The 71,403-nt window shown below is 31.5% G+C and overlaps 6 protein-coding genes and 2 pseudogenes across 9 annotated transcripts; 6 read left to right on the forward strand and 2 right to left on the reverse strand.

Moving 5' to 3' along the window:
• Positions 1 to 246: 246 nt before the first annotated feature.
• LOC110648782 (pleiotropic drug resistance protein 2) lies at positions 247 to 8,191 on the forward strand. The gene is made up of 20 exons (XM_021803130.2): positions 247 to 916; positions 1,401 to 1,521; positions 1,740 to 1,828; positions 1,923 to 2,007; positions 2,102 to 2,392; positions 2,473 to 2,563; positions 2,670 to 3,570; positions 3,704 to 3,864; positions 4,034 to 4,137; positions 4,305 to 4,464; positions 4,575 to 4,655; positions 4,990 to 5,135; positions 5,244 to 5,576; positions 5,791 to 6,081; positions 6,196 to 6,279; positions 6,370 to 6,503; positions 6,605 to 6,832; positions 6,935 to 7,106; positions 7,215 to 7,469; positions 7,681 to 8,191. Exons 1-20 carry the CDS (start codon positions 552 to 554, stop codon positions 7,948 to 7,950), a joined length of 4,362 nt encoding a protein of 1,453 aa, XP_021658822.2. The 5' UTR covers positions 247 to 551; the 3' UTR covers positions 7,951 to 8,191.
• A 319-nt stretch (positions 8,192 to 8,510) lies between these two features.
• Positions 8,511 to 19,247, reverse strand: LOC110648784 (uncharacterized). Of its 3 annotated transcripts, XR_009149347.1 has the most exons (4): positions 17,271 to 19,247; positions 10,249 to 10,556; positions 9,287 to 9,366; positions 9,039 to 9,179 (listed from the first exon to the last, which is right to left on the reverse strand). XR_009149347.1 is itself a non-coding variant. In XM_021803132.2 (3 exons), exons 1-3 carry the CDS (start codon positions 18,959 to 18,961, stop codon positions 8,824 to 8,826), a joined length of 2,355 nt encoding a protein of 784 aa, XP_021658824.2. In that variant the 5' UTR covers positions 18,962 to 19,245; the 3' UTR covers positions 8,511 to 8,823. The 3 variants fall into 3 exon arrangements, 2 of the variants coding, with proteins under 2 accessions (XP_021658824.2, XP_058004126.1); XM_021803132.2 differs by lacking the exon at positions 9,287 to 9,366 and having other exon boundaries at positions 8,511 to 9,179; positions 17,271 to 19,245; XM_058148143.1 differs by lacking the exon at positions 9,287 to 9,366 and having other exon boundaries at positions 8,511 to 9,179; positions 10,249 to 10,553; positions 17,271 to 19,244.
• A 4,708-nt stretch (positions 19,248 to 23,955) lies between these two features.
• LOC110648780 (uncharacterized) lies at positions 23,956 to 25,500 on the forward strand. 2 transcript variants are annotated; one of them, XR_009149348.1, is made up of 4 exons: positions 23,956 to 24,420; positions 24,644 to 24,754; positions 24,915 to 25,035; positions 25,151 to 25,176. XR_009149348.1 is itself a non-coding variant. In XM_021803124.2 (4 exons), exons 1-4 carry the CDS (start codon positions 24,169 to 24,171, stop codon positions 25,223 to 25,225), a joined length of 519 nt encoding a protein of 172 aa, XP_021658816.2. In that variant the 5' UTR covers positions 23,957 to 24,168; the 3' UTR covers positions 25,226 to 25,500. The 2 variants fall into 2 exon arrangements, 1 of the variants encoding a protein (XP_021658816.2); XM_021803124.2 differs by having other exon boundaries at positions 23,957 to 24,420; positions 24,955 to 25,035; positions 25,151 to 25,500.
• A 3,753-nt stretch (positions 25,501 to 29,253) lies between these two features.
• LOC110648793 (tRNA dimethylallyltransferase 2) lies at positions 29,254 to 33,502 on the forward strand. The gene is made up of 10 exons (XM_058148145.1): positions 29,254 to 29,563; positions 29,645 to 29,724; positions 29,972 to 30,040; positions 30,446 to 30,518; positions 30,592 to 30,710; positions 31,552 to 31,626; positions 32,045 to 32,464; positions 32,604 to 32,679; positions 32,787 to 32,950; positions 33,070 to 33,502. Exons 1-10 carry the CDS (start codon positions 29,311 to 29,313, stop codon positions 33,268 to 33,270), a joined length of 1,530 nt encoding a protein of 509 aa, XP_058004128.1. The 5' UTR covers positions 29,254 to 29,310; the 3' UTR covers positions 33,271 to 33,502.
• A 1,283-nt stretch (positions 33,503 to 34,785) lies between these two features.
• LOC110648785 (dehydration-responsive element-binding protein 1F-like) lies at positions 34,786 to 35,750 on the forward strand. Its single transcript, XM_021803134.2, has one exon. It carries the CDS (start codon positions 34,975 to 34,977, stop codon positions 35,668 to 35,670), a length of 696 nt encoding a protein of 231 aa, XP_021658826.2. The 5' UTR covers positions 34,786 to 34,974; the 3' UTR covers positions 35,671 to 35,750.
• A 13,447-nt stretch (positions 35,751 to 49,197) lies between these two features.
• LOC110641116 (UPF0481 protein At3g47200-like) lies at positions 49,198 to 50,651 on the reverse strand (annotated as a pseudogene).
• A 10,670-nt stretch (positions 50,652 to 61,321) lies between these two features.
• Positions 61,322 to 62,763, forward strand: LOC131180927 (UPF0481 protein At3g47200-like; annotated as a pseudogene).
• Positions 62,764 to 66,553: 3,790 nt separating this feature from the next.
• Positions 66,554 to 69,608, forward strand: LOC110642048 (UPF0481 protein At3g47200-like). The gene is made up of 3 exons (XM_058148146.1): positions 66,554 to 66,811; positions 67,000 to 68,122; positions 68,244 to 69,608. The coding sequence occupies exons 2-3, from the start codon at positions 68,019 to 68,021 to the stop codon at positions 69,484 to 69,486; spliced, it is 1,347 nt and encodes a 448-aa protein (XP_058004129.1). The 5' UTR covers positions 66,554 to 66,811; positions 67,000 to 68,018; the 3' UTR covers positions 69,487 to 69,608.
• The last annotated feature ends 1,795 nt before the right edge of the window (positions 69,609 to 71,403 follow it).

Here is a 71,403-nt window from a genome sequence, read left to right on the forward strand (position 1 = left end):
TGTGTTTTGAGTTCAGGATAAATTAGGTAAAATTTTTTATTAAATTTAGTTAAATTAAAAAAAATTAGTAAAAAAAAGAAAAGGAGAAATAACGTTTACTTTTAATTTTTAGTTACTTTTTGTAAGGGAAAAAAAAAAAGCAAGAGGAAGGTTGGTAGTTGTGAATTGTGAAGTCTTTGGTCTCTTTATCAAAGTCTATATAAGTCTCTTCAAAATTGCTAACAAAAACTGCATTTTCTTCCTCTCTCTTGTTAGTCTCTTTCTAAAACAAAGGCAGCAAGAAGAGGCTTATTTTCAACTTGTGCATACTCAATTCATATTCTTTCTACATGCACTGTTCAAATTATTATTCATTCTTTCATTTCTTGACGACACTTTATTCAAAATCTGTGAATCGTGAAGGTGAAAGCATTCTGAAGGATTGCTTGCTGTCCAGAGACTTCAAGTACTAGAGCTGCAAGCTTTCTGTATACAGGAAAACTTCTTATCTGAATCTTGATACTATATATTGGTAACAAGAGAGGGTTTTTTTTTCTCTAAGGGACTGAAAGATGGCAGCTGCCTTTGCCGGAGATGACTTGGCAAGGCAAATGAGTAGTAGGAGCTGGAGGCGGTCCACAAGCATAAGGGAAATGTGGAATGAGCCGGATGTGTTCCAGAGAAGTTCAAGGCGGTCACTAGTGATGGATGACGAGGAGGAGTTGCGGTGGGCAGCCATAGAGAGGCTGCCAACTTATGATAGGATGAGGAAAGGGGTTCTTACCCAGGTTATGAGCAATGGCAGGATGGTGCATAATGAGGTTGACATGACGAGGCTTGGAACTCAAGACAAGAAGAAATTGATGGATAGTATACTTAAAGTTGTTGAGGAAGATAATGAGAAGTTCCTCAGGAGGCTTAGGGACAGAACTGACAGGTAAATTGTTTCTCCTTTGAATTAGTCTGCTTGGTGTATGACAAAATAAATGAAAGAAAGTTTAATTCTCAAATCTTATGGCTCTTTGTTCTTCTGGGGTGTGAGAGTTTTCAAACATAACATCCCAAAGAAATATGTGATCAAGTAGTTCGGCTTTGTTTCTCACTTTGACGTTCTTCGATTTACAACACATCATGTTCATTCTCAAGATTTTATTTTAGATACTGCTGAGAAAATTTGGGAGTGTAACAAAATTAACATCTAGACGTTAGATGGTTGCTTTCATTTGAAGTTCAAGCAGACACAAATTTTCTCCCTGATACAACTGTTGGGTAAAGTGTCTTTAAAGTATTCTATTGTTGGAAATCTCAAGAATATAAAACATTAAATTTTACAGTATAATCTTGTGCCTTTTTTGGTGAACAAACAGGGTTTAGGATTTAGACATGACAAGGGTGTTGACAATTGAGTTTTATTGAAACAGGGTAGGAATTGAGACTCCAAAAATTGAAGTCAGAATTCAGAATTTTTCTGTTGAGGGAGGTGCGTATGTTGGGACCAGAGCACTTCCAACTTTGCTTAATTCCACCTTGAATGCAATTGAGGTATGGTTTTCTGTTTCTTTTTCATATATATATATATATATATATATATATATATATATATTTGTCGTTTCAAAATATAAGAAATTGATATGAACTTCACGAGGCAAAATAGCAAGTGGTAAGAAACATAATTTCAAAAATATGATTTGTTAATATCCATAGTAAGTTCATTTTCTTATTAATGAGCACCATGTGCAATGCACTTTGAATGTGAATAGGGAGCTCTTGGAATGGTTGGGCTTTCTCCATCAAAGAAAAGGATAATCAAGATACTCCAAGATGTTAATGGAATAGTAAGACCATCAAGGTAGCCTTAAGAATAGCAGATGAAAACTCTTAACACAAGTATGTGTTTTCTTATGGCTTCCCTCACATGTTACATTCATTGTCATCACTTTCAGGATGACACTACTTCTCGGGCCCCCTGGCTCTGGAAAAACAACACTGCTAAAAGCCCTTGCTGGAAAGCTTGATGATGATCTTAAGGTTTGTTATTTCTCTCCGCTCTTCCTTCTATGTATTTCTATGATTTCAGCAAAAAGGCTTTTATTAGCCACTTTAACAATTGGTTAATCAACAGGTAACAGGGAAAGTCACCTACTGTGGTCATGAGCTTTGGGAATTTGTACCTCAAAGAACCTGTGCTTATATTGGCCAGCATGAGCTTCACTATGGTGAAATGACTGTTCGTGAGACACTTGATTTCTCAGGGCGTTGCTTGGGAGTGGGAACCAGGTATGAAATGCTGTCAGAGCTATCAAGACGGGAGAGAGAAGCAGGTATCAAACCAGATCCTGAGATTGATGCATTCATGAAAAACACTTCTATGGCAGGCCAAGAAACCAATCTGATTACAGACTATGTTCTAAAGGTTTGTTTCTTTTATTTTGCTTAAGTTTGTATATTTATCCCTTTGGTTATCAAGCTTAATGTCTTTTTTTCTCCAAATAGATACTTGGATTGGACATTTGTGCTGATATCATGGTGGGAGATGACATGAGAAGGGGTATCTCTGGTGGACAAAAGAAGCGTGTAACTACGGGTATGTGTTAATATAACTGGTAGTAGTGGCATCAATTATGGATTGATAGTCACCATTCAACATTGTTCTCCTATATTCTGATAGCAGCATCTTGTAATGAATGCAGGAGAAATGTTGGTAGGACCAGCAAAAGCATTTTTTATGGATGAAATATCCACAGGGTTGGATAGTTCCACGACTTTCCAAATTGTCAAGTTCATGAGGCAGATGGTTCACATAATGGATGTTACTATGGTCATCTCTCTCTTGCAGCCTGCACCTGAGACATTTGATCTCTTTGATGATGTTATCCTACTTTCAGAAGGCCAGATTGTCTACCAAGGTCCACGTGATAACATTCTTGATTTCTTTGAATACGTGGGTTTCAAATGTCCTGAAAGGAAGGGTATTGCTGACTTCCTGCAAGAAGTAACTTCCAAGAAGGACCAACAACAGTATTGGTTCAGAAAAAATCAACCTTACAGATACATATCAGTACCGGAGTTTGTAAGAGCCTTCAATGTCTTTCATGTTGGTCAACAGCTTTCGGCAGATCTTAGAGTTCCCTTTGATAAATCCAGAACCCATCCTGCTGCTTTGGTGAAAGAAAAGTATGGCATCTCCAATTGGGAACTGTTCAAGGCTGGCTTTGCAAGAGAATGGCTTCTGATGAAGCGCAACTCTTTTGTTTACATATTTAAAACCACCCAGATAACAATCATGGCAACAATTGCATTGACTGTGTTCTTAAGAACACAGATGAAATATGGTCAAATTAATGATGGAATGAAGTTTTTTGGAGCACTGTTTTTTAGTCTTATTAATGTCATGTTTAATGGGATGGCAGAGCTTGCAATGACTGTTTTCAGACTTCCTGTGTTCTACAAACAGAGAGATTTCTTATTCTATCCAGCATGGGCTTTTGGCTTGCCAATTTGGCTCCTCAGAATTCCCATCTCGCTGTTGGAATCTGGGATTTGGATCATCCTTACATATTACACCATTGGCTTTGCCCCTGCTGTCAGTAGGTAAGTGGTAATTAATTGTATGTGGCACTTTTTGGTTTGATAAGGTGCTTAATACTTTGTGATCATTGAAGTTTGATAATTTGAAAAGTTTAATGCATTCTATTGACGTATCGGATGTCTTAAACATCTCCAGGTTCTTCAAACAGTTGTTGGCTTTTGTTGGCATACATCAAACAGCTCTCTCTCTTTTCCGTATGATAGCAGCTCTTGGAAGAAATGAAGTAGTTGCAAATACACTTGGTTCCTTTACCTTGCTGTTGGTTTTTGTTCTTGGAGGCTACATTGTTTCAAAAAGTAGTAAATCTTTCTTTTCTTCACTTCAATGAGTTTTCTTGTGGTTCATAACAACCTGATAACTGAAATAATTTAGTATCTCAATTAAAAAACTTCCAGATTCTTTCTTGTGTACCGCTTTTGTTCTTGGCAAGACTCCTGAATATAATTTGTTTCTTTTTGGTTGCAGATGATATATCATCATGGATGATATGGGGTTACTATATTTCTCCTATGATGTATGGGCAAAATGCCATTGCAATCAATGAGTTTCTTGACAAAAGATGGAGTACAGTAAGTTCAACGCATTGAAAAATCCCTCTTCATATGCATTGAAATCTTATCATTTCATTCAAATTCTGAATATGAAAGAAAACATATATTTGAATGAATATGCGTATTTCAAATTCTGATCTACAGTCATTTGTATAAGACTTGTAACACGATTCTTTCTGGCACAGCCAACTGGCAACCCTAATGAACCCACAATTGGAATTGCCCTTCTTAAGGAGAGAGGCCTGTTCACAACTGAAAAGGCATTTTGGATTTGTGTTGGAGCACTTTTTGCATTTTCTCTTCTTTTCAATGTTCTCTTCATTGTGGCGTTGACATATTTAAGTCGTAAGTTGATACTCTCATTTGATTACTTTGTTGATGTAATGGCAATGAAATCTGTGTTCTGATGACTCTTTTCATTTTCGTTTGTTCTTTCTTGTGTACCCAAATATCAGCTTTTGGTGATAATAAGGCTGTAATTGTGGATGATGACTCTGACAAAAATGCTAGGCGGCAATTGGCATCCAATCAGGAAGGTTAGCATTGTTACATTTTCGCTTCTTGAGATGTCACCTTGGTTGTATGCTGACTTGCACTAATGTGACAAGTTTCTTAATTTATCATTGATTAATAAATAATGGATCAAATTTTTAAAGAAATGAAACAAGTGAGTCATGGAGAGAGATCTAAGCTAAGAGAAATGAAGCAAGAACCTTTTCTTTTGGCATTTTTTATACTGTGTTAAGAATATCCATGCTTCAAACTTCTGATATTTTCAGCCCATTGAAAAAGAAAATTTAATTCATTGCTTTATTCTTTAAATGCAACAGTTTTCATTTGTTCAGCTAATGTTAACTCCTCAAATTATAGGAATTGACATGGCAGTGAGAAATGCTCAAGGGAGTAGTAGCTTAAATGTCAGTATCACAAATCAATCTAGAAAGGGAATGGTTTTGCCTTTCCAACCCCTTGCAGTTGCTTTCAACCATGTGAATTATTATGTGGATATGCCTGCGGTGGGTCATTTTCCCCAAGACTTTGCATTTCATTTTCAAATAACCATATGATTACATTTCTATCTTGGCATGTCAATGTTCTCAGTGTTAATCATTTGGATTTATCAGGAAATGAAGAGTCAAGGTGTTGAAGAGAGCAGATTGCAACTTCTGCAAGATGTTAGTGGTGCTTTTAGGCCTGGTATTCTAACAGCATTGGTAGGTGTGAGTGGTGCTGGAAAGACCACCCTAATGGATGTCTTAGCAGGAAGGAAGACTGGTGGACATATTGAAGGAAGCATAAGCATTTCTGGTTATCCAAAGAACCAAAAAACATTTGCAAGGGTCAGCGGTTATTGTGAACAGAGCGACATTCATTCACCATATGTAACAGTTTATGAATCTCTCTTATATTCTGCCTGGCTTCGACTTTCTGCGGACGTAAATAAAGCAACGCGAAAGGCATGTTACTTCATACCAGATAGCTTCTATGATGCAACTAAAAAAATTTTATGAGATGACAAGCATATGTTTTTCTATAACTTAATTCTTCAACATAAATTTGTTATTAACCTTCCTTATAATCATATAACTTCATATTTATTTTTGTTAAGTGTTGAATACAAGAATGGGCAACGTGAATAATGTAGTTTACTGAAAATCTCCTTTCATGCAGATGTTTGTTGAGGAAGTAATGGGGTTGGTTGAACTTAACCCCTTAAGGAATGCTCTAGTTGGTCTTCCGGGAGTTGATGGTCTTTCAACTGAGCAGAGGAAGAGACTGACTATAGCCGTAGAGTTGGTAGCTAATCCATCAATTATCTTTATGGATGAGCCCACATCAGGCCTTGATGCTAGAGCTGCAGCAATCGTTATGCGTACAGTAAGGAATACAGTGGATACAGGACGAACTGTTGTTTGCACAATTCACCAACCGAGCATTGATATCTTTGAAGCTTTTGATGAGGTCTGTTTCAATTGCAAATATGTGAATTTGTAATAATATCAATCTATTGCTGCTTATTATTTCATATGCTATATTTAAATTCTAATGTGATATTATTGTTGTTATTTATTGCAGCTCTTATTGATGAAAAGAGGAGGACAAGTGATATATGCTGGACCTCTTGGTCGACATTCTCACAAGCTTGTGGAATACTTTGAGGTTAGTCTTTGCTTATATTTTTGTGCATTCTTTTCTTATACTGAAGCGTTTCATAAATATGAACTTACTAACATCTACCTTGGCTTGTAGGCTGTTCCGGGGGTTTCCAAGATCAAAGAGGGTTATAATCCTGCTACCTGGATGTTAGAGGTGAGCTCTACTGCAGTAGAGGCTCAACTTGATGTTGATTTTGCGGAAATTTATGCCAACTCTGATCTTTATAGGTAACTATTATGCAAAAATATAACCACTCTGTAACTTCCAAGCTACCATTTTGTATTTATGGATAATGATCTTTCTCCTCATCTTGTTTGCCCTTTTTCAGGAGAAATCAGGAACTCATCAAAGAACTTGGCACTCCACAACCAGGTTCCCGGGATCTTTACTTCCCCACTCAATATTCCCAGAGCTTTATAACTCAATGCAAAGCTTGTTTCTGGAAACAACACTGGTCATACTGGAGGAACTCTCGATACAATGCCATCCGGTTCTTTATGACAACTATGATTGGAGCAATGTTTGGTGTTATCTTCTGGAATAAAGGAGGCCAGATGTAAGACGGCAACTTTTAGTTTTCTGGCACTTCCCAATTATGCTTTCACTAATTTGTATGGTCTAATTACATGAATTCTGTTTCCATCTTTCCTGTTAACAGAGAAACACGACAAGAACTGACCAATCTGCTTGGAGCTACCTATGCTGCTATTCTTTTCCTTGGAGGTAGCAATGCTTCTGCTGTGCAATCTGTTGTGGCAGTAGAGAGAACAGTTTTCTATCGTGAAAGAGCTGCAGGGATGTATTCAGAGTTGCCTTATGCATTTGCTCATGTAAGAAATTGAAATCAATATTTGTACTCATGTGTGTCTACCCCATTTTAGGATAACATATTTTACACATTTGGTGTGTTCTGAAATATCTATACTCTTGTGCCGCAGGTGGCTGTAGAGACCATTTATGTTGCAATCCAAACCTTTATTTATACTCTCCTTTTGTACTCAATGATCGGGTATGAGTGGGAGGTGGACAAATTCTTCTATTTCTACTACTTCATCTTCATGTGCTTTACCTACTTTTCAATGTACGGAATGATGGTTGTTGCCCTGACTCCTGGCCATCAAATTGCTGCAATTGTTATGTCCTTCTTCCTGAGCTTCTGGAACTTGTTCTCTGGTTTCCTCATTCCCAGGCCGGTATGTAACTTGAAACTCAGTTTGAAAGTCACTTATAATTCTTTAGAATCATCTGAAAAACTGCAATTTTTAGGCTTGAAGCTAGAAATAATGGAAGAATTATTTATGAATATTGTCATTCAGTTGCTTGGTACATATGATTCTGAATTTTCTCATGACTCTTTAGTCTTTATTAGTTTACCTTACAACCTTTCTTCATCAATTATTGCAGCTTATCCCTGTATGGTGGAGATGGTATTACTGGGGTTCTCCAGTTGCTTGGACAATTTATGGCATTTTTGCATCTCAATTTGCAGACAAGAAAACCATTCTTCATGTTCCTGATGCAGCATCAACGACTGTGGATGTATTCCTCAAGAAGGGTTTCGGTTATGATCATGACTTCCTTATTCCTGTAGTGCTTGCCCATGTTGGTTGGGTCCTCCTTTTCTTCTTTGTCTTTGCCTATGGCATCAAGTTCCTTAACTTCCAAAGGCGATGAGAACACCTTTTAGAATGTGAAAATTTATAGAAAGCTCAGTAGAGTGCTTAAATATCATATATCAGAGAGGAAAGGACAAATGTCACCTCTCTCTCTCTTTTGCTTTTCTCTTCTTTTGAGAAAATCTGTGTATAGTTTTTTTTTTTCATAGTTTAATTTTATTTTTGCATACAAATGAATTGTTGTACTTTTGAATGATGTAACATAACATATATTTTATACAATGATTATTGTTGTTGCACTTGCAGTAATGAATATTGACAAATATTTTAGAATGGTGAGGCCTTGCTCTCTTTCCTCTGTTATTTTCTAAAATCTCTCTAAGCTTCATTTTCAGCATTACACCAGCAGAATTTCCTTCTAAAGGCTCATTTCCCCTATATTGTTTTAAATTTAAAATGGAATTGTCAAAAACTTATTGATATGGAGAAATCAAATAACAAACAACAACATTGTTGTGTGGTTCAAGGAGGCAATATAAATATTGGTGGTACAATTACCAATGATTATATTTTAAATTAGTACTGCACACTAGAGATTATTGAAAGCAAGGGAAGCCATTTCAGCATGAAATTTTCTGCTCATTTCATTTATAAGACCAAAAACAAAATTGATGAGGAATAGTTAGAACAGCAGATCATCTGACCAGTTACCTACAATTTACAAACAGATATTCACCTCCTCATTGATAGAACACCACAGGAAGCACTTCGAAAATAAAAGAAGAAAACAAAAGTAGTCAATTTGTCGATGAAAGATAACCGGATCAACTATACTGTGGTTCTGTACTTAGCAGAAGCCAGAAGACAAAAACACCTGTCTATTTACTTGAACTCCAAAATATTAACGTATCCTTCTTGCACAATTTATCCTTCAGTATGGAGAGGCATTTGCAATAGCCTCAATATCCTTCTTGCTCTTCACCACACACCGCTTCTTGATCTCAAAATCAAGCTTATCTAGGTCACTTGCAATCCCCAAATATCCATATAGAACACTTTCTACCTTACCTACTGGCACCATTTGAGTTTCCTGACAGTACTTTTTGCTGCCACTACAACTGAATTGCTGGAACTCAGCCCTCCCGTGTTTCTTCTCACTAAAAAGCCTGTGAAGCCTTTCTGCTTCTCGCAACCCAGAAAAAGTGCCACTGAAGCTCACAACCATAGTACTCTGATTTGCAGCTTTACCACGATATAAATTGGTCACCCCTCGGTCACATCCCATACCTGCAAGTATCATTGGGAAGGAAATGCAAGAAATAAAAAGGAACAAAACAATGCATCACAAAAAAAGAAGCTGTTACACAACATAACCAACAAGTGTCATCCCAAACTTTTAGGATCAGCCACAAAATAAAGCTCGTTGTAAAGGTCAGAATTGTATCCAGTCAATTCCAAAGCAATTGCAATGGCTCTGCATAGAAACCCCGAGTACACATTCTCCTTCAAATTCTTACATTAATGAAAGAATCACAAGAAAACAATTAGAACTTGAAAAGTCATTTGGTGTCATAATGGTAGCCCAAAAAAGGAAGCTTAAGAATGAACAAAAGAAAGAGAGAGAGAGAGGGGAAAAAAAAAAAAAACCTTCTTTGTGAAAACATGAAATCAATCAGATTGACCTTTTGTTTGGGGAAAAGGTAAGAGAAAAAGAAAAGGAGGGGGGAGAAAGTTGAGGAAGAGAAAATGGAGAGGGAGAAAGTTTGGGAGGTGAATGGGAAAAAGAGGGGAGAGAAATGAGACTAAAAACTTTTTATTATTTCAAATTACCATAATATCCTTCACTTTTTCCTATGAAACCATTAAATATAGGGATAAAAGAGTAATAAACATTTTCTCCTCACTTTCAGCCAAATTGGATAGAAAGTGGGGTGAAAGTGTTTGGCGGACCCAGGGTACAAGTTTCTCCTGTTATTTTCTCTTCTCTCCACTTTCACTGCCTTCTCAGACAAGAGAAAAGAAGAATCTTCTGTTATTTTCTCCCCCTTCTCTCTCTCCCCCCCATCTTCACAGCTTCCTCAACAAAGGAAGTAAGAATAGGGAAAGCATTATAGATCATTACAATTAGGAAAAACAAGATCTGCAGAACACGGCTGATGATATGGAAAAACAAGAAATATTGCAAACTTGGGAGGAAAATCAGAAGTAAAAAAATCTTGATAAAATGATGATAAACATTTTTCCAGTTGGATTATGGGAGAAGATGAAAATTATGTTGCCATACACCAGCAAAGGAGAGCACCTTGACAATGATAAGATTTCATAGGATCAGTCATCAGGTTTAAAGTTTACATACCTCTAAGAATATCCTTGAGCCCTTCAATGGTTACAATCATACGTTCATTTAGATTATAATTTGATATGGAACTGTTATGGATGAGAACAACTGGAGGCCAGATAATGAGGTCCTCCTTCAATGATAAGGCTTCAGTGTCAGGCAATAGATGTGGAATCCATTTACCATTTGGACCTCTTATGTTATTCCATCCCATCAGCACACAAAGTGCTTTATGAAAACCCAAATGCTCAGACCTGGACCCAACTTTAGTAGACATGAATGTATGCTGTGCCAAGCTTAATGTGTCCACAAATTCCTTGGAGCTGCTATGACATGGAAACATGTTCAGCAATCAATAACAAAGTTGGTTGAGAACAAGATGCACAGCAAACAGGACAAACTATAAAAGCATCAGTTATTCTCAATCAGCAATATGAGAGGACCACAACACTCCCTGAGCAATTTCCAAATATTTAATATGGCATCGCAAGTTAAAAAAAAGTAAAAAAAAAAAAAAAAAACCTTTGAAAGCATGATTTAACAAGTTACAACTATAAAATCTTCCCAAAAATCAGAAAGAACCTTGTAAAATAAAGAATCTTTAAGAACCTTGTAAAATAAAGAATCTTTATAGTTATGGTTTGTTATGGAAAATCAATCACTGTATTATTTCTCTGTATATTCTGTATTCTGTATTCCTATTTAGGATTTCTTATTTAGGATTTCTTCCTAATTAGTAGAACACAATTATAGGAATCAATTGTATATATATATATACCCATATACAGATTAATTGAAATAAAAAGGGAGAATCATCTCTTTCTACATGGTATCAGAGCAGGTTCATTAAGGAATCTAAATCTGGAATTTTTTTTTTCTTTTCCTGTTTGTTTTTGGATTGAAACCCATTGTTACCCTAGGTCATCTATCTAAGGTGACTATTTGTTTTCACTTCTCACCACCCAGCTCAGGAGAGACCTTGGCCGCCGACCGGCCATCCCCTCTGATCCGGTTGCCGGAATCCAAGCACGTGAGGCTCACGTGCCTAACTCAGGTTCTCGCCGTTTCTTCACTCGCCAGCGCGTGGAGGCGCGTCCGCCGGCCATTTCGACTCTGATCAGCATCGCCGGCGTCGCCTCAACCCCCTCATTCCACCACTGTGTGCTGTTGCCTGATCCAGTACACCATTAAAGGACTTCTGAGGTTTGGCTCTCAGATCCTATTTCGGTATTTGCTTGATTGTTATTTTGGGTTATTTTGCGGCTGTAAGCACTTTGGATTAGTGTTTCGGTTAGTTTTCTTTGTCTCAACAAATGGCAGGCAATAAGAATGTTATTTCTGATGTGATTTCGATGATGACTAAGATCACGGAAAACAAACTTAATGGTTCGAATTACCTGGAGTGGAGTAAGACTGTTAGGGTCTATTTGCGTAGCATTGATAAGGATGATCACCTTACTAAAGACCTACCTACTAATGATACACGACAAACTTGGCTAAGGGAGGATGCTCGATTGTTTTTGCAGCTTTGGAACTCGATTCATAGTGAGGTAATTAGTTTAATTAATCACTGTGAATTTGTTAAGAAATTGATGGATTATTTAGATTTTCTGTATTCTGATAAAAGGAATGTCTCCCGTATTTATGATGTTTGTAAGGCATTCTACCATGCTGAGAAAGAGGATAAGTCTCTCACGGCTTATTTTATGGATTTTAAACGGGTATATGAGGAACTTAATGTATTGTTGCCTTTTAATCCTAATGTGAAAGTTCAGCAGACCCAACGAGAGCAATTGGCTGTTATGAGTTTTTTTGCAGGCCTTCCTTCAGAGTATGAGACTGCTAAATCTCAGATTTTCTCCAGTTCTGAGATTTCCTCTTTGCATGGAACGTTCACACGGGTCTTTCGTACAGAGAGTACTCAATTTTCACAGCCTGCCAGTAGTGCTCTTATTAGCCGTAATCCAAGTGGACAACAGGATAATAGAAGAGGAAGTAGAGGAAGAATTACAGGCAATAGAGGTAATCAGCGTAATGGGGAGGCTAGTTCTAACAGGACTCAAGATGAGTCATTTGTTATTATTGCCATGAGCCTGGCCATACAAAATATAATTGTCCGCAACTTCAGAGGAAAAATCAGCGATCACAGATGGCAAATATGGCAGTAGAAGATTCTACAGTATCTTTCTCTGAGAAAACTGTTTTGGTATCTGCAGAGGATTTTACATAGTTTTCCCAGTATCAGGCATCTCTAAAGCCTACCAGTTTCCCTGTCACTGCGATCGCTGAGTCAGGTAAATCCACTACATGCCTTGTGTCTTCCTCATCCAAATGAGTTATTGATTCTGGTGCGACAGATCACATGACCAGTAATTTTAGTCTTCTATCTGCTTTTCAGTCTAATCTCATTTTCTCTACTGTTACTTTAGCTGATGGTTCTACTTCTTGTGTCATGGGTTCAGAAACTGCGAACCCGACTTAGTCAATTTCTTTGTCATCTGTTTTATGTCTACCAAAATTCTCTTTTAATCTACTTTCTGTTAGTAAATTTACTCGTATCTTAAATTGTTCTGTTTCCTTTTTTCCTGACCAGTGTTTGTTTTAGGATCTTATGACGAAGCAGATTATTAATAGAAGATGCGAGTCAGGTGGTCTCTACATTCTAGAAAATCATGTACCGCGGTTGCTTGTTTGCTCCAGTACCTTAACACCTCTTGAAGCTCATTGTAGATTGGGTTATCCTTCTTTGTCTACCATGAAGGAGCTGTGTCCTCAGTTTCAGTCTTTATCAGTACTAAAATGTGAGTCGTATCAGTTTGCAAAACATCATCGTTTGCCTTCTGTGTCTAGAGTCAATAAACGGGCTTCATCCCCTTTTGAGTTAGTTCATTATGATATTTGGGGTCCTTGTTCTGTTACTTCTAAAACTGGATTTCGTTATTTTGTTACTTTTGTTGATGATTACTCTCGTGTTACTTGGTTATGTTTAATGAAGAATCGTTCTGAGTTGTTTTCTATCTTTTGTGCCTTTTGTAATGAAATTAAAACTTAATTTAATATGTCTGTGCGCATATTAAGAAGTGACAATGTCAAAGAATACTTTTCAGCATAATTTCAGTCTTATATGACACAAAATGACATTCTTCATCAGTCTTCCTGTGTTGATACCCCATCCCAAAATGGCGTGGCTGAAAGAAAAAATCGGCATCTTCTTGAGGTAACTCGTGCTCGTCTTTTTCATATGAAAGTTCCTAAACACTTTTGGGCGAATGCAGTTTCTATGGTATGTTTTTTGATCAATCGTATACCGTCTTCTGTCCTTAATAGGGATATTCCTTATACTGCTTTGTTTTCTACAAAATCTTTGTTCCCTGTTGAACCCCATATTTTTTGTTGTACCTGTTTTGTGCGTGATATTCGTCCACAGGTTACTAAATTGGATCCGAAGTCTCTGAAATATGTCTTCCTTAGGTACTCCCGGCTCCAAAAAGGGTACCGCTGTTTCTCTCTTACTCTTAATCGTTATCTTGTTTCTGCAGATGTCACATTTTTTAAGTCCACTCCATTCTTTCCTCATTCATCTGTGTATGAGAGTCAGGGGGAGGAAGATGATCCCTTAATATATACTGTCCAACCAATGTCTAGTCCTCTTCCACAGCCTGTTCCTTCTGTCTCTGAATCTACTCGACCTCCCGTTGTTCATGTTTATTCCAGGAGATTAGAGATTCCTGACTCAGATCTTTCATCAGCTACTTCGTTGGAAGATCCTGTACCTCATACTGATCATGATTCTGACCTAGACTTATCCATTGTTCTTCGTAAAGGTAAGCGTTCTTGTACTTATCCTATCTCTTCTTTTGTTTCTCATAATCAATTGTCTTCTTGTTCTCGGTGTTTTGTTACTTCTTTAGACTCTGTTCCTATCCCTAATACTATTGGTGAGACACTGTCTCATCCTGGCTGTGTGCTGCTATGAAAAAGGAAATGGAGGCGTTAGATGCTAATAGTACATGGGAACTGTTGCCTTTGCCCACTGGTAAGAAAGCTATTGGTTGCAAATGGGTATTTACAGTAAAGGTAAATCCTGATGGTTCTGTGGCTAGGTTAAAAGCACGCCTTGTAGCAAAAGGATATGCTCAGACATATGGGGTTGATTACTCTGACAGTTTTTCTCCTGTAGCTAAACTTACTTCTGTTCGCTTGTTTATCTCTTTAGCAGCTACATATGATTGGCCTATGCACCAATTGAATACCAAGAATGCTTTCCTTCATAGTGATCTTCAGAGGGAGGTGTACATGGAGCAACCACCTGGGTTTGTTGCTCAAGGGGAGTTGGATAAAGTTTGTAGGCTTCGGAAGTCTCTTTATAGTTTGAAACAAAGTCCTAGGGCCTGGTTTGGGAGATTCAGTGAAGCAGTACAGGAATTTAGTATGCAAAAGAGTAAGTGTAATCACTCAGTATTTTATAGGCAATCTGAGGCTGGTCTAATTCTCCTGGTAGTCTATGTGGATGACATTGTCATCACTGGGAGTGACTCTGCAGGTATTTCATCTCTTAAAACCTTCCTCCAAACCCAGTTTCAGACCAAAGACTTGGGATTGTTAAAGTATTTCTTGGGTATTGAAGTTATGAGAAGTAAGAAGGGTATTTTCTTGTCTCAAAGAAAATATGTCCTTGATCTATTGACAGAGACAGGAAAATTAGATACTAAGCTTTGCAGTGCACCAATGACTCCAAATTTATAACTGTTAGCAGGGGATAGTGAGTTGTTTGAAGATCCAGAGAGATACAAGAGATTGGTAGGAAAATTGAACTACCTTACAGTCACTCATCCTGACATTGCTTATGCCGTTAGTGTGGTAAGTCAGTTTATGTCTTCCCCAACTGTTGCTCATTGGGAAGCCTTGGGACAAATCTTGTATTATCTGAAGGGCGCTCCAGGAAGAGATTTGTTATATGGTAATCATGGGCATTTGAATGTTGAATATTTTTCATATGCCGACTGGGCTGGATCTAAGGTTGACAGGAGGTCGACTAATGGATATTGGGTTTTTGTTGGAGGAAATTTGGTGTCTTGGAGAAACAAGAAGCAGAGTGTAGTTTCTCAATCTAGTGCTGAATCGGAATACATAGCCATGGCACAATCAGTATGTGAAGTAATGTGGATACTTCAATTACTAGATGAGACAGGTTTTAAGACCTCCCTGCTTGCGAAATTGTGGTGTAATAATCAAGCTGCTCTTCATATTGTTTCTAATCCGGTGTTTCATGAGCGGACCAAACATATTAAGATTGATTGTCACTTTGTTCGTGAAAAGATTCAACAACAGATCATCTCAACAAGACACATCAAAACTCGAGAGCAATTAGGAGATATTTTCACAAAAGCTCTGAATGGAGCTAGGATTGACTACATTTGTAACAAGTTGGGCATGATTAACATCTATGCTTCAACTTGAGAGGGAGTGTTATGGAAAGTCAATCACTATATTATTTCTCTGTATATTCAGTATTCTGTATTCCTATTTAGGATTTCTTATTTAGGATTTCTTCTTAATTAGTAGAACACAATTATAGGAATCAATTGTATATATATACCCATGTACAGATTAATTGAAATAAAAAGGGAGAATCATCTCTTTCTACATGGTTTAAGCCAGAAGGAACCATGGCTAGCATGATGAGTTTTGTGATCCACAAGTAAAAAACTAAAAATTAAATATAAAAGAGAGAGAATCCAAAGAGCAACGCTGCTAAAATTATCAACACAAAACAACAACAAATTATTCAACAACCAGAAAGCAAGGTATACTACTGAATGGATTGTTCCCTAAGTAGTGTTAAGCACATCTACAACTATTGTTTGTCAACCCCTGCCACTAAGGATGAAAAGCTTAAGGGAGCTTTATTCAAATCGGGGAGGGAGAGAGAGACCGAGGTCAAACTATGAAGCCATTATGTAACAGAACAAGACAATATGACACTAAGCATCACCTTAGAAACTTCTCAAGGAAATTGCTTTCTTTAGAACAAAATTTTCATGTAGATTGTTTTAATGTGGTCCCATCACTCCCCATGTGTCTACAACAGTATTGAAAACAATGCTACTGATCAGAATAAAAGAGAAATAGAGATGAGTACAAAAGAGAAGTCTTTTCCCAACTATCAAATGATATCTTACTCATCTCAAGAATATAGGCTCCATTTTCAAAAACTTTAGGGAATAACATGTCTCTTGTTGCCTTTTCATTCAAACAATTAGTAGGCTCTACAGGCTGAACCATACACTACATTATATCATAGAGAGAATGCTTTTCACTACCAGTTTCATCCTTGGAAAAGCAAAGGAAGGGAAAGAAGTCAATCATTAAGGTTTTTTGCCTGATACACGAAAGTTAGCCAGGGCAAAGAGAATTTAGATTCAAAACCTCTCCCCCAAACTTTAAAAGTTGAAGATAAATAATTCTTCCCTTTTCCAGGTTTTCTGTCCTAACCCAGCGCAATGTAGTCCATGATTCCTAAAACAATAAATTGCACCATCCTCCCATCATTGCTGCTACAACTACAAGCATCCTTTCTAATGGACCTTTAACTACTCAGAAAAATACAAGGGAAAACTTCCTACCCCCCTGACCCTTCCATTTTGTTCACAATTTCTGGTTTCTCTTTGTTCTATTACATACACAATAGAGTTTGTAACTTACTAATGTTCAACAATCACAACAAAACAAAGTAAACAGAAAATAATGTGAATCTTCCCAATGCACCTTGATGGAAAGTTCCAGCCATTCTTCAATTGCATGTCTAGCACTTGACCAAAAATCTCAAACTGATTAAATTTAGCATACTCAAGAAAAGTGAAGTGACTTGAAATCCCATTATTGAGAACCAAAAATTATGCACAAACCAATGACCCATGCATCATCATATCACTACCATATAGAATAATACTTAATTCAACCATTAAAAATCAATACTTAAGTTCAATCAGAAGATGCAAAAAAGAATTGCTTCATTTTCAGCAAAGTAGATGACAAACCTGCCACAAATGCTGCACTTCATAGTACCAGCTCTTCCTTCCTCCAAGTATTTCCTCCTATTAGCTGAATTCTCATTCAAAACTTTGACAAACTTCAAGAAAGCACTTTGCACCAGCAGCATGAATTCCTCAGAGTCCTCAGGTGGCTCAGTCCTGTCATATCTCTTTTCCAGTTCCAAGGATTTCACTTTTTGAACATTAAGGTTTTGTTCAAAATTTTCCGGAGTTATTTCTTCTTGTATGTTAACCCAAGGACGTTTCTTCTTAACTTTTAGAGAAAGTCCCAATCTCTTTCCTGCATTTGGAGCAGGCCCTAAACGTTGCTTTACACTTCTTCGAGCTGGCCCCAACCGCTTCTTTATGTCACTTTTAGAAGGCTTAACAAACTTGCTTGAAAGTCTTTGCTTTGATGGTACTGCATATTTAGATGATAAGGTATTTCCAAGATTGACATTTGCATAAATGGCCACTCCATCAATCATCCTTCCAGTGTTGCTGCCTCGATACTCTCCCCATCTTGAGTTCTCCAGCATTGGCAATTGTTCAATATCTTCATAACTGCAATCCCCATCTCCACAAATTGAATCAGGGATCTCATCAAGGGCATTCCGATCACATGATAACATTATTTTCTGATAATCACTGTCCATTTCTATATCTAAACTACTTTTGATCCTTATTTCTGATGCCTCCTCAGGAGTGAACAGCCGTTGGGAACTACTTCCAGTGGAATAAAATTCTTCATATGATACAGGTAACTTCTCCAAACCATCTCCATAAGAGCCATTACCACCGGCATGTCTTTCAAAACCATGCTCTGCTACAAACTGTAGGATCTCAGGATTCAAATTCAAACTCTTGCAATCCAAATCTTTCTCATCTTCACCTAAAGAAGTATAATTTTGCAACAGCATTTTTCTCTCTCTTATCAAATTATCTCTAAAAGTAGTATCATCATTAATATTACTATTTCCTTCAATCTTGTCCACAATTGAGTCCACGATGCTAGTCCTCTTCTCACTCCCTTCAAATATTCCCAAAGGCGAAGAAGAGGAATACCCTCCATCAACAAGCCCACAATTTCTTCTAGTATTGGTAGGGTCCATCCGGGGACTAAAACAAGTTCTTGATGAGCCCCCACCAACATTTTTCATAGACATGGAGTTCGGGACCACATCCGAATCACGGAACCCACCAAGATTGTTTCCATCTGTATTAGCATTTGTGGGTTTTTTATAAGCCAACAACTTGTCCCACTGAAACTTCATAGAAGTTGATTCTCTTCTCTTTCCCAACAAAGTTTCACTAAACCCTGACAGTTTCTGCCACTGTCCATATCTCTCTTCACTACACTCTCCCCGCTGCACCGAACCCATATCAACAAACCGGCCTCTTTCAGCCGGAAACGGATCATTCGACCAGTTCAGACCAGAGAAACACAGGTTTCCTCCGAAGTTTTGGTTCTCTGTATTTCTAGGTTGAGGTTGTGAACGAGTTCCAACATCACCAGCGTGCAGTTGTTCCTCTCTTCCACGAATGAATCTAGACCGGTCATGCTCGGGCCCGGACGGACCCAGAGACCGATAGGAACTGGAAAACTGCCAGTTTTCCTGAATTGGGGGGTCTCTTCCGCGACTTTCCTGCCGTGGCAGAGACCCAGGTCTAATATCGGCGTGTCTTCGTTCTCTCATTGTTCATGAAAGGGAAGAGGATAAAGGAATGAAAAAAAAAAAAGGAAGAAACCCTAGGAAGTAATCTTGCAAAAGATTGTTAAAGCAAGATTTAAAGCCTGCATTATGAGTTGGGTTAGTGACCTTATAGCCAGCAATGGTTGCCTACTTGCCTTAGCTACTGAAATTGGTTTCATTCTTCTCTTCTACTACCCAAGAAAAAGCTCTGGTTTTAAACCAGTTGTTTAGCCGTTTAGGTTTTTAAGGTTTTGCGTTTGCGTTTGGGTCTTTCTTCTTTCTCTTCATTTTTTCCCTTTTTTTTTTTATTTTAAAATTTTTAAATTTAAATGAGAAGACCATTTAAAGATAAAATAAAAAAAAATTACAGAATTTTAAATATAATTATTAAAACTCAGAAATAAAATTATAAATAATGACAAACTCTAAAAATGTGGGTCATTAAAAAAATAATATTTATATTACTCTAAAATATATTATATAATTTTTTTAAATATAATATTTAAAATTTTAAAATATATAAATTTATATATAAATATTTAATTTAACAATTAATAAACTTATTTTTATATGAATTTAAATTTTTTATACTCACATTCTAACATCATTATTAAATTAAAAAAAAATAAATAATAACAATCATAACAAGGATGAGGTGAATTAATTATTTATTTTATTTTTAAAATACTTTAGCCAGGGATGAGCACTATTTAGTTTAAATTAAAAAATTGAATCGAATCGCTTTAATTAAATAATTCAGTTTGATTTTTGATATAATTCGATTCGATTTTATATTTTAAAAATTTCAGTTATTTCTGTTCAAATTTATAGAAAAAAATCAGTTTGAACTGAACTGAATAGTATTTTTTATTTTTGAATTAATTTATTTGTATGAAAAATTTATAAATTGTATGTAATTTTTTATATATAAATTACTTAATTTTATTGATAAATAGTTATTAGGTTCAAATAAAAGTTAAAATCAAACCAAATAACTTAAAAATTAAGTTTAAATTAAAAAATAAGTAAATTCAGAACAGATCAATTTGAATCAAACCAAATCAAAATATAACGGTTCAATTCGATTTACTTTTTTATTTATTTCAATTCGGTTCGATTTTAAAATATAATAATTTGATTTTAATAATTTAATTTTATTCGATTTGGATCGAATGCTCACCCCTAACTTCAACAAAATAAATATAGGTGAATCAATTCGTTGACCTTGAGCTTGATTCATTGGATAAATTTACCTGGCGAATTCAATACTTACTCCCTTTTTTTGCTCATTTTAGAATGCTTGTCAGTCTCCAAAACAATAAAATAATAAGGGAAATAAAATTTAAAATTTAGAATATTAAGAGCTTAAAAAATAATAAAAAAAAAGCTTGGAAATTTATGATATTATTTTGATATAAGATGGGCCTACTTGGAGATGTCACCATGATATGAGAACACGAAATACATGATGGGCTAAATACAGAGATTTGGCCCAAGAGATTGTAAACTTGGAAGTGGAGAAATCTGATGACATCCGTCTTCATTATTATTATTATTAATCTTCCCTTTTTTTTTTTTTAAATAATCATGTAATTATTGATTGAATTTCCATTATTTATAATATATATATTCTATTATTTATAATATATAAAAATTAAATAAGAAAGAACATCACCTACAAAGTTAATGGTTCGAATTTATTTTTATGGAGAGAGTTCTACTTAAATATCACATCAGTCCTCCAACGGGAATTAGTCTCGTTCATGTGTGTTAATAAAAAAAAAAAAAAAAAATATATATATATATATATATATATATATATATATATTACAAAATTATAATAAAATAATGTTAAAATACTTAAAAATTTTCTATTTAGATAGCATTGTAATTTAAGTCTATTTATTTTGACCGAATATTTAGGAGCTTATATTTTTAAATTAAATATTTTTTTTTTTACAAAATAAACATGTTATTACTTATTTTGACATAGGTTTGTTTTTTTTAATTTATTTAATTTAACATGTTATCATCAAGTAATAAACATAATTAAATCATTAAAAATACTATGATATAAGTATAGAGAAGTAATATTATTATTTATTTTAAATTGCATTTTAATTGACATAAAGGACAATAATATTAAAATAATGAAAAATGTAAAAAAATAAAATAAAATAAAAAAAATTAAATTGAAGAATAATTAGCTTTCATATTAAAAATTAAGCTCTATTTTAATTGATATTATTTTTATATAAAAAAAGACGGAATTTTTTTAACATTTAAATTCACCATTATAAAATTATCTGCTTGAAAAATTATTTTTTTTTAATTTAGATATAAATATTTAAACTTAATATGATTTAATATAAATTAAATTATTGACAAATAAAAGCACAATATTAAATTAGTTAGACATCAAATTCAGATAAATCTGTCTTATAATTGAATTTTTATTTCTCATAATTAGATTAAAAAAAATTGAAAGACTTCTTAATTCTTAATAAGGAAAATAAATAGAATTTAAAAATTAACATGAAATTATTATTGATAAAAGTTGTTGTTATTATTATTATTATTATTATTAAAAATTAAAAAAAATTACAAAATATATGCGCTTTATAAATTAAAATTCTATATAAAAATATAGATGAAAAATTATAATCTACAAAAATAATAAAATTTATTATTTACAAGAGAAGAAGATTAAGCAATAAAACACACGTATATAGTCTATAAGAAAATTGAATCGTAATTAATTTATACTTTTTCTATAATATTTATTATTTATAAATCTAATTGTATTTAATCTTTATTGGTAATTATGATTATTATTTATTTTTATTTATTTGATAGTGAAAAATATATTAAGTAAATATTTATATGTTAATAAATCATATAGAATCACGTAAATATATGTAAGAAAAATATAAAACAAAATACTTAATGTTATCTATAAATAAAATTTTAATTTATATTTTATTAATCTTTTCAGCTATAAATTAATTACAGTTCAATATTAAATATTAATTATGTTTAATATGTTTTACATTTTAATAAAATTAAATATTTATAAGTTGATAATAGATTATAAATAAAGTATAACTTCAGTCTTCATGTGAAAATGTGTGCTTAAAACTCAGCCCTTCAAGAAATGAAAAACAATGGAAAAAACACTTTCTTGCCAATACCCAAGAAAGTAGAAACAGCATGAAACCTTCTGCAATCTGCAGAAATTCTGTTTAGTTTCCCTTAGAAAGTTGAACCTTCTAGAGATGCAAACAGTGTTGGATATGATAATAGAATTGTGGAATCCAAAATCAAGGTGGGCTTAAGCAGTTCAAGATCAAGAAAATAGAGAAAATTAAGAAAATAGATTAGCATATAATCATTGATTAGATTAAATCAAGAATCAAGAACTTAATTTGTCAGCTGGAAAGTCACATAACCATACAATGTAATTATCTCTTTTTCAAGGTGTTTCATAGGTCCCTACACATAAATTAAAGGTGATCAAAAAGGGAAAACAATATCATCAAATTAATCATTATTCACACCATAAACCTCGTTAATTTAGTTATTATTATTTTTTTCAATTTTTTTGAATTTCAAAGCAAAACCATATGGGCGGTATACACCTGCAAATGAATGCCTTGGTGTGAACTGTCTTTTCTTTCCTTTCTTTCTTTCTTCTTTTGTAATAGCAGAAAAAAAGGAAGAAAAAAATGGTAAAAAATCAGCTGATAAAGTTCTGATAAGAATTGTTTGGCTGGTTGGGATAAGCAAACTAAGGAAGTGGAATTTCCTGGGAAGTGCAAAAAAGAGTTTTGTTTGGTTTGCATTATCAAACCAATTTCTAGGAAGTAAGCCATTTTACTTTCCTTGTGCAAGGAAAGTAACTTACCAAGGAGGGAAAGTTAATTTATATACTAAACACATTTGTATCAGACTTTTTGAGAAGCAAGTTTCCTGAAAGTGAACTTCCTAGGAAGTATATCAGAGCATTTTGAACCAGACAAAGTCGAAAATTTTTAGCAAATAAGATATGATAAAAAAGCAAAAGATTAAATGGAAATATTCCTGGTTAGAATGATATTTTGAAGATGGAAGGGGGTAATGATATGTAATAAATTAAAGGGAAGCTAGCTATTTCCAATCTCTCCTACTCAGTCTTGTCCCCTAAGGCTCTCAAAAATAAATTGCTTTTTCTGTAGGTGAGCCCTTACTAACAAAACTTTCACCCAAAGCACTCTTATTCAAGGAAAAAGAAGATTTAACAATAATAGATTTTAAAGACTCTTCAACCAAATTAAACCCATATATGCACATATGTTACTAACAAACAATTAGGATAATTATGTTTAAGAAATAGGAAAATAATTGATTACCCATTATGTATTTCTTCAAATCCACACTATATTATCTGATATCATTTATCATAAGCCCTTTAAGAGATGGTAATCAAAGTTGTCTGGTGTGTTATAATTTCAATTCAGTCATGTATATTTTCTTATTTTATATAATACTTAACAACTTAACCCTTTTCAAAGCTTGTAATTAATGCAGTGTATTGGAATCCCTTTTTTTTTTTTTTTAAATGTACACTGTATATGTATATATTATCCTATACAAATAAAGTGTGAGGAACTGCAGCAGTTAGCTGAATTTGTCTCTATACCAACTTGAAAAATACCCATATAACCAAAGAGGAAAATCTAGATCATCCACCAAGTGTATAAAATATAATAAAATGAAAGAGAAGTTTACTAGAACTTTGCTTTTAAAAAAATTGTGTTTCACAAGGGCAGAGGAAAAAAAAAAAGAAGAAGAAAAAAGATAGAATACTTACCAAGAATGTATACTGCAGGTGAAAAGGTAAAGTTCAGTGTATATGAATAATATGATGAAGTGTGATTATGGTAATTTTGAGTAAAGGTGAAAAGAAGGTTAGAGAGGGTTTTAAAGTTGAGTCTTCATTCAACAAAGGTGAAATCCTCTTTTTAACTTCATGACTAAAAGTGATTAAGGCAATTTGGTCATTTAGCTCAATAAATAGCATATTGTTCTGTTGTAAAGTAAGCAAGTCGGTTTAGTTTCATACCTTTAAAGCCAGCTTTTATTTATTCATAACCACAGCTACAACAAGAGAAAGAAAACAATTATCATACCACAGAGAAAGATCAAGAAAAGAGAAAAGACATATTGGATCAATGACAACCCGGAAACAGATATTGGAGCAGCAACAATCACAAATGCAGAGATTGAAGCATTCAGGTACTATTAGTACCAATGAAAGTCCAATAAGTGATGACAAGGAGGAGGAGATGTCAAGATCAGCATTGGCTATGTTTCGAGCCAAGGAAGAAGAGATTGAGAGGAAGAAAATGGAAGTGAGAGATAGGGTTCAGGCTCAGTTGGGACGAATCGAAGAAGCAACCAAACGCTTAGCTGGGATACGAGAAGTAAGTTCAGATATATTGCAAAATGATCATGCTAGTTAGTGTCTGCAAAATCCTTGTAATCAATTTCTTTCTCATTATGTCCAATGATCTAGAATATATATAAACCTGTTGGTTAGTTTTCTTCTTCTTCTTCTTCTTCTTCTCTCTCTCTCTCTCTCTCTCTCTCTCTCTCTCTTTTATGAAGACTATTATGGCCTTTTTACATGGGGAGAAAATCTTTTAGGAGCTTGAAGCTCTCACAGATCCACTGCGGAAAGAAGTTTCAATCGTGCGAAAAAGGATAGATGCAGTTAACAGGGAGTTGAAGCCACTGGGGCAGACCTGCCAGAAAAAGGTGAAGAATTATGGCTAATTAACTTCTTAATTATATTGTTGTTTTACAATAATATTATATTTTTATATAGCAGGTGAAATAATTCCATCTAGAGTTCATATAATTTAAAGCATACATGTTTTCTAATTGATTATATTTCTATATCATTCCATTGAATCAGAATTTTGCTTGAGACCCTCAAAAGAATGTATTGATTGCAGGAGAGAGAATACAAAGAAGCACTTGAAGCTTTTAATGAGAAAAATAAGGAAAAAAGTCAACTAGTTTCCAAATTAATGGAGGTGAATATCTATAAGCTAAAGCATTTCCAGTAATAATTGAATATTTTCTACTTAGTTCAATTAATCTTTTGATTGCTAGCTGATACATTTCTTTTGCTTATGGACTGCTTGTCAGCTGGTGGGTGAAAGTGAGAAACAGAGGCTGAAGAAGCTAGAGGAATTGAGCAAAAACATTGAAACACTTCACTAATCGAATCATGCTAATAATAGCAATAACCAGTCATGTTACATAAGCTTGATGTAATTAGAATCATGTCTTTGAATTTGTTGTATACTTTGTGATTTCTTTTTTCAGTGGTTTTGATCATTGGAGGCAGTTTGCTGATATAGGAAACAGAAGATTACCCACCAAACTGCAGGTTTGGTACTAAACATATTGTTAAGCTTTTGGACTTTCTCTTAATTCTTGTATTCAAATGTAAGATATGCTTGTTCAATCATGAAAACTGAAATTTGGATGGGTGAGTTCATATCTCATTGTATCAGTAAACAGGTCACCTAGATACTAATTCAACAAATTGATGCCCCACCATATAATCAAGAAAATTTAGGGATAGAAAACCAACTATTGCATTCAAAGCTTGGCTCAAAGACTTAATGTTTTAAGGAAATAGAATAGAAAAAGACACCAATGCATTTCAATGGTTCCCCTGTCCATTTGTTGTTGAAACATTATTACACCTAATCAATATTTAGATACTGTTTTTGATCTGATAGATAACAAGAACACACATTGAATATAAGACACAAGCAAACAACAGTACAATACCCAACAAATAGTTAGTTAAGCTCACCTAAAGTACCATAAGTGATAGTGAAAGCTCCAGATCAGTGCTTAATGGAGATGGAAAGGGACATTTTAAGCAGATGAATTGCAGTGCCATTGTTATATTTAATGCAGAGTTCATTGATTTCAGCATTCAACCAAATATGTCCTCTACTGGTATTTAAAGTTGATGATAAAAATTGGCGAAAATTTCCCCCGTCTCTCCTGAACTTTGTTTGTTATAATAATGCCATCTCTAAACTTCAAATTCTAGCTTAAAACTCTCTTAACATCGATTTGTATAACAATAAAGCCCTTATCATTTGAGATAACCAATTTTCTGATTAAACCATATATATATATATATATATATATATATATATATATATATATGAAAATGAGCTTGTTGCTCCTCACCTATCCCTCCATCTCTCTGTCCCTCTCAGTCTCTTCCCCTTCCCCATCTTCTTCCATCTCGGCTGCACCCAGTAAGCAGTGACATTTTCCCTAAAAATCCCTTCTGATTAAAATCCTAAAATTCAAGTCATTTCTTTTTTTTTCCCCTTTAAAATACCTGCCATGTCAATAGTTATTTCAAGTAACAAGAGCTTTATATTATTCTGTCACGACCCAAAATTTTGTGTCGCGACTGGCGCATAATTTAAGTATTATTAAATCATGAAAGTTTTATCAGAGTATTTTGAATAGATATATTGTCACTTACTAATCCCAAAAAATAAGTAAAATTTAAATAAACAAAATACTGAATAAACATTATAAATATCCTATAAGTAAACTGCGGAGTCTCTACAGATTTCAAATGAAAACTTAAACTGTTCAATAAACTAAACTAATTATTAGCCCGAGAAAACAAGAATTCGGGCATACCATGAGAACAAATCAAAGATTATCCTTCTCCAGAAAATGGACTGAATATTTGAATCATTTACAAAATTCTACTAATCTGAAATAGATAACAGACAGAGAAAACGTGGCTAATGCTCAGTGAATGATAATTATAGCACACAACGAAATAGGAACAGATGGACACTTAGATTAATTTCATAATAAATTTTCTATTCAAATAAATCATGCTCATGCCATCAAATCATTAATAAAATAATTTCATAAAACTTATATATAAAAGAAATTCATTCAATAAAAATTTTATGGTACAGTGCATGATACCCCACATCACCAAAGGTCAGTCAGATGGTAAGCGCGCTACCAGATATTAGATACATTCCTCATCTCTCACAGATATCAATGTATATGATACTAATGCAAACCATAAACTGCAATGACGCATAACTCGATAATGCAACCTAATACCGTGATAGTTCACACGGTGGGGCCAGATAACAGAAACAGATACCGGGCATAGGTACCAATTCAAACAGAAAATCAGTTTGTACAAATCAATCAAAATCAACAAAAAATTTTAGATAATAAATTATAACTGATAGTGCAATTCCAATAGTTTATTTCAATAATTTCAGAGAGTCAATAAGATCAAATCAATCTCAAATAAATTCAGTGTAACACATTAGTAAATTTTGTAGTCAGATATCATTCAATATAAAGACACTAAAGGCCTGTTTTCGGAATCCTAATGGTTCTAATGCAGAGATAATTGACAAAATCAATTATTTAATCAAAATCAGAATAAAATTCAATAATAAAATAAAACTCTATAAAATCACATGTAAAATAATTGTTGAAATACTGATTTAAAATTTCATTTAATAATAAATTTAAGGCTAAGAAATTTTAAAAGAGACTAAAATGGTATCATGTACTATAATTACCACTCACCTAGAACTTCCAAGACAATAGTTATTTTCATTGGAAAAGAGACAATTTCAACTGACAGATTGAATATTTGAATTACTACATACCCAAAATATAAAAAAATATTAAATAATAATAATAAAATAAATAGCTTTTATATATATATATATATACACACACACAAAAAGCGAGGGAGAGCCTCATCCATACGTCCAGTCGTCTTCCATCCGCTCATCCTATAAATATAAATATAAATATATATATATATATATATAAAATCTGAATTCAAGGTTTTTGTCTCATAATAATTATTGTCATCTCAATTCAATACTAATAGTCAAGGAAAATAAATAAATAAATAAATAAAAGTTTCTATAGTAGTTGTAATAAATCAAAGAGATAAAATAAAATCAAATTCACTCATTATTGAACAAAGAATGAGAATTTTTACTTTGAAAATAGAATTGAAGGTGATGAATTGAGAAATAAAAATTTTAAGAATTCTTTACGCACGTCAGATTATAAATAGTAAATTTATATATATATAATAATAATAATAATAATAATAATAAATAAAAGATCATTGCAAATATATATTTAAATTTAAAAATAATATATATATATATCTAAAAATAAATAAGTAGGCCATTCAATAAAATATTTTTTTATAAATATATTAAATTATTATTAATTAATTAAAATAAAATAATAATAAATATAAATATATATGGGTTTCTACGTATTCAAATCAATATTAAGAAGGTTTTGCGTTATAAATTGATATTCAGGAACAATATTGTTATAACACCCCAAATTTAGATTCTATGGGTGAAATTTTATACCAAAAATTTTGTTGTTATTACTAAAACTCACAGTTCTAAAATCAGTGCACACAGATTGCCCAACTTGCTTGGCTTCAATTTGCTTTCAGATGGATCATCATGTTGTGTCTATTGGTCCTGTAGTTGCTCCAATCACTGCAAATCTTCCAAGATAATGACTTTCCTAACAAAATTCAATAGAAAATAATAATATTCACAAATTTCAGTTTAGGAAGGGAAACGGGTATAACATTAAAGATGCGAATTGGTGACTGATGGGTTTCGAAAGTTAAATTCAGGAAGTCCACAAGTTCAAAACAAAACTGCTTTCATGTTCAGCTGGGAAATTGAATTCTTGACAAGGGATAATTCCATGCTGGGAGTGTACTTCTGCTGCAATGAATCAAGAAAGAACAAAAACTGCTTCTATGTTCAGCTCGTAAGCCACCTCTGTTGCCCATGGCAGCAAGAAATCACAGGTTTGGTTTAATGGTGTTTAAAATAGCCTGCAAAGTTCATGGAATGAAGAAGGAACTAGGGAGAGCTAACTGGAATTGGAAAAATTGCCGGTTCGAGCTCTCCATAAGAGCTCCAATACATCATACGACAACTTCTTTCAATACTCTGGCAACCTATGTGGCAAATATGTACATATAGATATACACATATTGAATCAAACTGATCGAATTCACTAACCGAATCGAATAAACCAATTTGATTCAGTTGGTCAATGGATTAAAGTAAAAGGTAATTATGGGCAGAACAAGTTTGTTAATATATGGGCCCAACTCTTCTGAGCTCCTTATTAAGCCCAGTGTCACCCATTTGTATTAGCATGGAGTTAAAAGCCCACGAGTGAGTGCTTGTGAGACGGAGACGAGCTCTGCACAATTGCAGATGGAGAGTGACAGTGATCCTCATGTGGCCTTGCAAAACCCTATCGATGGAGGAAGAAGGCCGACGATGGAGAAGGAAGAAGAAGAGAAGCCGAAGGTGGTGGTGATAATGGGTCCCACTGGTTCAGGAAAATCCAAACTGGCCATTGATTTAGCATCCCACTTCCCCATTGAAATCATCAACGCTGATTCCATGCAGGTCTACTATGGTCTTGATGTCCTCACCAACAAGGTCCCCCTCCATGATCAAAAGGGTACTTCCTTCTCTCTCTCTCGTGTTCTATCTCTTGTAGAATGATGTTTATGCGGTTTTGTGGGTGGATTATGCATTGTAGGAGTTCCTCACCATCTGCTGGGGACTGTAAGCCCAAACGCGGAATTTACAGCTAAGAATTTCCGGGATTCTGCTATTCCTGTAAGTTCTTTTTGGCCAACTTTTTAAACTCTTGTTCAAGGTTCTTTTAAACCCATGATTTTTATTTCACAATTGATTGATTTGAAGATAGTTCTTTTGCAATATTTGATGGCGATGTATCATTTGTTAAAGTTCTTTTTTTTTTTAATTTTTCTAATTTTGTCATTTGCAGTCGTATCAAGCAAACGATGTGGTGTTTTTAACTTGTTTAATTTGCATGTTCTGACTTGATTGTGTTGCTTTTCAGCTTATCACCGAAATACAGTCACGCAACCACTTGCCAGTTATTGTTGGGGGTACTAATTACTATATTCAGGTAAATTCTATCATTTTGAGTCAGGTCTGGGTGAGCTTATAGCCCACAAATGTTATAAGCCCTTTGTGCAGCGTGAAAAAGATGAGCCCATGTCTGCTACACCTTATAATTGCTGAATCTTACATCCAGATCCAAACAGGAAAATTTTAGGGATATAGTGTGCCACAGTATATTGCAATTTCAAATGTTGCGATGTGTACTTATCTCAATTACTATCTTTAAGTTTCTGTGATTTTGCATAAAGCTTCTTTATATAGATATAAATATTATTTTTTTCTTATGACAAGAAATTTTCTAGGAAAACTGAAAACTGAGAAACATCTTTTAGTACATTTTTATTATGGTACATAACTCTTTCTTCTTTTTGCTTATGTTTTACTTTTCTTGACTGTTCATTGTGTCCAGGCTCTTGTAAGTCCATTCCTTTTAGATGATACAGCAGATGATTTGGATGAAAACTTTCAGAATCAGTCTCCTGGTATATGCAAACTCCATTGCTTTAAAATTTGCATCAAAACTTTAATTTATTGACATCTTCTATGGGTTTACAGGAGATGAGCAGACTGATCAGGTGCCTGAGTTTGGGAGAAGCAGTTTCAATAGCTATGATTATCTTAAAGACCTTGATCCTGTTGCAGCTAACAGAATCCATCCAAATAACCATAGAAAAGTAAGGATCACAAGTCCCTACTTGTCATTTTGCAGTCTTTGAAATATATGCAAAATTTTCATTTGTGTATACTTTTTTTCTATAGACTTAATGTTGTCTCATGATTATGTGGAAAATTTTACTATTTCTGCTTACATCGGTCTGCTTACTTCTTGTGAAACATTACTAAGAAAAGCTTGAAATTTTAATTCAAGCTATTCATAGATTAGAATTTCTCTGCTGGCCTGGAATACTAATGGATTTGTTGTAACTGTTGAATGTAAATTTGCCCTTTGTATCCATGTTCGGTGTCGTGCTAGGCTTCACCCTCATCATTTAGTACTATTTGGTTTATATGGCTTTATGTCTTTGTATGTTATGTTCAACAACGCTTTATTTGGGCTCATGTCATTGTAGCTCAATTTTTGTTGACACTTCCAGACAAACTTATAATGCATAAAGGAAAAGATTCTTGTCATGCTTTTAACCTCCGAGTTATTGTCTTGTGGATTGTAGATTAGTTCTTACTTTCATGTCATTGTATTATCTTGTTTTGATGATGCAGTTTGGCTACCAATATCCTGATGTTATTGTGTTTATTTATTTTCATTTAGTTTATTATTTTGGTGCAACTATTCTCAATATCAATTTCGTGGCTGTATTCTGATGCCATTATGAATTATTTGTTCAAATGAGTAACTATGCCTGATAATTTTTTTTTACTCCAGTAATATGGATGTTACATTTTACAATAATGTGCATATCTTTGAATAAGTTTTTTCCAGGACATTTTATCACAAATGTCGGATAATTTTATAGAAAATCTAGCAAGTCACCCCCTGAATTTGGTTCACTTTTGCAGATTAATCAGTGCCTTAATTTGTATGCTCGTTTTGGTATTCTCCCTAGCAGAATTTATCAGGGAAAGGCCGCAGAGGTTGGTAATCTTTATTGTTGTTGTCCATGTAATTATAAACTTCCTTTGTAATTTCACTTTTTTTAAAATAAATATATAATATAATTATTTTAACTCGACATCTTTGGTTTAATTTTATTCAATGATTTTGATTTTATTGCAATGAATTATATATGAATAGTTAATTGTATAAATATAAACTACAAGTATTCTGTTTCATATTCAGTTGAGACTAGTTATGAGTGAAAAATTGCAAGTTTTATTTCTCTTTTGTTTGTGCCTTTTTTCCCCCTCTCTCTCTCTCTTTCTTTTTCTTCATGTTCTTTTCTTCTATGTATGGATGTAGTTACAGAATTTTTTCCTGGAGAGATAAAATTGCAACTAGTTATGGATGTACGTACTCTTTAATTTTGTTAACATCGTGAGTGCGGCAGGGCAGAACTGGGGTCGCGTTGATAATTGTAGATTTGATTGCTGTTTTATTTGTGTTGATGCTGCTATCCCTGTGCTGGACCAATACGTGGGGCAAAGAGTAGACTGCATGATCGATGCTGGATTACTGGGTGAAGTTTATGATATTTACAATCCTAATTCAGATTATACCCGAGGTTTGCGACAAGCCATTGGAGTACGGGAGTTTGAGGATTTTCTTAGAGCTTACCTTTTGGCAGGCAGGAATGATAAAGCAAGTGATTCTACTAATGAATCTCGCTTCATGATGTCAGCAAACAAGGACAAAATATTGAAAAATGATATTTGGGAGGTCCTCTATTCCTCTGATAACAATGAACTCAAAGTTCTTTTAGCTGAAGCCATTGATAAAATGAAAGCAAATACCCGAAGACTTGTCCGTCGTCAAGTAAGTTTATGTTGTGCACTCTAGATGCTTTTTGACATGAATGTTTATAATGGATTTTTCAGCATAGAGGGCTATTATTGCGGACTCTGGATTGGATCAATGTGAAAGCTTTAGTAATATAAATGTTGATGTTTTGCAGAAGAGGATGCTTACTAGGCTTCAAACATTGTTTGGGTGGAATATTCATTATGTTGATGCGACAGAGTCTATATCATGTACGACCTTTCACTGTCCTATTTGTTTCTAATCTAGAATCATTTTTCAGTAGAAAAGTATCCTCTGGACACTTTTTTGAATCAGATTGGATAATTATATGTTATAGGCAAATCTGATGAATCATGGTATATACAAGTGGTTGGATCAGCAGTGGAAATTATCAGATCTTTTCTGAGTGAGGATGGGAGATCACTGCTTGATTTGGGGGCTTGTGATGGTGCTAGAATGAAAACAATCGAAAGGAACTTGTGGACGCAGTATGTATGCAAGGTCAGAACTGCTTGAACCTTGCAGTAATTCTGGAAATTATATGTTTTTGCAGTTTTTAACTTTTGATTTGTTTTCATCCTACATAAATTGGTGTGCTTATGAACTTTGTCTATTGGTAGGCTTGTGGGGATAGAGTGCTTAGAGGAGCTCATGAGTGGGAGCAGCACAAACAGGGCCGTGGGCATCGAAAACGAATTTCTCAGCTTCGGAAGCTTCAAGGGCAAGGCTTTTCTTTGGTAGAGCAGGATTTCCAAACCATAAATAATGACCAAGTTTCAGGATCAAAGATTTCTAGTCACAAGCTGGAATCATCTCAATGATCAGAAAGTATTGATTCTGTATTGTTTTCTCTGCTGGCTGTTTTCCAGAAATTGTGTACTGTTATATTTATTTCTTTATTTTTTTTGAATTAGGGTATGGGTATTGTACTTGACAAGATTTGAATCCTGAGACTCACTCAGAAAGCTTCTCTTTTACCACTAGAATGTTCAAAAAATGTAGACTTTAAATTCTATTTAACAGGACATAATAGCTGATGATCTTTGTTTAACACCTATATTTCCAAGGAAAGAATGTGACAGAGCAGATGATAAAACAATGGATGACTTTGGGAAGAAGTCTAACTTTGAATATAATTAATTATAATATTAATTTAAAAAAAAAAAGTTAATCATTTATTTTTATGATTCAACCTTTTTTTCTAATTATTGTTTTTTTTAATTCTTCATTTGAATTCAAGTTGGTATGTGACATGTGAACAAGAATATTTATTTTTTAATTTTCTGAACATTTTTTTTTTCAAAAAAGTTCTTAGTGTCATTGGTGGACCATCTTATTCTGTGTGAAAAAGAGAAGAAATCTAGTGAGGCCACACAGAAAGTGACATCATTTTTTATATTTATTGTTTAGTACTTTGAGAATGGAGATTGATAGTTTTGCTGACTTAACCTCTGAAGGATATGGGTCAGTTGTTGATACTTCATTGTCAGTGTATGGGTAGGACTAGGATCTATCACATGGAACTTGGACCATGTCTAATGGTTAAATTTATTTAATTGAAAATTATAATTTAATTAGTTTGATTTATTTATAAATTCTGATTTTTTATAATTTAGAAGTGAATTATCTCATACTAAGTTTAAATTATTAAATATTATTATTTGGTTGATCAGAATTTATTTATTAAATATTATTTATTAAATATTTTATAAATTCAATTAGTAAGTTTAAATTACAATTAAATATTATTTATTATCTCATACTAATTTAGTTAATAAATATTTTTTTTTATTTATTATCATTCTCATTTTTTTACTTTATTTTAAGATGTATTTTGCTAACTTTTTTAAAAAATTAGCTAGCGAATAAATAATTTGATGAATTTATTATTTTTTTCAAATGTAATAATTCACAATGAAAATATTTATACAATATATTTTAAGTATGTGTAAATATATATATATATATATATATATATATATATATATATATGAGTGAATAGAAATACATAGTTAATAAATTATTTTATTAGATCTATCCAAATATTATCGTCAAGCTCTGTCACTAATTATATATCAAATTTATTATATATATGAAATTAATCAAAAGAACCCTTTTTCTATAGCTAAGCAGTCAACTAGGGACAAGCAAACATATGCATCAAAAATGGTCCTTAGGCAAAGAAGAACGCAAATGTTGGACCATCTATGAGTAAATTAGTCAATCTGCTGTGGTATTTCGTTCACATGATGGTTGATTTGATTTTAATCGAGATTTCATAATTTTTAAAATTAAGTTTTCCTATTGGTTTGTTTGGTTGGTATCATTCACATTATTGATGATTTTAAATGATTTACACTTTCATGTGCTCAGTTCTTCCAAATGGGCGTGTAGCTCGTGTGCTGAATTGTGTTCACATATCACCTTGTCCACTTCGATGATTTCAACCTCAAAAATGTTGATGTATCACTTCACTTATATATATTCTTTTCAAGATTCACTTCTCCCTCAGGTTATAACATGAAATGGACTCTGAGAGTGCTTCATCATCTTCACCATCTTCAACTCAGAAGCCAGTATTGGTTTTGAAGAAGAAGAAAGCAGGGAGGACTAAGTTTAAGGAGACCAGGCACCCAGTTTATAGAGGTGTTCGCAGGAGAAATGGGAATAAATGGGTATGTGAAGTGCGAGAACCAAACATGAAATCATCAAGAATATGGCTTGGTACCTTCCTAACTCCTGAAATGGCAGCTAGGGCTCATGATGTTGCTGCTTTGGCTTTTAGAGGTGAGTTTGCTGCTCTTAACTTCCCTGATTCTGCTTCGATACTTCCTCGAGCACAGTCGTCTTCTGCTAGAGATATTAAAAGGGCTGTTCTAGAGGCTTTTAATAAGCCGAGCATCCCATCATCATCATCACCTCCTCCTTCTCCACCACCACCACCACCGCCACCATCTTCTTTTCCTTCTTCTTCTTGTTCGTCTGGGTGTTCTAAGCCATGCAAATCCTCGAGCGATGATTTTTCAGGGGAGAAGATACAAGAAAATGGTGAGTCTGCTGCTGCAGCTACATTATTCTTGGACGAGGAGGCATTATTTAATATGCCATTTTTGCTTGATAGCTTGGCAGAGGGTTTGATCCTTACTCCGCCGTCTATCGTAAAAGGGTTTGATTGGGATGAAATGGCTTCTGCCATAGACATGACCTTATGGAGAATTTAATTGAATATATGCTTGGAATTAGCTCTAAATCTAGGGTTTTCGTCGGCCAATATTCCAGTGATTGAACATTATTTGTACAATTGGGTGTCAATGAATCCAATCCAATAGCAGCTAAGCTTAAATCCTAAATTAGTGTAATTTAGGATCGACTATATTAGATAATTGAATTGAATAAAATAAAAGAAATAAAATTCTAGAGTCACTGCTTATTATTATACGTTAATATAATTATGAGATATGTAGTTTATTAAATTATACTCAAGTTATTTCTATGGGCGTTTAGGGTTGATTTGTAATAAATTATTTATAAGAAAAGAATTTGAAAGAATTATTATATAATTATGTATGAATTTTAGTTCTTTTAAATTGAAAAACTTTTTAAGTTAAAAAGAATTTAATTCTTATATTTTAAATGTGAAAATAAAAAAAAAAATTGAATTGAATTTTTATAAAATTCTAATTTTTAAATAAGAAAATAAAAATTTCAAAATATTATTAAACCTTAATATTTTTTTAATATTTTTCAAGATCACGAGAGATTTTAATATTTAATATCATCTCTTAATGTGCTATTTTGGTAAATTATTAGGTACACTTAGTGCTTGTACACTTTTACTCATAAAACAGTAGATTTCATCTATTACTTTCAATAGGAGTGAGCATTCGGTTCGAATCAAGTCGAACTGAATCGAACCGAAATAAATTATAAAAATTAAATTTTAAATTTTAGAAATCGAACCGAACCCAAATTGGTGAAAAATCAAATCAAATCAAACTGCTCTATTTTGGTTCGATTCGGTTTAAACCAATCGGTTTTATTTTTTATTGATTTTTTAATTTAGACTTGATTTTCAAGTTATTTGGTCTAATTTTGACTTTGGTTTGAACCTAATAACCATTAATCAATGAAATTAAACAATTAATATATATATAATTAAATATAATTCATAAATTTCCCATAAAAATAAATCAATTCAAAAATCGATTCAGTTCGATTTAGTTCGATTTGAATATATAAATTACTATTTGGTTCAGTTCGGTTCAATCGATTTTTTTCTCTTCAAAATTGAATCGAACCGAAATAACAGAAATTTTATAATGTAAAACCGAACTGAACCGAACCGATTGAATTTTAAAACCGAACCGATTGAACGGAATTAACTCAATTCGGTTTGATTTTTCAGTTTGAACCGAATTTTGCTCAGCCTTAACTTTCAAGATATAACTATTTTATGCAAGTGTAGGATGCACTATTTTTTAGTACATCACGTGTAGTCAATAATTTACTTGCTACTTTTATTAGAGTACATAAATTAGTCCTGATAATGCGACTAGGCATGTAAAATCTTTAGATGTGAGATTTTAACCTCTAACACTATTCCTTGACATGCGCTAGGCCTGAAACACAAATCACTATAAGAAATGTTAGATTTAGTAATAAAAATTTTTACTACCAAAAATATAAATAAATTGCTACACGTTACTGCTATATAATAACAACAAAGATGACTATATATTTTTTATATGTCATTTTTTTTATGTGTCATTAATAATAATTGTCTATATTACTGTTACATGTTAGTTTTATAATAACAAAATTATTATTTTTTTATTATTAATTCTAATATTTATTGTAGTCTTAACAAATAAAAATAAGCATGTAAACTTGCATAATGGAGAGTGTAAAATAAGCTCTGAAATCATAATAAAAACAAGTCTAATGATAAAATATAATTATTAATATTAGAAGTTCTTAAATATTATTAACCTTAATTTTTTTATATTTTTTAAAAATATTTTATATAGTCATTCAATTTTATGAGTGTTTTCATAAAAATTATTAAATTTTAATTTTATAATTTATAAAATTCATTAAACTTCGATTGATTTTACAAATATTATTGTAATTAGAAATTAAATATTTTCATGTTAACTTATTAACTTGATAATTATTTTACAAATAAAATTACTTAAAAAAAAATACATAAAACGTATCCTATTATCCCCTTGTTGTCAAATTCCTCCCATTTTACTTTTTTTTTTTTCACCAACAACTATATAATTTTATTTATAAAATCGTTGCTATATCAATAGGTTAATTTGAAAACATTTAATTTTTAGTTATAGTGACATTTATGAAATTAAATTAAAATTTAATAAATTTTATAAAAAAATTAAAATTCAGTAATTTTTATAAAAATACTTATAAAATTGAGTGAATATATGCCTTCAACAACCTTAAAAAACAAAATGACGAAATTAAGATTGATGAGTGCATATCTGAAAATTTATAATCTAACTAGTTTCAAAATTAATTAAAAATCTTTATTATATATTAATAAATTATTGAAACAAATAACATTGCACTTGTCAAGATTTCTCTTGCTGGTAAATAATCTCCATATTTAATGAACCTTAATCGATAAAATATTGCACTCATTGAAAAAATCATTTAAAATGTAGATAAATAAAATCTACATTTGTTATTTTGGTTTTTGAGAATTTGAGCTTATCATTAATTTATTGATGTTTTGTGCAATTTATTATTTTAATTTACTATTTAGTTGGTAGTACAAAAAGATTTATAATTTTTTAAAAATAAATCTTATTTTAGTAATTATCATATTGAATTCTTAAAAAAATTCATAAAATAGAAAAATAACTAAAAATATCATCAAATTAAGGTGTAATATATTATTTAGCCAACTTCAATATTCTGTTAATTTATATATATATTTTTAAATAAAGATAATTGTTCGCATATTTAGGTTTCATTTGTTTCATAGAAAATATTTTGTCACAACCCAACCTATGGGCCGGACCGGCACTAGGACTTGGGTCAGCCTAAAGCCCCCGAGGCCCGTAGTAAGCTTAACTATTCCTTAACCCAACTCTAAGCCCATTTGGGCCCAATTTCAAGAATTTAATCAGACATAGTCCGGCCATAAAGTGGACCTTTCAACGGGGAGTTTTTGACTCATCCGACCTGTAAACACAATATATAATCAATTGGGGAGCTCAGCTCACCCTCCACATACTCAAATGTCATAAAAATAAATGAGAGTTCAGCTCCCTCATCCAGTCCAACAAACATGCATATAATAATAAGTTTACAGGCCCAACATGATAATTATATTACAGTCCCCAAAACAAATAAATATTTCTAACACATGCGGAAATTCTAGGAGTTAATAAAATTACACAAACATTAATAAACAACATGCGAAGGAGAAAAACAGGTTAACCACAACAAAATCCTCTTGTAGCCTGAAAAATAATGAACAGGAGTGAGCGTTCGACTCAGAGAGTAAAATATCAATTTTAACCATAATCTCTATAACTATCTAAAGCTAATGCACCCTGTAGAGTAAAATGCAACATCAGCAATATTTTCATATTATAACAGTAAAAAGGTAATTTGGATCACTCACACACCCAATAATGTTAAACAATACATATATGGGAGCTGATCCCCTATACAGCTCTCTTAATCCAAACTGTGCCAGCGAAGAACTCAAGCTCGGACTTCCACTTAATAAACCAAATCGGGGTCCCAGCGAATAACTCAAGCCGTGTCTACCCCGAAGGACCGAGTCCCAGCGAAGATCTCAAGCCGTGTCTACCCGTCTTGTCCACAGCCAACACCACACCACACCACACCACACGCACGCCAACTCACGCACACTGCTCCAAATTACCACAACAACATCCATGGCACTTAACAGTTATGAATGCAACATAAAACGTGCCTAGATTTTAACTATATAGATATTTACATATAAGTGGTGCATGGGCATACTTGAACATATAATAATATCGAAATTACAATTAAAATTAATATTTTACTCACAGACTTGTGAAGGAAGAAGGTCATCGACTCACGACAATTTTATTACAATCATTTAATAAATTTGACTCAATACAAACTAAGAAAAAGACCAAAGACGTCATAAGTCGTGCCGAAAATCCGGCAGAGTCTCCCCTATACCTAGGACCTACCCAACCTGCAAATGGGTTTAAAACACACTTCTATATCCATCAACCATACACCCACAACTCAATCATATCACACAGCCCCTCCTGGGCCCATCCAAACAGTCATCAATCACAATATGTAAAATTACAGTTTAGTCCTTATAATTGACGCTTTTTGCAAAAACTATCCAAATAAACTCTAAAAATTCTAAAACTTTTCCCCGTGGTCCTTAGCAATATTACCAGGCTACTGCAAAAAGAATCATAATTTTCTGAGCTACCACGAATATTTTATGGATTTTTAATCCCATTTAAGCAATAGAAAATTACGAAAAAGCAAGGTTCGGGTTTACCTATGCCGATTCCGATATCGGGAATGCGCTCGGGGCGTCTGACAACGGTGGGGTAGCCAATTCCAAGACTTTTTCGGTAGCCGGTCTGTCTAGCCGGAAATTCACAAACCCGGACAACTGTCAAATTTCCGCGAATTGAAGGTATCTACACGAAGCCTACAACACGGGGGTTAGTATATAATTTTTACGGAATTTTCTAAGCTCATTTAATGCTCAGAAAAATACTACGAAGTTCTGTGGGACCCATCGAAAAATAGTGTTGGAAAATTTTGAAATTTATATTGCCGCGAAGCTCTCGACGAGTGGAGAGCTTTGGTACTCTCGATTTTCTCGTGGGGTTCACGGTTTGCGAGAAATCTAGCCCAAAAGTCAAAATGGGCTAAAACTTCCCGGACAAAAATTGGACAAACCGCTCGATGGATTTTGGTGTTCTTGGTGTCTATGGAAAGCTCTCGAAGTGTAGATGGTGTTTGACATAAGACCCGGCCTAATTGGTGGCCGGATCGACTGAATTTTGATCGGGAAGCCGAAATAGCGCGCGTCTGGTGGTCTTCGCGCGCGTTTGCCGGCCGCCTGGAGCGTCGGCCGGCCGTGAGGAGGTGGTGGGGTGGTGTGCCAGCGAGGTGGGGAAGGCTGGGTGGCGGCGGCGCGGCCTGGGGGTGAGGGAGGAGAGAGAAAACAGGAAGGGAAGGAGGAGAGGTCGGGCGCGCGAGGGAGAAGGAAGAAGAAAAAGAAAAGGGTCGGTCCGATTCGATCGATCCGATCCGGTCCGGTTTGATTCGGCCTGTCTGATTCAAGATACAAAATTTTAAATTTTTACTCTGCCTTGGGACAGAAAACGAGACCCAAAAATTCCGAAAAAAATTCTAGAAAACTCAGAAAAATTCGTAGACTCCAAATATATTTTTAGTTTTGCCACTTGTTCTTTAAATTAATTTTTAAAAACCATCAAAGTTTTATATTTTTGGGAAATCAAACCCGATTTCTAAAATCCGAAAAATTTCAAATAATTTTTTAAAATTTAAATAAAATTAAAATATTAACATTTACTCAAAAATAATAAATTTAAAAATTAGGGGTGTTACAATTTTCCTGGAAAATATTTTCTACATTTTTTAGTATTTGAAGCACGCAGAAAAATGAGTTAATGAAAAATAATTTCCTCATCAAAAAGAAAATTAAGTTATTTTTAAGGAAAATGACTTTTTCTTTTTAAAAGAGGAAGTCCTTTTCTATTTATAGATTTTAATAATCTTATTGAAACGTAAAAATACTTATACATATATGATATAAATATATACAAAGTTTGACATTACAATCAAATAACAGAAAATATTTTTATGAAAAATACTTTTATAGAAAATATTTTTCATGAAAAATATTTTTTATATATAAATTATTTTTCACAAAATAAATGAAACCTTTGTTTTAAAAATTTATATTTAATTTGTTTAATCCAAAATTTAATATTATAAAAAATATTATACTTTAAATTAATATTATTATTAAATTTATTTTTCCTTCAAAAGTAATTACTATAGTAAAACTCTTACCCTTATCAAGTAAGCTTACTTAATTTTGGAGAAAATTTGGAAGAAAGAGTGTTCATATATAACTGAGGATAATAGATTTTCTTTGCTTTCACCATCATATCCATCGTCATCAACAACTCTATCTATAGTTACTCATCTCGAGTCGGAATCCAAATCGAAATTAAATAAATAAAAATAATTCATTGTGCATAAAAATGAGAATAATTTCATTTAATTTCTTTAAAATAATAAAATAATAAAATTATAATCAAAATTAATTTCTTCAAAATAATAATTATTTTATTATTTTAAAATTTTTAATTATAATTAAAATATATAAATATAATTTTAAAATTAATACTCTTTAATTAATATATTTTAAAAAAATTTTAATAACAGTTTTAACAGTAATATTAAATATATTATAAAATTATTTTATGTATTTTATTTCTCTATTTTACTTAATTTATTGAAGGTAGCTTTTATAATTACTTTACTTTATAATACAAAATTAATATTTATGAAATTTTAATGTTTTATCTCATAAATTTTGCTTAAAGAGGTGTCTAATTTTGTAAAATAATCACTTTACAAAAAATAGATTATTAAAAGAGAAAATGATGATGTATACTTCAAAAAATAAATTTAATGTTTTTATAAATTAATATAATAAGCATGAATTGAGTTATTTAATATTAATAATAAAAATATATAAAATTTTTATTAATTTAAAATAACATTTTATTATCTTAATTATAAGAAATACTATATATGCTTTTTTTTTTAGTAAAGTATCACTATTTTTATTAATCTAATAATTTTTATAAAATAATTACTTTAAGAAAAAATTTATCCATAAAAACTATGAAATAAAATATATAAATTGTATTAAACTTATTTTAAATAAAATAATCCTACTATTTAGACAAAATAATCTTAAAAATTTTATTATTATTATTATATTTTACATAAGTGGTTTGTCTTATATTTTTTATATCAAATTATATTAGTATAAAATTTTATATTTTAGACTATTTATTTCATAAAAAATATTTTTCTGATCAAAGTAAAAATTAAATCATTTTCAAAGAAAATGAGTTACTTTTTTTTCTTAATAAAAAGAATGTCATTTTTCACTTTTTAAATTTTAATAATTTTATTAAAATGTGAAAATATTTATATATATATATATATATAAAATAAATACATACTATTAATTTAATATTACAACCAAACAACAGAAAATAATTTCATTAAAAATATTTTTTTAGAAAATATTTTATATAAAAAATATTTTCTATATATAAATTATTTTTCATAAAATAAATAAAGCATTAGAATTATATTCGGTTTTTATTTAATGAAAATCTTATCTTTTATTTTTTTAAAAAAATAGATAATTAAGATTCTCAAATATTATTAAGTATTATTTAGATGGTGTAATTATTTCAAAAAGAAGAAGAAAATCTATAATTAGTTGTTGAAATATTTCTCGTGATTCATGCATTTAAGATTCTTTCTGGATACCCTTCACTTCAAAGCTAAGAAAATTGTCATAAATGAATTATAATTTAATAATATTAAAATCTTTTAAAATTTACGAAATCTTAAATTCAAATTCAACTGACTAAAAGAAAAGATGTTAAAATTGACTGAAAGCTATGGTCCACATGGTTAATGATTTCTTAAACTATGTGTGAATTAAAAGAAAAAAAAGAAGACGATGCTAGAAAGAAAATTAATTTTTTCTTTTCATATCTGAATATAAAAAGAAAAATATTAAAAAAAAATTACTTTTTTAATAATAAAATTACAATTTAACCTTTAAATTTTAAAAAATAACCTAAAAAATTTAAGAATATTTTCGTGACTTTAAACATCTTCCTCCCATATAATTTTCCTTCTAATTTGAAGGGAAAATGGGAATGAAATTTAAGATTTATTTTTCTTCTAAATTTTCTTTCCTTCTTATTTTTTTTAACCAAACATAAATTGAGTGGAAATAAGTGTTTTTCTCTCAATTTTTTTTAATTATGTATAATTATTAAGTTTTTTTTTTAAGGATCTACATAATTGCTATATTATCGAAAAGAATTCTAAATTTATCTTAATATGATAATGAAATTAAAATTTTAAATTCATTATTATAATTTTAAAATTAAAATAGTTATTAATATTATAAAATTATGAATTCGAATTGGCTATTCTACCGTACGTAGTTGATAGGCACATTGACAACGTTGTTCCTTTCATTTTCAGGAACATGACCACACCCCGTGTTTCTTATCCAGCGTCAACTGTTCATTGAGTGTGATTTCTTAACTAATATAGCCTATAAATAAATTTAGTTTTTACAAATTAATATCATATGACATTAATAATAATACATTGAATTATTTTTTAATAATAAAAATATAATACTGTTACTATTAATTCCAAAAAATATTTTTATTTTATTATTTGTAATTAAGACATGCCATTTTTACAAATCTCATTTAAAATTTATTTTGAGATTTCATTATTATTTTTAAACCCAACTATATAAAATTAAAATTAAAATTACTGCAATAATTATTTCGAAAAAATAAATTACTAGAACAATTGAAACATTGGTTTCTCCTCTCATATTTTCATTTCAATTGTATTTCTTTGTTGCTATGTTCAATACCTCCAAATTTTGATTATATGTCCGTCCTCTATGAGATTGTGTAGTCTCGAGAAATTGTGATGATATTAACGAAACTTTATGTATAAATATAAAGATTGAATATGATGATATCAAGTGTTTACCAGTATTGTATTTATGAGATAAAGAGAGCTACCCTGCACTCGCAAGAACTCTCTATGGTCTAGGTATGTATATTGCACCATCTGAAGCCAAGAGATGGATAGTGAATTAGCAAAGGCTAGCCTGGAAAACACACACAAAACAGAGAGGAAGAGAAAAATTTCAAAGAGTAAACGTCAGCATAGGAGTGGTAATGATGAAGAAGATGTCCTAACACGCGATGAGAAAGATGGAACAGATCAATCGCCAAAATCCAAACGCCAGCGGCTAGGCGGTTATGCTGGTAATGAAGATGCAGATAAACCCCAGTTCTTGCCTTCTGAGGAGATCAATCCCAGTTCTGCAAAGTTTTTGCAGGGTCAAGAAATTCCAATTGGAGATTTTATATGCCTGCTTAAAAAAGGCAAAGAACGCCAAGCAAAGGAACTAGATGATGATAAGCAACAAGCTTCTTATAAAACATGTGCAGAAGATTCTGGCTTGAAGGATCAACTCTTCAAGGTGAAAACTTTTGATTTAAGAGGAGGAACTCAAGGCGGAGAAGGGTCTCCTCAACCAAACTAATGGGCTTATCAGACTGGTTTTCTTGAGTACTCCAGGCACAACAGTCGTCAGTTCTTTACCTAAAAAAATTTTGTGAGTCTCACCTTATTTTAATTTTATAGGTGGGTTTTATAATACATACTGTATCTTGAATATGTAATGAATTTTCCTTTTTAAATTTCCTTCTTTTCTGTTCTAATGTTTCAAAGAAACTTCATTAGAGGTGGGAAGGCCACAAGAATTGTACCAAGAACATCCCCACTCAGGGCATTTACTTGCAATTGATTAATAGGCAAGTGATCAATGAATCTTTCCTGCACTATCAAGACACATATCAAATGACGCAACCCATAACAATGGATCCGACTAAAGCTGAAAGTGTTCGTTTTATTTGAGAAATTTTAAATATATATAATTAATCATTAAATTTTATAATTAGAAATAAATAAAATTTTATATTAATTATATTTAAATTTATATAATATGTAAATAATTTATTAATTAATTTATGAATAACGTGATAGACATCCTGGAATTTTTTAAGCATTCTACACGGATACCTGCTGGAGTCAAAGAAAGGCATGTGAACCTTGAAGGGAAACACTTGTTAGATTTATATCGTTCAGTTTTTATCCCTTCGTCCCAAGAAAAGGCTACAAATCGTGATGATTTCCTTCACTTGATTCAGCCTGTACAGAATCTCCATGCTGCTGGAGTCGAGTTCAGGAAAAGAGAGGATGCAGAGAGCTTCTTGGACATTAAATTTGGTCCCCATGGAGTCCTTGAAATCCCTTTTTTATCTATAGGCGATACTGTTAGCCCTTTCTTACTGAATTGTGTTGCGTTTGAACAGGGTTATAATCGTCAACACCCCTGCCGATGCAGGATACTTGCGGGGTCGCCAAATTATTGAGAATTACTTCGGAACAGATGAAGAGAGAAGAGAAAAACCGAAAAAACTACCAATAATACTCCTGTCGATAGCAAAAAAAATGAGATTATGAGAGTATTCAAAGATCTGTTCGTTGATCAACAAAGGCATGAGATTAAAGTACTCAAAACTCCCAGTTGTAAAGATTTCAGAATCAGAAGCTTTTCTGAGCTATTCGACAGAGGTTCTCCTGATTGGGATTACCCAGAAGCAATTCTTAACACACATAACAAGAGTGCTTATGACCCAGATGTTGCGACCGACACAAATTCAGAAGTGACAGCTCCTTAATTGCTTCCGATAGTAGGAACTGAAGACCCAGACTCAGACAACGAGACAAGGACTAATTAAGTAGGGTCGCGTATGGCGGTTAGCTAGCTAGCCGCCCATCTGCATATTTGTCTTCTTTACAATAATTCCATTTAATTTCTTTAAAATAATAAAATTATATTTAATTTCTTTAAAATTACAATAGAAATTAATTTCATTTATTTTTTTAAAATAATAATTATTTTATTATTTTAAAATTTTTAACTATTATTAAAATATATCAAATTTAATATTAAAATTAATATTTTTAATTAATATATATATTTTTTAAAATTCAACAACAACTTCAATAATAACATTAAATATATTTTATGCACAAAATTTTTCCATTTTACTTAATTTATTAAAGGTAGCTTCCATAATTACTTTACTTTATAAAATAAAATTAATTTTTATGAAATATTTGTATTTTATCTCATAAATTTTACTTAAAGAGCATCTAATTTTATAAAATAATTACTTTAAAAAAATAGATTAAATCAAAAGAAAAAATATAAAATTTAATTTTTTTTATAAATGAATATAATAAGCATGAATTGAATTATTCAATATTAATAATAAAAATATATAAAATTGTTATTAATTGAAAATAATACTTTATTATATTAATGATAAGAAATACTATATATATGCATATATGTTTTTTTTTATAAAGTATTACTATTTTTATTGATCTAATAATTTTTATAAAATAATTACTGTAAGATAAATAAAATATATAAATTTATTAATTTATTTTTTAAATAAAATAATCTTACTTTTTAGACAAAATAATCTTAAAAACTTCTTTTATTATTATTATATTTTGTATAAATTATTTATTTTAATATTTTGTGTAAAATTATAATAATATAAAATTTTATATTTTACAATTATATATATTCTGTCTCTATTTATTGAAAATTTATTTTTTATTTTTCTAAAAAATAGATAATTAAGATTCTCAAATATTATTAAGTATTATTTGGATGGTATAACTATTTCAAAAAGAAAAAGAAAGTCTATAATTAGTAGTTGAAATATTTCTCGTGATTCATGCATTTAAGATTCGTCCTAGATACCCTTCACTTCGAAGCCAAGAAAATTTTCATAAATGAATTATAATTTAATAATATTAGAGTCAATTTAAAATTTTTGAAATCTCAAATTCAAATTCAACGGGCCGAAAGAAAATATGTTACTAAAATTGATAGAAAGTCGTGGCCCACATGGTTTATAATTTCTTACACTATATTTGAATAAAAAAAAAAAAGACGATGTTAGAAGGCAAAATAATTTCTTATTTTCATATCTGGATATAATAAGAAAAATATTAAAAAATTACTTTTTCAATAATAAAATTATAATTTAACTCTTAAATATTTAAAAATAACCTAAAAAATTTAGAAACATTTTCATAACTTTAAACATTTTCCTCTCATTTTTCCTCTAATTTGAAGAGGAAACAAAAATGAAATTTAAGGTTCAATTTTCTTTTAAAATTTTCTTTCCCTCCATTTTTTTTTTTTAATCAAACATAAGTTGAGGGAAAAATAAATTTATTTTCTCCTCAAATTTTCCTTTCTCATTTTCTTTCAATTCAAACATAGGTTTATCTTTAAACACATTACTTTTTTTTTTTTTAATTTAACAGAGGCATAAAGAGATAATCATCTTCTTTTCTTACTATAAAACTATATAATTTTAAAATAGATAAATAAAAATACGCAAATTTAAAGAGATTTTTCTACTTTTTATATCTTAAAAGTAAAAAAAAAATCAATTAAATTATTCTGAGTAGAGCTAATTTTTTTAAACTATGTATTTATTATATTAATGATTGTAAAAGCTTATAAAGAAAAGGATTCTAAATTTATCTTAATATGATAATGAAATTAAAAATTTAAATTTATTATTATAATTTTAAAATTATAATAATTATTAATATTATAAAATATTCTAATTATTTAATTTTTAATATATTAAAATATTATTAACGCAACACATGACTTGAAGTGGCTGGAGCACTGTTTATGATTGAAGAGCTAAGTCCCAATAGAAGACCATCAAAAATTAAGAGATTTTATTTTAATATATTAAAAATTAAGTAATTAAAATAAAATAATAAAATGATCAGTGCAATTTACCACATGCTTTGATAATCCCGGCACTAATTAAGAATTAACCCTTGCTTTTACCGGCATCTGAAGACCCATCGCCAACTTGTGCTCCTCCTCGTAAATCAAATGTTCTCACCTTAAAGCGCGGTGGCCTGCCGGAGCTACCAAACGCCTGATTTAACTTAGACTCTTCAAAAATGAAATTCCCAGAAAACAGATCATTACAGTCCAATACTACTCCTCTAGATCTTCTCCCATGGCGAGAATATTTAAGTAAAATGACGTATATTTGACAGATTTTCTCATTTTTTGAATTCTTACCAACCAAGGGAAGTCTTGTAAACGACTCTTTAAGACGTTTAAGCTTGTAATCTTCCACGATTTCCTCAATTGAAGTTCTTGGAGCTTCTTTTCTTACCAATGGCTCTTGGACATCCCCTGCATTATCCTTAGAATCACGAGATGTTTTAATGGCTCCATTGACGCTCACTGGCTTTCTTGCAGAAACAACGTTGTTGGGTTTTCCTTCTTTGGGCTTTGGTCCTTTCATTTCTCTTTCTTCTCTTACATTACAGAGAGGTGTTTTCTGCTAGGCATCAATAGCCCACTTCATAACTCTGATTTCTTCATTAATAAAGCCATATAATGTTAATGGAGGTTAGGATTTGATCTCGATCACAATTCTTTCTTCTTTGATTAAAAATTAATAAACAAATAAAACCTTAAACTGGAAGCTAGCTTGTGCATTGGTAAAAACGGGGAGACTATGTAATCATCGAGAAATCGGATTTGGAAATAACAAAGTAGCTTCAACTTTTCGGCTCATGTCTACGAAAGGCAACGGTTGGGATATTTTTTCAATTTGGTTTTAATAGACTGTTTAAATTTGAGTTTTTTTTTTTAATGTTTTTGTAAATAAACAAATTAATTAAGGTTGTTGATCATATCATATGATAGAATTAAAATTGACATCATTTCAATTGATCAATAAATAAATAAATTTACATTGAGGAGGGTATGCATAAGGATAGGCAGCAAAGAAGGCCTGCAACATGGTGAGGAGGAGAAGGACAAGTGCAGCCATTGCTGACGTGAATGATCATGGACTCTTGAAATAAGTATGCTTGAATCCTGCCCATTTAGCACGGAAATCGTTCCTCTAGTATCTATTAACATCCTGGAACAACTTTGATAAAAAAAACTACTCCTGATATCAAAAGCAATATCCTTGCCTATGTCATTGAAGAATTTAGCAACTTCATCATCTGTTCCAGAATAATTCTTAATAATTCTGTGGTCTTTCAAGTACCCTGCATCGGCAGGCGTATTGATGAGGCAACCCATGAAGACTACATAACTAGTAATGTCCTTTAAGCAGTGTTTATAGCACTGCTCAAATGCAACACAATTGAAAAAGAAATCGGTCATGAAGTCATCTACTATTAAGGGTGGTATTCTATGGAATCCATGTCTGAACTCCATGTTCAGGAAGCTTTCAGTCTGATTCCTTGGCTTGAACCGAATTCCACTCAAAGGAAGCTTCTTGGCAGAATGGATCAATTGAAGAAATGGGCTAGTAATGGAATTTTTACTAGGCTTTTGAGTTGGAGAGATGAAAGTTGAGCGAAGCAAATCTGGCAAATGTTTCCCAGTAAGGTCCTGATGCTTCTCTAGGACCTCATCGGGACTTTGTACTGCATAATTAAAGAATTTTAAAGCGAGATGTGTCAAGGAAAGAGTACCTTGAGAACCCTTGTTTCTGGAAGACAAAATTGATAGCTTAAACAAAGATTCAAGAACAAAGAAAGGAATTTGATTCTCTAGCCTAAGAAGGTCTCGCATCAGACAAAATGGCAACCACGTCATACTGAAAATAGGATCAACGAGGTGGTCAGGAGTGATCTCTACCAAATTTCCAAGTATGCTTAAGAGCTCAATAATGAAGCATTCATCAAGAATCATCATTTCAATGAATTGATGGCTACTATACTCAATAGTCTCCGAATAGCACCTCCCTTATCTCCTCCTCCTTGTTCTCTATGGTTTTAAAGAATTCGTTGAGGCCAACACCGTGTTCTCTTGTTCGAGCAAGAACAGCACCAAGAAATTGCCATTTGTGCTCTTGAATCATCTTGAGGTGCTTTTTCCCGTGGTGGTAGGGGCCAATGGACACTATTCGAGGCTCATAGGCCTTCTTGTTGTGTTGCATAATACTTTGAGGAACACTAAAGATGCAACAAGAAATCTTACCATGCAACAAGAACTCTTACGAGCTGACTTTCTCAGCAGTTTTGGTATTCCTTTAATCTTTTTTTCCACTGAAACAGGCCATTCATCCCCTGCCTCAGTAACATCGGTGCTAATAGCGTGAGAAGGGGTTTCTCCATTTTCTTGGTAGTGGGTGGTGGAGAGGTTTGAACCTGTTTCCATGTGTTTATTTGTGTATAATTTTGAGTTGAAATTTCAATGGAATCATCGGTAAAAGAAAAACTATAAGAATAAATGAACTTTAGGTAGGAATATAATATATTTCCTTAAAAGGGAAAAATGAACCTTCCAAGCTTCCAAGGAAGGAATTTATACTTGCTTAATTTACTAAGGAAATGACTGTATAAGGGTACTATGGCAGAAAAAAAATACTCAAATGAGTTAGAATATGGTTTAATTACGAAGTAGGGGTGAGAGCTGCTGAGTAGAGCGGTCAGCAGACAGAGACGTTATTCAAATTTGAATCCCAATACAAAATGCTAATCAAAGTATAGAATAAACAAGTGTGGAATTCACATTATCGGAAAAAGATAGGTTGAGTGAGAAACTTATGGGAAGGACCATAAACTTGTTGTCTTGAGGTTTTGGGTTGGATGTGTGTTAAGCCAATGAGTATGTTCTTTGCCACTACCAATAATACTCCTGTCGATAGCAAAAAAAAAGAGATTATGAGAGTATTCAAAGATCTGTTCGTTGATCAACAAAGGCATGAGATTAAAGTACTCAAAACTCCCCAGTTGTTGCATAAGGAGAAAACCAGGGAAAAGTGGCAAAGATTTCAGTAGGGGTGTGCAGTTTTCGGTTTTAACCGAAAAACCGAACCGAACCGATTAATTCGGTTCAATCGGTTCGGTTTTAAAATTTAATCGGTTCGGTTCGGTTATTAATTTTGATAATTTCGGTTTAATCGGTTCGGTTCGGTTATTTTCATAAAAAAATCAAAAAAATCGAACCGAACCGAAATTATTAATATATAGAAAATCAAAAAAAATCAAATCGAACCGAATCGAACCGAACCGAAATCAAAGAAAACCGAACCGAATCTAAAGATTTTTGAGTTTTGATTTCCAATTTTTTTTGTTTTTATGTTTTTATTATTTAGATTTAATGTTAAAAATATGAAATTTTATAAATTTCGGTTTGATCGGTTTAAAACCGAACCGAACCGAAATTTATCGGTTCGATTCGGTTCGGTTTTCTCTTATCAATCGGTTCGGTTCGGTTTTTAAAATTTTCGATTTTCGATTTTCGGTTTTTTCGGTTCGGTTCGGTTCGGAACCGAACCGACCGTTTGCACACCCCTAGATTTCAGAATCACAAGCTTTTCTGAGCTATTCGACAGAGGTTCTCCTGATTGGGATTACCCAGAAGCAATTCTTAACACACATAACAAGAGTGCTTATGACCCAGATGTTGCGACCGACACAAATTCAGAAGTGACAACTCCTTAATTGCTTACGATAGTAGGAACTGAAGACCCAGACTCAGACAACGAGACAAGGACTAATTAAGTAGGGTCGCGTATGGCGGTTAGCTAGCCAGCCGCCCATCTGCATATTTGTCTTCTTTAAAATAATTTCATTTAATTTCTTTAAAATAATAAAATTATATTTACTTTCTTTAAAATTACAATCGAAATTAATTTCATTTATTTTTTTTAAATAATAATTATTTTATTATTTTAAAATTCTTAACTATAATTAAAATATATTAAATTTAATATTAAAATTAATATTCTTTAATTAATATATTTTTTAAAAAAATTCGATAACAGCACCATAAAATTATTTTATGCACAGAATTTTTCTATTTTACTTAATTTATTAAAGGTAGCTTCCATAATTACTTGCATTATAAAATAAAATTAATTTTTATGAAATATTTGTATTTTATCTCATAAAATTTACTTAAAGAGCATCTAATTTTATAAAATAATTACTTTAAAAAAATAGATTAAATTAAAAGAAAAAATATAAAATTTAATTTTTTTTATAAATGAATATAATAAGCATGAATTGAGTTATTTAATATTAATAATAAAAATATATAAAATTGTTATTAATTGAAAATAATACTTTATTATATTAATTATAAGAAATACTATATATATGCATATATGTTTTTTTTTATAAAGTATTACTATTTTTATTGATCTAATAATTTTTATAAAATAATTACTGTAAGAGAAATAAAATATATAAATTTATTAATTTATTTTTTAAATAAAATAATCTTACATTTTAGACAAAATAATCTTAAAAACTTCTTTTATTGTTATTATATTTTGTATAAATTGTTTATTTTAATATTTTGTGTAAAATTATAATAATATAAAATTTTATATTTTACAATTATATTTTGTCTCTATTTATTGAAAATTTATTTTTTATTTTTCTAAAAAAATAGATAATTAAGATTCTCAAATATTATTAAGTATTATTTGGATGGTATGACTATTTCAAAAAGAAAAATAAAATCTATAATTAGTTGTTGAAATATTTCTCGTGATTCATGCATTTAAGATTCTTTCTAAGTACCCTTCACTTCGAAGCTAAGAAAATTGTCATAAATGAATTATAATTTAATAATATTGAAGTCAATTTAAAATTTTTGAAATCACAAATTCAAATTCAACGGACCGAAAGAAAAAATGTTACTAAAATTGATAGAAAGCCGTGGCCCACGTGGTTTTATAATTTCTTACACTATATTATAATTTTAAAATTAAAATAATTATTAATATTATAAAATTATGAATTCGGATTGGCTATTGGACCGCGCGTAGTTGATAGGCACATTGACAACGTTGCTCCTTTCATTGAATGTGATTTCGGTAAGATAAACATTTTATAAAAAATATTAAATTAAAAAAAAATAAAATATACTTTAAAAATATATATAAATTTAGATTTTACATATTAATATAATATGACATTATATTGAATTAATAATAATACATTGAATTATATTTTAATAATAAAAATATAATACTGTTATTATTAATTAAAAATAATATTTTATTTTATTATTTGTAATTAAGACATATCTCATTCCATATTTATTTTGAGATAATTAAATAGGATTAAATGAAATTAAATACTATACTTAAAAATATATGCTATTGCACCTTATAAATTACAATTATTTTATTATAAAATTATTATATTCCTTCACAATTAACAAGTAAGCAAACGGCCGAATTAATATCGATAATCTATTCAAAGAATTAGATTTCATTATTATTTTTAAACCCAACTATATGAAATTAAAATTACTAAAATAATTATTTAAAAAAAATAAATTACTAGAATAATTGAAACATTAATTGGTTTCTCCTCTCTATTTTCATTTCATTTGTATTTCTTTGTTGTTATGTTCAAAACTTCCAACATTTTTGTTGTAATATATATTTGTCTACTAGTCAAACATTTTAATTTGTTACTATCCTAAATGAAAAGATTTGATTGGCTAAATTTTATTAGCAAGTGTAATACACTAATTAAAGCTATATTATATAGCACATAATAATGAACTTAATTGTGTAAGAAAATGTAATTATTATTTTATTTTTATATTTTTGTAAAATAAAAACACAAATAATATAATGATATTTTTTTATTTATATATTTATAATAAGAGAGTGATAATGATTATAGTGATCAGTGGTAACGATTAGGTAGCAGAGATTATATGCATTTTTACATTATATTAATTAAAGTGTAATTGATTATATAGTGTAAGGAAAATTATTATTCGGTCCATGTCTTTAATGAAATTAATTATTTAGTTTTTATATTTTAAAAAATATACTATTTACTCATGTATTTTTCATTAATTGTTTAGTCCCTTTATTAAATTTTTTGCTAATTAATACTGGTCATGTAACACCCTTAATTTTTAAATTTATTATTTTTGGGCAAATATTGATGTTTTAATTTTATTTAAATTTTAGGAAATTATTTAAAATTTTTCGGATTTTCGAAATCGGGTTTGATTTCCCGAAAATATAAAACTTTGATAATGTTTAAAATTTAATTTAAAAACCACATGGCAAAACTAAAAATATATTTGGAGTCTATAAATTTTTCAGAGTTTTCTAGAAATTTTTCGGAATTTTTGGGCCTCGTTTTCGGTCCCAAGGCGGAGTAAAAATTCAAAATTTTGTATCCTGAATCGAACCGGACCGGATCGGACCGGCCGAATTGGGCCGGCTCCTTTTTTTTTTTCTTCTTCTTCTCCTTTCCCGTGCGCGTTCTCCTTCCTCTCTCTCTCTCCCGTTTTCTCTCCCCTGCCACCTTAGCCCGCAGGCGCACCTCCCTAGCCGCCCCAGCTAGCCGGCCTTCGCCTGGAGCGCCGGCAAGCGTCGCACGAAGCGACACGACGGGAAAGCGAGCCGCTTCGTCTTCCCGGCCGATCCAGCTACCGATTGGGCCGGGTCTTGTGTCTAAACTCATCTACACCTCGAGAGCTTTCCATAGACACCAAGAATACCAAAATCCATAGAGTGGTTTGTCCAATTTTTATCCGGGAAGTTTTAGCCCATTTTGACTTTTGGGCTAGATTTCTCGCAAACCGTGAACCCCACGAGAAAACCGAGAGTACCAGAGTGCTCCACTCGTCGAGAGCATCGCGGCAATATAAATTTTAAAATTTTCCGACACAGTTTTTCGGTAGATCCCACGGAACTTCGCAGTGTTTTTCTGAGTATTTAATGAGCTTAGAAAATTCCGTAAAATTTATGTACTAACCCCCGTGTTGTGGGCTTCTTGTAGGTATCTTCAATTCGAGGAAATTCAACAGTTGTCTGGGTCTGTGAATTTCCGGCCAGACAGACCAGCTACCGAAAAAGTCTCCGAATTGGATCGAGATTTTGGCTACCCCACCATTGTTAGACGTCCCGAGTGCGTCCCCGAAGTCGGAATCGGCATAGGTAAACCCAAACTTTACTTTTTCGTAAATTTCTAGTGCTTAAATGGGATTAAAAATCCACAAAATATTTGTGGTAGCTCAAAAAATTATGATTCTTTTTGCAATAGCCTAGCAATATTGCTAAGGACCGCGGGGCAAAGTTTTAGAATTTTTAGAGCTTATTTGAGCAGTTTTTGCAAAAATGATCAATTATAAGGACTAAACTGTAAATTTACATATTGTGATTGAAGACTGTTTGGATGGGCCTAGGAGGGGCTGTGTGATGTGATTGAGTTGTGAGTGTATAATTTGTGAATATAGAAGTGCGTTTTGAGCCCTTTTGCAGGTTGAGTAGGTTCTAGGTATAGAGGAGACTCTGCCGGATTTTCGGCACGACTTAGGATGTATTTGGTCTTTTCTTAGTTTGTATTGAGTCAAATTTACTAAATGATTGTAATAAAATTATCAGGTGAGCCGGGACAGCCTTCTTCCTCCGCTAAGCCGCCTCAGTGACCGCTGTCAAGTTTGTGAGTAAAATATTAATTTTAATTGTAATTTCACTATTATTATATGTTCAAGCATGCCCATACATCACTTATATATATATATATCTATGTAGTTAAACTCTAGGCACGTTTTATGTTGCATTCACAACTGTTAAAGTGCCATGGATATTGTTGTGGTAATTTGAAGCAGTGTGCGTGTGTTGGCGTGCGTGTGATGTGGTGTTGGCTATGGATAGGACGGGTAGTCATGGCTTGAGATCTTCGCTGGGACCTGGTCCTTCGGGGTAGTCACGGCTTGAGTTCTTAGCTGGGACCCCGATTTGGTTTATTAAGCGAAAGTCCGGGTTGAGTTCTTCGCTGGCACAGGTTGGATTTAAGAGAGCTGTATAGGGGATCAACTCCCATATATTATGATTGATATTACTGGGTGTGTGAGTGCTCCAAATTACCTTTTTGCTGTTATGATATGAAAATATTACTGATGTTGCATTTCACTCTACAGGGTGCATTAGTTTTAGATAGTTATAGAGATTATGGTTAAAATTGATATTTTACTCTCTGAATCGAACACTCACTCCTGTTCAATATTTTTCCAGGCCACAGGAGGATATTTTTGAGGTTAACCTGCTTTTCTCCCTCGCAGGTCATTTATTAATGTTTGTATAAATATGTTAACTCTTAGAATTTCCGCATGTGTTAGAAATATTTATTTAATTTGGGTTTGTAATATAAATTGTTATTTTGGACCTGTAAACTTATTATTTTATGCATGTTTGATGGATTGGATGAGGGAGCTGAGCTCCCATTCATTTTTATGACATTTGAGTATGTGGAGGGTGAGCTGAGCTCCCCAATTGATTATTTATTGTGTTTACAGGTCGGGTGAGTCAAAAACTCCCCGTTGAAGTGTCCACTTTATGGCCGGACTCTGTTCGGTTGATTTCTTGAAATTGAGCCCAAATGGGCCTTAGAGTTGGATTGAGAAATAGTTAGGCTTACTATGGGCCTCGGGGGCTTTAGGCTGGCCCAGGTCCTAGTGACAGTCCGGCCCATAGGTTGGGTCGTGACAGGTCAAACTATTACGTAGTCCTTTTATTTTAATAAAAATAATTAGTTAGTTTCTGTAATTTGACTTCATTAACTATTAAGTTCCATAATTATTTTTTATATCTAAACTACCCTAATACTCTCTCCTTTATTTCTCACTTATCTTTTTTTATTTTTCTCTTTCCATATTTCTTCTCTTTTACATTCACACCTTCTCTCTCTTATTCTCTTTTTGTTTTCATTTGCTGATAAAAATAGTACAAGCTATCTGTACAAAAAATTAATAGGTTTTTTCAAATTTTTAAGTAATCAAGGAAAATTATTTACCAATAGAGAAAATATAAAGAAAATATCCAAGGAATTGAAAATTTAAAAAATATAAATTTAGATTTACTCTCCACATAATAAAATTTATATTTTCATCCAACAATATATTTTTCAAAATACTATATTTTCAAAAACATATGGACCAATTAAATAATTTCACTAAAAATAGAGAGATTAAATAGTAGTATTTTCAAAATATAATGATCGATTAATTAATTTTTTTAAAATAAATGGACTAAATAATAGTTTAAATAGCATGAATAATGAAAAATTTGATGAAAATACTAAATAATTTAATGAAAGTAAAAATACATGAATTAAATAGTAATTTTTCTTATAATGTCATTGTTATTCTTTTATATCAAAATTTTCTTATATTATTAAACAAAATAATGAAACATGTAATGTAATTTTGTAATTTTTATTCTATTATATCAATTTTTTACATTATTAAACAAAATATTGAAACATTTTATCTAGTAGTGATTACAATCCACCTTAGATTATGAACATATAGCCTTAAGTGTAGCAACACATACAACGGTTATGTGGATATGTCCGTCCTCTATGAGATTTGCATAGTCCGAGAAATTGTGATGATATCAAGGAAACTTTATGTATAAATATAAAGATTGAATATGATGACATCAAGTATCAATCAGTATTGTATTTATGAGATAAAAAGAGCTACCCTGCACTCGCAAGAACTCTCTATAGTCAAGAGATGGATAGTGAATTAGCAAAGGCTAGCCTGGAAAACACACACAAAACAGAAAGGGAGAGAAAAATTTCAATGAGTAAACGTCAGCTGCATAGGAGTGGTGATGATGAAGAAGATGTCCTAACACACGATGAGAAAGATGGAACAGATCAGTTGCCAAAATCTGAACGCTAGCGGGTAGGTAGTTATGCTAGTAATGAAGATGCAGATAAACCCCAGTTCTTGCCTTCTTGGGAGATCAATCCCACTTCTGCAGAGTTTTTGAATGCTCAAGAAATTCCAATTGAAAAGTTTATATGCGTGCTCAAAAGAAGGAAAAAACGCCAAGCAATGAAACTAGAAGATGATAAGCAACGAGCTTCTTATAAAGCATGTGCAGAAGATTCTGGCTTAAAGGATCAACTCTTCAAGGTGAAAACTTTTGATTTAAGGGGAGGAACTCAAGGTGGAGAGGGGTCTACTCAACCAAACTAATGGGCTTATCATACTGGTTTTCTTGAGTACTCCAGGCACACCAGTCGTCACTAGGTTTTTTTTTTTTTTTTTTTTTTACTTGCTCAAGAAAATATAATTATTATTTTATTTTCTATTTAACTATAAAAAAATATAATCATATAATGATATTTTTTTTAATATTTAATTTATTTTTTATGATAATAATAAGAGAATAGAAATGACTATAGTGATTATTTAAATAGATTTGTGCGGTGAAAATTAAGTAGTGATGATCAACTGATAGTGACAATAATCAAATAATTATATTGTCTAGATGACGATAATAGTGATGATAATAATAATGATAGAAGCAATAATGATAATTATAGTGACAACTAAAAAAATAAACTAAAAGAAATAATTATATAATATACGTGCATTTTTACATGTAACGGATGTTATCTATAATTAAAATATAATTGATGAGAAAATTGTAATTCTAGTTTATCAAAATTATCTTATATTATCAAATAAAATGATCAAATTCATTACATTTTTTATAAAATAATTTTTATTTCATTATATATATTTTTTTATACTATCAAACAAAGTAATTAAACACACTATAAAATATAACTTAGTTAAAAATTTATTCTATCATATACTCAAAATACAAATATATATAAAAGTAGAACACAAATACAATGCTTTCGTGGATATGTCCGTCCGTTCTCTATGACATTTGTATAATCATGAGAAATTGTGATAATATCAAGGAACTTTATGTATAAATACAAAGATTGATTATGATGATATCAACCAGTATTTATCAGAAAGAAAGAAGCTACCCTGCACTCTCAAGAACTCTCAATAGTCAAGATAGCACCATAGGAAGCCAATATGGATAGTGAATCAGCAGAGGCTAGCCTGGAAAGCACAAACAAAACAGAGAGGGAGAGAGAAATTTCCAAGAGTAAACGTCAGCATAGGAGTGGTAATGATCAAGAAGATGTCCCAACACACGATGAGAAAGATGGATCAAATCAGTTGCCAAAATCTAAACGCCAGCGGCTCGATGGTTATCCTATTAATGAAGATACAGATAAAGGCCAGTGGCTCGATGGTTCTGCAAATGCATTGAATGCTACAATTAGACAGTCTAAAAGATTAAAATTTTCAGAACTGAACTTTTCTGATCTATTGTCTGCAATTTCTCGTCATGAAACGCTGGAATGTTCTTTTAGAAGTAGGGTCACAAGCCAAGCAGAGAAACTAGATCTTGATGATAATAAGCAACAAGCTTCGAATAAAACATGTGCGGAAGATTCTGGATTAAAGAATCAACTCTTCGAGGTGAAAACTTTTGATTTAAGAGGAGGAACTCAAGGTCGAGAGGGGTCTACTCAACCAAAATAATGGGCTTAACATACTGGTTTTCCTGAGCACTCCAGGCACACCAGTCGTCAGTTCTTTACCTCAAAGCTCAAAAATTAAAAAAATGAGTCTCACCTGTTTTAATTTTATAAGTGAGTTATGTATGCGTCTTCAATGAATAATGAATTTTCATTTTTAAATTTCTTTATTTTTCTATTCTAATATTTCAAAGAAACTTCATTAGAGGTGGGAAGGCCACAAGAATTGTACCAAGAACATCCCCATTTCAAAGCAATTACTTGCAATTGTTTAATAGGCAAGTGATCAATGAATCTTTCCTGCACTATCAAGACATATATCAAAATGTAAAAAACTAAGTTAAATCAGGAAAAATGTTAAATATTTCCTGATTATCATATAATCAGGATATGATAATTATACTAGATAATGCACTATCAAGAAGAATAAATTTACATTAAATCTAAGTTAAATCAGACGTCTAGCGCGTTTAGTAGCTACTTAGCTAGAATTTTTTTTTCTTAATTATGTTGGCATAATTATCATTTTTAGTTATTTTGGCTATTCTCATCAGTTTAAGAATGAAGTTATTCTGGTTATGGGTTCGTTGTGAATTTTTTTTATCATAATTTAAAATGAAAATTATAATTAAAATATATAATTATAGTTATTCAAGAGGCTGTGGTAGCAGAAAGATAGATAATACATGTGCTTTGCTATTATTAGGTCCAAAATTGAAAGCTTTGTTGGGCCAATGCATAAGCTCTCACTATAATCGGGATCATTTAATAACGTTCAACTTCCTTCTGATTCCGAATCCACACCAGCATTTCTCTGGTTAAATTAGTCCCATGGATCCCAAGGTCAAGGTCATCTTCCATGGGTCTAATTAATTGATGTAAGCTAAGCAGTTTTTATCAATAAAATTCCTTTACTTATAAAAAAAAAAAATCTGTCTTTTTAATATACAATACTATACAATAACATATTTCTATGTTATTTTTTTTAATTAACATTAAATTAATATTTAATCTAAATAAATCTATAAACTATTATTATATTTTTAATATATATTAATAAAATATTATTTTTAAATTTAAAATTTATTATTTTTATTTTTCCAAATTATTGTAAATTAAATTTTAATTAATAATGAATAATATATATAATTAATAATTTTAACAATAAATTCAGTTAAAATAAAATAATTTTATTGATAATACTTATTAATTAATTTAATCAAGAGAAAAAGAGGAAAAAGATAATAAAAGGGTTTTTTTTTTTAAGTTAAAAACTTAAAATTATAAATAGAGAGATTTCTTTAAAATAAAATTAAAACTGAAAAATTTTGTCATAAAAAATTAAAATTAAATGATTGAAATGAAATAATCTAAATATATATTATATTCCTACCTAAAGTTCATTTATTCTTATAGTTTTTCTTTTACCGATGATTCCATTGAAATTTCAACTCAAAATTATACACAAATAAACACATGGAAACAGGTTCAAACCTCTCCACCACCCACTATCAAGAAAATGGAGAAACCTCTTCTCACGCTATTAGCACCGATGTTACTGAGGCAGGGGATGAATGGCCTGTTTCAGTGGAAAAAAAGATTAAAGGAATACCAAAACTGCTGAGAAAGTCAGCTCGTAAGAGTTCTTGTTGCATGGTAAGATTTCTTGTTGCATCTTTAGTGTTCCTCAAAGTATTGTGCAACACAACAAGAAGGCCTATGAGCCCCGAATAGTGTCCATTGGCCCCTACCACCATGGGAAAAAGCACCTCAAGATGATTCAAGAACACAAATGGCAATTTCTTGGTGCTGTTCTTGCTCGAACAAGAGAACACGGTGTTGGCCTTAACGAATTCTTTAAAGCCATAGAGAACAAGGAGGAGGAGATAAGGGGGTGCTATTCGGAGAATATTGAGTATAGTAGCCATCAATTCATTGAAATGATGATTCTTGATGGATGCTTCATTATTGGGCTCTTAAGCATACTTGGAAATTTGGTGGAGATCACTCCTGACCACCTCGTTGATCCTATTTTCAGTATGACGTGGTTGCCATTTTGTCTGATGCGAGACCTTAGGCCAGAGAATCTTTCTTTGTTCTCGAATCTTTGTTTAAGCTATCAATTTTGTATTCCAGAAACAAGGGTTCTCAAGGTACTCTTTCCTTGACACATCTCGCTTTAAAATTCTTTAATTATGCAGTACAAAGTCCCGATGAGGTCCTAGAGAAGCATCAGGACATTACTGGGAAACATTTGCCAGATTTGCTTCGCTCAACTTTCATCTCTCCAACTCAAAAGCCTAGTAGAAATTCCATTACTGGCCCATTTCTTCAATTGATCCATTCTGCCAAGAAGCTTCGTTTGAGTGGAATTCGGTTCAAGCCAAGGAATCAGACTGAAAGCTTCCTGAACATTGAGTTCAGACATGGATTCCATAGAATACCACCCTTAATAGTAGATGACATCATGACCGATTTCTTTTTCAATTGTGTTGCATTTGAGCAGTGCTATAAACACTGCTTAAAGGACATTACTAGTTATGTAGTCTTCATGGGTTGCCTCATCAATACGCCTGCCGATGCAGGGTACTTGAAAGACCACAGAATTATTAAGAATTATTCTGGAACAGATGATGAAGTTGCTAAATTCTTCAATGACATAGGCAAGGATATTGCTTTTGATATCAGGAGTAGTTTTTTTATCAAAGTTGTTCCAGGATGTTAATAGATACTAGAGGAACGATTTCCGTGCTAAATGGGCAGGATTCAAGCATACTTATTTTGAGAGTCCATGATCATTCACGTCAGCAATGGCTGCACTTGTCCTTCTCCTCCTCACCATGTTGCAGGCCTTCTTTGCTGCCTATCCTTATGCATACCCTCCTCAATGTAAATTTATTTATTTATTGATCAATTGAAATGATGTCAATTTTAATTCTATCATATGATATGATCAACAACCTTAATTAATTTGTTTATTTACAAAAACATTAAAAAAAAAAAAACTCAAATTTAAACAGTCTATTAAAACCAAATTGAAAAAATATCCCAACCGTTGCCTTTCGTAGACATGAGCCGAAAAGTTCAAGCTACTTTGTTATTTCCAAATCCGATTTCTCGATGATTACATAGTCTCCCCGTTTTTACCAATGCACAAGCTAGCTTCCAGTTTAAGGTTTTATTTGTTTATTAATTTTTAATCAAAGAAGAAAGAATTGTGATTGAGATCAAATCCTAACCTCCATTAACATTATATGGCTTTATTAATGAAGAAATCAGAGTTATGAAGTGGGCTCTTGATGCCTAGCAGAAAACACCTCTCTGTAATGTAAGAGAAGAAAGAGAAATGAAAGGATCAAAGCCCAAAGAAGAAAACCCCAACAAGCCAGTGAGCGTCAATGGAGCCATTAAAACATCTCGTGATTCTAAGGATAATGCAGGGGATGTCCAAGAGCCATTGGTAAGAAAAGCTCCAAGAACTTCAATTGAGGAAATCGTGGAAGATTACAAGCTTAAACGTCTTAAAGAGTCGTTTACAAGACTTCCCTTGGTTGGTAAGAATTCAAAAAATGAGAAAATCTGTCAAATATACGTCATTTTACTTAAATATTCTCACCATGGGAGAAGATCTGGAGGAGTAGTATTGGATTGTAGTGATCTGTTTTCTGGGAATTTCATTGTTGAAGAGTCTAAGTTAAATCAGGCGTCTAGCGCGTTTGGTAGCTCCAGCAGGCCAGCGCGCTTTAAGGTGAGAACATTTGATTTACGAGGAGGAGCACAAGTTGGCGATGGGTCTTCAGATGCCGGTAAAAGCAAGGGTTAATTCTTAATTAGTGCCGGGATTATCAAAGCATGTGGTAAATTGCACTGATCATTTTACTATTTTATTTTAATTATTTAATTTTTAATATATTAAAATAAAATCTCTTAATTTTTGATGGTCTTCTATTGGGACTTAGCTCTTCAATCATGCAGCAGATCTTGTTTTTTTGGCTTCGTGTTAAGGGCTTGTTTCTTAAGAGTAGCTTTTAACTATTGCGTTTTCTGATATCTTTTTGATTATCTTTCTTTGGTTAAGACTTGGTCTTTCATTTTTCTTTAGCTATTGGTCTATTTAGTTTTGTTTTTCTCATTTTTCATTTAGCATATATTACCTTAACTTGAATGTGTCAGGGAAATCTGTTGACTTAGGTCTAATTAATTGATGTAAGCTAAGCTGCTTTTATCAATACAATTCCATTGCCTATAATTATAGTTATTCAAGAGGTTGTGGTAGTAGAAAGATAGATAATACATGGGCTTTGGTCTTGATTAGGTCCAAAATTGAAATCTTTGCTGGGCCCATGCACAAGCTCTCGCTATATTTTTTTTATCATAATTTAAAATGAAAATTATAATTAAAATATATAATTATAGTTATCCAAGAGGTTGTGGTAGTAGAAAGATAGATAATACATGGGCTTTGCTATTATTAGGTCCAAAATTGAAAGCTTTGTCGGGCCAAAGCATAGGCTCTCACTATAATCGGGATCACTTAATTACGTTCAACTTCCTTCTGGTTCCGAATCCACACCAGCATTTCTCTGGTTAAATTAGTCCCATGGATCCCAAGGTCAAGGTCATCTTCCATGGGTCTAATTAATTGATGTAAGCTAAGCAGTTTTTATCAATAAAATTCCTTTACTTATAAAAAAAAAAAAAACTGTCTTTTTAATATACAATACTATACAATAACATATTTCTATGTTATTTTTTTTTAATTAACATTAAATTAAAATTTAATCTAAATAAATCTATAAACTATTATTTAATATATATTAATAAAATATTATTTTTAAATTTAAAAATTATTAATTTTATTTTTCCAAATTATTATAAATTAAATTTTAATTAATAATGAATAATATATATAATTAATAATTTTAACAATAAATTCAGTTAATGCTGCGGAAACTTCAAGGTAGTTTCTATGCTTGTAGACTTGGTCAATATTTAGCAGAGTATGATGTTTCACCGAGCTTCTGGTTCAACTTCCTCCTGATTCCGAATTCACACCAGCATTTGCTTGGTCATATTAGTCCCATGGATCCCAATGTTAAGGTCATCTCCCATCTTACACGCCTTCAAAGAAGAATGATTCTTTCTAGCTAGAAAGTAAAAAAGAGCTGCTGAAAATTTGAAGAGTTTGCCTCTTTTGCTGCGGAAACTTCAAGGTAGTTTCTATGCTTGTAGACTTGGCCAATAGTTAGCAGAGTATGAAGTTTCACCGAGCATCTCCGAATTCACACCAGCATTTCTTTGGTTATATTAAATCTGTGTCTTTTTAATATACAATACTATACAATAACATATTTCTATGTTATTTTTTTTAATTAACATTAAATTAATATTTAATCTAAATAAATCTATAAACTATTATTTTAATATATATTAATAAAATATTATTTTTAAATTTAAAAATTATTAATTTTATTTTTCCCAATTATTGTAAATTAAATTTTAATTAATAATGAATAATATATATAATTAACAATTTTAACAATAAATTCAGTTAAAATAAAATAATTTTATTGATAATACTTATTAATTAATTTAATCAAGAGAAAAAGAGGGAAAAGATAATAAAAGAGTAATTTTATTATTTTTTTTTAAGTTAAAAACTTAAAATTATAAATAGAGGAATTTCTTTAAAATAAAATAAAATTAAAAAAAAAAGTGAAAAACATTAAAAAGTAATAATAAAATAAATGAATTTATAATAATTGAATCTGCAAAGCGATGATTCTTTACTTTCTGGCTAGAAAGTCCTGGAGATGCTGAAAATTTGAAGAGTTTCGCTCCTTTGCTGCAGAAACTTCAAGGTGACTTCCTTGCTTGTAGACTTGGCCAATACTTAGAGATTAGGCATAATGATTGCAGGAAATTTTTTCAATTTCAACAGGAAGAGGAATCTTAACACGCGAAACATCTGGTCCAACAGATCCTCCTGATTCGAATTTTATGCTTATAAGTTTTAATATTAAAAGAGAGTGATTATTAATTTAAATATTTAAAAATTAATCTATTCTCTTTTAAATATTTAAATAATATTAATAAAAATTAAAAAAATAAGGATAATATTTACACTTATTTTTTTTTTGGATGCATTTTCAATTAGGTATCTCAAGCCTTTACACATTTCTTCATTTCGATTAATTCCTCGCCAGAACTGTGGGTCTTGAAGGCGAATGGCTGATCCTAGATTTTAAAGCGCTCCATACACAATCCCTGAATTCAAACCCGCGGGACGTTGCTTAAGGGAGGATACACTTATTAATTTTATAGTAAACCCCCAAAAAAGTAAACCTCCTGATTCGAATTCACGCCAGCATTTCTGTGATTAAATTAGCCCCGTGGATCGCAAGGTCAAGGTCAAGGTCATCTCCCATCTTACACGCAAAATGGCACATGTTCTTTTTTTAATGAATTAATTTTTAATTTCTGTATTTTATCGTTAATAATATTTTATACTTTTATTTTGAAAAAAATATTTTAAAAAAATAAATTGAGTTTTTTTAAAACTTAGTTCTGTAAAAAAATTTTACTCTTTTCATGCACTTTCTAAATATATTTTAAAACATTTCATTAAAATTAAAAGTGTTTGAATTTAATTTTATAATAATAATTTTTATCACATTATCAAATTAGCCTAAAGCTATTTAGAATTATTTAATAATTACTAATAATCATTATGAGGTTATACATTCTAACTCTAATTAGAGTTTATTCAATAATAAAATTAGATAATAATTTCGATTGACTTAATTAGTTTTCTCTCTATATATAGTTGTTTCAAATTTCGATAACTATCAAGGCAGAAATTTTCCAACCACACATAGCCCAGGAAGAGCTGAAGATGCAGGATAGGAATACCGAGAATCTTAGAGAACTCGCTCATGGTGGACAAGAGTCTATGGAGAGAATCAAGTAAGGATGAAAAGAAAAGATCCTTATTTCTCTCTCTTATGTTAAGCAGACATCTTATCTAACGATTCTTTCTTTCTTCTTCTTCTTTCTTTTTTTCTCTCCTCCTTTTAATTGGTTCATGTTAAACAGTTTAATTGTTAGTATATTAAATTTTCATTTGAAATTCTGGCTCTATTTTTGTTACACAGCAATAAAAACCGAAAGACGGGAGCTTTTGGGGAGGTCCGCAGCAGGTGGAAGTACCGGTAAGAGTGAAAATTGAGAAGAGTTGCTTGTATCTCTCGTATAAGAACATCAATTCATAAAATCTCTTTGCTTTTGCTTAGTATGATGCTTTTATTAATAGCAAATTTGAATTAAATGTAGTTTTAAAAATTCTAAACAACTTTCTATTCGCATATTAAAACTTTCGTTTGAAATTTTGGCTCTGCTGTTGTTACAATCATGAAAACTGAAAGTCACGACCCTTCCAGCGTGGCAGCAAAACGCCACTCTTTGGAGCCACTGCAATCTCGTGAGAATTAAAATTGGCAAAAGTTGCTTATTTCTTACGGTTACACATTGAAATTTCATGTATTAACAGAAATCAAGCTGACAGAGTAAGGATGAAAAGAAAAGATCCTTATTTCTCTCTTATATTAAGCTGACATCTTATCTAACGATTCTTTCTTCTTTTTTTTTTTTTCTCTCCTCCTTTTGCTTTTCATATATATGTTATATACATATTAATTGTTCATATATTAAATTTTCATTTGAAATTCTGGCTCCATTGTTGTTGCACAGCAATGAAAACGAAGAGATGACTGGAGCTTTTGTACAGTCTGGAGTTTTTAGGCCGTAAGTGTTATATCTCTCTAATTAATTATAAGCACACAGTTTTCTATTCGCATATTAAAATTTTCGTTCGAAATTTTGGCTCCGCTGTTGTTACAATAATGAAAACTGAAAGTCAGGACCCTTCCGGCGTGGCAGCAAAACGCCACTCTTTGATTAATATTGAGAAAAGTTGCTTTTTTCTTATGGTTACACATTGAAACTTCATGTATTAAAAGAAATCCAGGCTTAATAACTTATTATAACTCCAATCCTAACGCTTGAATTTTAATATTATTAGGCTTGATTTTCTATACTTGCAAGCACACATATGTCATCTAAAAATTCATAAAAATTTCCTTGTTTTTGCTTATGGATTCATGAAGTTAATACGATGCTTTTGTTAATAACCATTCTTTTTAATAAAATATCTAGATTATCATTAAATATAGAGGAATTCAGCTGCGACGACATTGAAGTCGGCAACCAAAACCAAGGGTAAGGATGAAGACTGAAAAAAAGGCTTGCTTATTTCTTTCTTTTAATTAGGGACACGGATGTGTTTACTGTCTAAATTGATAAAATTTTCTATGCTTTTGCTTATGGAAAACTGATCCAGTTCGACATCGGGAGTGCCCAAGTTGCCGAGCTGTTGTTCCATCTTTCGAGTGCCTCGAAGCCTTATGGAAATTCACCCAAAGGCCTTTCAACCGCAAATAGTGTCCATTGGCCCCTACCACCATGGAAGAGAACACCTCCAAATGATTCAACAACAGAAACTCCAATATCTTCATGCTATTCTTGCTCGAACACAGGGTGTTGATTTCGATGACTTCTGCAAATCCATAGCGAATGAGCAAAAGGCGATGAGGGAGTGTTATTCAGAGAGTACTGATAAATATAGCGACCATGACTTCATTGAAATGCTGGTACTTGATGGATGCTTCATTATTGAGCTCTTCCTCATAGTTGAAAAGCTAGTCGAACCTGATCTCAATGATCCTATATTCAATCAGCCATGGATATTGTATTCTATCATGAGGGATCTTCTTAGGCTAGAGAACCAAATTCCTTTCTTTGTTCTTCAAACTTTGTTTGAATTGTCAAAGTCGACTTTAAGAGAAGTTCCCTCCTTGACAGAACTCATCCTACGATTCTTTCATTATATAATACGGAGGCCTGATGAAATTCGAGATAAGCATAAGAATCAGCTGGATGGGGAACATCTACTACATTTGTTTCGCTCCAGTTTCATCCCTTCCTCCAAGTTGGTGCCTACAGGTCGTAAAGATTTACTTCAATTGATCCAACCTGTTGAGAAACTCCGTGTAGCTGGTATCGAGTTCAAGCAACCTGTGGAGACAGCTGAGAGCTTCTTGGACATTAAATTTAGACGTGATCATGGAGTACTGGAAATCCCACATTTGGCAATAGATGACTCCATTAGCTCCCTCATACTGAATTGTGTGGCATTAGAACAATGTTATAAGCATTGTTCAACCCACTTTACATCGTATGTTATTTTCATGGGTTGCCTCATCAACACACCTGTGGATGCAGGGTACTTGCGAGACCACCGAATTATTGAGAATTTCTTTGGAACTGATACAGAAGTTGTTAAATTCTTCAATGAGGTAGGCAAGGACATTTGTTTCGATATTAGGCAGAGTTATCTAGCAAAGCTGTTCGAGGATGTGAATGACCATTATAGAAACGTTTGGCACGTTAGATGGGCAGGGTTCAAGCACGCTTATTTTGATAGCCCTTGGACATTCATATCTGCTATAGCTGCTCTCATTCTCCTCATTCTCACCTTTATTCAAGCTTTTTTTGCAGTCTATGGATATGTAAATCCTCCTTAATAAGCAGTTAGCAATTTGTGAATGTATCTGTAACAATAATATGTCCTTTACAATTAAATGTTGTCTACTAGATTTTGAGAATTATTACATTCGAAATAGAGAAACTCTGCCTTCACAGTTTAGATCCTGAAAACTCAATTGCTAAGTGAAAATTCAACTAAATGGATCTACCATTGCAGCTATCCAAGAGGTTGTGGTACTTGAAAGATAGATCGTGAAAATTCATATTTGTCTTCTTTAAAATAATTTCATTTAATTTCTTTAAAATAATAAAATTATATTTACTTTTTTTAAAATTACAATCGAAATTAATTTCATTTATTTTTTTAAAATAATAATTATTTTATTATTTTAAAGTTCTTAACTATGATTAAAATTTATCAAATTTAATTTTAAAATTAATATTTTTTAATTAATATATTTTTTAAAAAAATTCGATAACAACACCATAAAATTATTTTATGCACAGAATTTTTCTATTTTACTTAATTTATTAAAGGTAGCTTCCATAATTACTTTACTTTATAAAATAAAATTAATTTTTATGAAATATTTGTATTTTATCTCATAAATTTTACTTAAAGAGCGTCTAATTTTATAAAATAATTACTTTAAAAAAATAGATTAAATTAAAAGAAAAAATATAAGATTTAATTTTTTTTATAAATGAATATAATAAGCATGAATTGAGTTATTTAATATTAATAATAAAAATATATAAAATTGTTATTAATTGAAAATAATACTTTATTATATTAATTATAAGAAATACTATATATATGCATATATGTTTTTTTTTATAAAGTATTACTATTTTTATTGATCTAATAATTTTTATAAAATAATTACTGTAAGAGAAATAAAATATATAAATTTATTAATTTATTTTTTAAATAAAATAATCTTACTTTTTAGACAAAATAATCTTAAAAACTTCTTTTATTGTTATTATATTTTATATAAATGATTTATTTTAATATTTTATGTAAAATTATAATAATATAAAATTTTGTATTTTACATTTATATTCTGTCTCTATTTATTGAAAATTTATTTTTTATTTTTCTAAAAAAATAGATAATTAAGATTCTCAAATATTATTAAGTATTATTTGGATGGTATAACTATTACAAAAAGAAAAAGAAAATCTATAATTAGTGGTTGAAATATTTCTCGTGATTCATGCATTTAAGATTCTTTCTAGGTACCCTTTACTTCGAAGCTAAGAAAATTGTCATAAATGAATTATAATTTAATAATATTAAAGTCAATTTAAAATTTTTGAAATCTCAAATTCAAATTCAACCGACTGAAAGAAAAGATGTTACTAAAATTGATAGAAAGCCGTGGCCCACATGGTTTATAATTTCTTACACTATATTATAATTTTAAAATTAAAATAATTATTAATATTATAAAATTATGAATTCGAATTGGCTATTGGACCGCGCGTAGTTGATAGGCACATTTACAAAGTTGCTCCTTTCATTTTCAGGAACATGACCAGACCCCGTGTTTCTTATCCAACATCAACTTTTCATTGAATGTGATTTCGGTAAGATAAACATTTTATAAAAAATATTAAATTAAAAAAATAAAATATACTTTAAAAATATATATAAATTTAGATTTTACATATTAATATAATATGACATTATATTGAATTAATAATAATACATTGAATTATATTTTAATAATAAAAATATAATACTGTTATTATTAATTCAAAATAATATTTTATTTTATTATTTGTAATTAAGACATATCTCATTCCATATTTATTTTGAGATAATTAAATAGGATTAAATGAAATTAAATACTATACTTAAAAATATATGCTATTGCACCTAAATTACAATTATTTTATTATAAAATTATTATATTCCTTCACAATTAACAAGTAAGCAAACGGCAGAA

The sequence above is a fragment of the Hevea brasiliensis genome, chromosome 6, assembly GCF_030052815.1.
Source record: "Hevea brasiliensis isolate MT/VB/25A 57/8 chromosome 6, ASM3005281v1, whole genome shotgun sequence".
In the NCBI taxonomy this organism is placed as follows: Eukaryota; Viridiplantae; Streptophyta; class Magnoliopsida; order Malpighiales; family Euphorbiaceae; genus Hevea; species Hevea brasiliensis.

Excerpts from the sequence above, each read along its gene's own strand:
- LOC110642048 (XM_058148146.1), top strand. The coding sequence starts at position 68,019 with ATGCTTTTGTTAATAACCATTCTTTTTAATAAAATATCTAGATTATCA. Across the intron at positions 68,123-68,243 it reads GTCGGCAACCAAAACCAAGG|TTCGACATCGGGAGTGCCCA; the intron begins GTAAGGATGAAG and ends AAACTGATCCAG.
- LOC110648784 (XM_021803132.2), bottom strand. The coding sequence starts at position 18,961 with ATGAGAGAACGAAGACACGCCGATATTAGACCTGGGTCTCTGCCACGG. Across the intron at positions 10,557-17,270 it reads AAGTGCAGCATTTGTGGCAG|CAGCTCCAAGGAATTTGTGG; the intron begins GTTTGTCATCTA and ends TCCATGTCATAG. Across the intron at positions 9,180-10,248 it reads GCTCAAGGATATTCTTAGAG|GTATGGGATGTGACCGAGGG; the intron begins GTATGTAAACTT and ends TGATACTTGCAG.
- LOC110648793 (XM_058148145.1), top strand. The coding sequence starts at position 29,311 with ATGGAGAGTGACAGTGATCCTCATGTGGCCTTGCAAAACCCTATCGAT. Across the intron at positions 32,465-32,603 it reads GAAGACTTGTCCGTCGTCAA|AAGAGGATGCTTACTAGGCT; the intron begins GTAAGTTTATGT and ends GATGTTTTGCAG. Across the intron at positions 32,951-33,069 it reads GGACGCAGTATGTATGCAAG|GCTTGTGGGGATAGAGTGCT; the intron begins GTCAGAACTGCT and ends GTCTATTGGTAG.
- LOC110648785 (XM_021803134.2), top strand. The coding sequence starts at position 34,975 with ATGGACTCTGAGAGTGCTTCATCATCTTCACCATCTTCAACTCAGAAG.
- LOC110648782 (XM_021803130.2), top strand. The coding sequence starts at position 552 with ATGGCAGCTGCCTTTGCCGGAGATGACTTGGCAAGGCAAATGAGTAGT. Across the intron at positions 1,829-1,922 it reads GGAATAGTAAGACCATCAAG|GATGACACTACTTCTCGGGC; the intron begins GTAGCCTTAAGA and ends CATCACTTTCAG. Across the intron at positions 5,577-5,790 it reads TAAATAAAGCAACGCGAAAG|ATGTTTGTTGAGGAAGTAAT; the intron begins GCATGTTACTTC and ends CCTTTCATGCAG.
- LOC110648780 (XM_021803124.2), top strand. The coding sequence starts at position 24,169 with ATGACAACCCGGAAACAGATATTGGAGCAGCAACAATCACAAATGCAG. Across the intron at positions 24,755-24,954 it reads GGCAGACCTGCCAGAAAAAG|GAGAGAGAATACAAAGAAGC; the intron begins GTGAAGAATTAT and ends TATTGATTGCAG. Across the intron at positions 25,036-25,150 it reads TAGTTTCCAAATTAATGGAG|CTGGTGGGTGAAAGTGAGAA; the intron begins GTGAATATCTAT and ends ACTGCTTGTCAG.